The sequence below is a fragment of the Peromyscus eremicus genome, chromosome 4, assembly GCF_949786415.1.
Source record: "Peromyscus eremicus chromosome 4, PerEre_H2_v1, whole genome shotgun sequence".
NCBI lineage: Eukaryota > Metazoa > Chordata > Mammalia > Rodentia > Cricetidae > Peromyscus > Peromyscus eremicus.
The window spans coordinates 5932292-6002480 of record NC_081419.1 but is presented as its reverse complement, the minus strand read 5'-3'; the positions used below and the strand labels follow the sequence as shown (position 1 = coordinate 6002480).

The 70189-nt window shown below is 53.6% G+C and overlaps 2 protein-coding genes across 2 annotated transcripts in view; both read right to left on the bottom strand.

Annotated features, from left to right (window-relative positions):
• Positions 1–6587, bottom strand: part of Aif1l (allograft inflammatory factor 1 like) — a 23679-nt gene extending 17092 nt beyond the window's left edge. Inside the window, exons 1-2 of the mRNA XM_059259029.1 lie at positions 6480–6587; positions 6271–6332 (exon numbers count right to left, since the gene is read on the bottom strand). Of these exons, the coding sequence (XP_059115012.1) occupies positions 6271–6332; positions 6480–6510 (93 nt within the window). The 5' untranslated portion in view covers positions 6511–6587. The remainder of the gene's footprint in view (positions 1–6270; positions 6333–6479) is intronic.
• A 4869-nt stretch (positions 6588–11456) lies between these two features.
• Positions 11457–69505, bottom strand: Lamc3 (laminin subunit gamma 3). Its single transcript, XM_059260038.1, has 28 exons — positions 69055–69505; positions 58236–58540; positions 56243–56373; positions 53341–53507; positions 51231–51419; positions 51031–51148; positions 48642–48740; positions 46048–46184; positions 44931–45041; positions 43510–43702; positions 43236–43354; positions 41819–42043; positions 39526–39714; positions 36879–37124; positions 35862–36015; positions 35182–35324; positions 34527–34705; positions 32567–32708; positions 31517–31722; positions 31041–31117; positions 27933–28067; positions 25639–25786; positions 24331–24480; positions 21459–21561; positions 19199–19398; positions 17466–17612; positions 16859–16958; positions 11457–12300 (listed from the first exon to the last, which is right to left on the bottom strand). Exons 1-28 carry the CDS (start codon positions 69488–69490, stop codon positions 12056–12058), a joined length of 4794 nt encoding a protein of 1597 aa, XP_059116021.1. The 5' UTR covers positions 69491–69505; the 3' UTR covers positions 11457–12055.
• Positions 69506–70189: the final 684 nt, after the last annotated feature.

The window sequence follows — 70189 nt, the reverse complement described above, 5'->3', positions numbered from 1 at the left end:
CACAAGAAGCTGAAACACTAGAGTGGCTTATAAGCCTCCAGGGGAGGCTTGGGAAGACGGCAGATTGAAGCATCTACCTAGCCTCAGAATCCAGACCCTTCTGGATCTCAGAGCACCTGGACTGTGCTCCTTGGTCAATAACTGGGGAAACTGAGGCCCCCTGGGATCAATACCCCTAAAGTCATAATGGATGGACTCCAGGTGCAGGGCAAGAGCTAAGAAGGGGTGGGGTGAGTCAAGTTGACTGGGTGCTACCCCAAGTCCCCCATCTAGTAGTGCTCTGTGGCCCTGGATGACTTACTTTCCCACACTGGGCCTCAGTTACCTCCTTCATAAAATGAGGTCACAGTGAAAGACCCTTCACAAGTCTGCTGTAAGGACTCAAGGAACTCCATTTGGCTGAAGATGACATATATAAAGCTGGCCTAACTACCATGTGTCAGTCACCACTACCTACCCCCCCAGCCACACCCAGAAAGCAGAGAAAGCAAGAGAGGGCCCATCCGTGAGGACCTCCACAGGAGGCTGGACCCTCTGGTTACCGCTCCTTAATGGCAAGCTTCTCTTAGTCCTCAAACTCCTGGCTTCCCCAATGGAGACAGCTGTCCACCTGGAACAGAGCTCTGCTCGCCGCAGCCCCAGGGAACTATGCTGGCAGCCACCCTGGCTCCCGGCTGTCTTGGTCAACAACCTGAGATAAACAAAGTCTCTCCCTCCACCCCAGCCCCATCCCAAAGGCTCAGAGACTGGAGGGGTTAGTTCCGTGAGGAAGAATTTACCACCAGCTAGGTGTGGTGGAGTGAGATGGGAGGATCAGAAGCTCACATCTATCCTCAGCTACAAAGTGAGTCTGAGGCTATCCTAGGTAACATGAGACCTTGTCTCACAAAAAAAAAAAAAAAAAAAAAAAAACCCAGAAACAAAACAACAAAAAACTCAAAAGCACCAAAGACTGGCAAGTCCATGCTGTGTCAGACCTCTGGAGTTGCCTGTCATAGCTGATTCAACTCCTTTCCCGAACAAGTAGCGTGTTCAAGGCCCCTTGTTTCTGTCCCTCTCGACACATCAGCTACATGAGGGCTGAGGACATAGGTATTGTCTAGAATGCATGAGGCTCTGGGTTCGATTCCCAGCACCACTATAAAAAGAAAAGGTGAGTGGATATCACCATCCTAGAAGCCAGCCAACAGACTAGTGGCTGATGCCCTGTGAGTGCCAAGGACAGGCAGCACCATGCTAGGATCCTGCGGCCTCTGACACAGCCCACAGGCTCTCAAAGGACCAGGGCCAGGCCGCAAATGCCCAGCCTGGCACCTGGCGGGCAGCAGGAACCTGTAACAAGCACCCACAAAGACAGCAGACTTACATTCCCCAGGGCCCTTCTGGGGACTTATCCGGACACAGTGTCCTCGCCAATAGTTGGGCAGCTAAAGAAAAACACCCCAGTGACCACACACATAAAGCAGACCTCACAGAAATTCCATCTCCAGCTGCCTGTGACATGGCCACAGCAAGGTCACAACTGACCAGACCTGCAAGGGACACTGAATCCCCAGAGGCCCACGTGACCTCTTATCACCATCTCCTTTATAATATATTAAGAGAAGAGCAAGAGAGCCGGGTGCCCTGGATGCCAACGGGCAAGGACAGAGCGGTACTGCCAGGGACACTGGAAAGACACACCTGCCTAGTCTCCTGGGTCATGTCTCAGTGGCCCCACGTGGCTGGGAGAGTGGGCAGGAGACACAGTCACTCTGGACAGAGATCTCCCTGCACCCCATCCTGCACCCTCCCAGATTCCTTCCCAGGTGGCAAGTGAGCACAGAGGTAACTAGTAGGCACCTAAACAGGACAGGGAATGCAGATTGTCCTTCATTTGACCCGAGGGCTGAGACATGGGGACAGTAGCCAGAGATCCTTATCCTACATCAGCAAGGGAGGCCTGGGCCACCACAAAGCTGCAGCCACTTGGTGGACTGGGGCCAGGGCAGGCCATGGATGATGTCTGGAGTCAGACAGACTTCATCTGAGCCCCTTCCTTGGCTGAGTGACTGGGGCAGGTGAGTTCACCAGGCTGGGCCCTGCATTCCCTCATCTCTAAGATGGGTATCATCCCTGCCCCAGAGGAATGTTCAGAGTTCTCTCTTCACACCCGACACACGTGTGACAGAGCACCCCACTGAGGCAGATCTGAGCTGACGCATGGTGAACACCAGGCATGGAACATTACCACACTCACATCCTCATGTGTGTTCAAAGATCCTGGCCAATCACAGGCTCAGCTGTAGCCTCTCCACCAACAGTTCCTCCAGATCATCCCCAGTGCACAGGCACTCCAAGGGGTAGCCAGCCCAGCCCCACGGCTTCTCTAGGTTCCTTTGGGAAGACAGGGGAAATTTCTCCCATTGCCATATAAGGCTGGGCCTGGCTGGCCTGGGGTCACCTACCATGCCATCAGGGCGTGGGGAATGCCAGCTATGTGGAGGGAGTAGGAGGCACTTGCCTGGTCCAGCTTGATCCAGTAGTGCTGACATGTACACACACAGTGTGGAAGGGGGCTGGGTATCCACAAAAGGGGTCGGTGAGGCAGCGCTGAAGCAAATAGATCTATAGAGTCTGAGCGCCATTGTGGCTGTTTCTGTTTTGTCTGAGACAGGGTCTCCCTCTGTAACCCAGGCTGGCCTGCGACTCAACCCTCCTGCTCGCGCCTCCCAGCTGTTTTGATGACAGGCAAATACCACCACCTCTGGCTAAACTGTGGCTGTTTAATCTCAGGCAATTAAGTCAACTTCTCTGAGCCCGGCAGTCATAAAATGGGAATGATAGTGACCACACCACACAGTGTTAAGAGTAGTCAACATGCCTGGTGTACGGCAGCACACTCCAAGGAACCCGAAAAGGGACAGTAGAAACCAAAATGGGGATCTCGAGATGGCCCAGTGGGTAAAAGTGCTTGCTACTAAGCCTGACGACCCGAGCTCAATCCCTGGGACCCACATAGAAGGAGAGAACTGACTCCTCCAAGTTGTCCTTCAGACACAGACTGTGGTATGTATGCTGCACACACTTACATATACACTAATAAGTTAATGAAAATTTAAAAATACTTTTTGTTATTGTTTTTATTCAAGGTTTCTCTGTGTAGCTGTGGCTGTCCTGGAACTTGTTCTGTAGACCAGGCTGGCCTCAAACTCAGAGATCCGCCTACCTCTGCCTCCCAAGTGCCAGGATTAAAGGTGTGTGCCATCACCACCCAGCAAAAATAATTTTTAAAGAAGAAACTAAAGTGAACCCCTAAAAAGCTGTATTATGTATCGCTCCATGCCCCCTCAGTGTCCCCTAGTCCCACCAGACTGCTAGACTTCGACTCTCAACTCCCTGTGATAACAATTGCTAAGACTGAGCGACCTTGCTGCACACAAACAACCACCCAGGGATGGGAAAAGGCCCTGTGGGAAACTGGAGGATTGGTCCAGAAAGTCTCCTTAGAGCTGGGCTCTGCCCAGACAGCAGCTGGTGGTGCCCATGCTCATGGGCAACAACAGCTGGTCACACAACCCCCGTGTCGTGAGTCACCAAGTCATGCTGTATGGTTTCCTGCTTACATGGGGCCAAGAGGCACCGCTCAGCGCAGCCCAGCTCAGCGCAGCCCAGCTCAGTGCCCCCAGTCCTCACTCCAGTAGGGCAGAGAAGGTGTTCTCTAGTGGAAGATAATCTGGCTGTCAACACAGCTCTCTAGAATATTGTATTCTGAGGTCACTTCAGTGAAGCCATGGCCATGGGTCAACCAGACTGGGACCCTCAAGCAGAGCCACCCAAAACTCGAGTCTACCCTTCTCCACTGACTGTTGCAGGGGTTCAAAAGGAGTGGGCCCACTGTTCCCAGTGCAGGGAAGAGGGAGCAGCTGGTATGCTCCTGGCATACCTCCATGCCCACTCCCTATACCCGAAGACTTCACACAAGTGATGATGCTCACAACAGCAAACTCTGTGCATTTCACAGACGTCATCTGGCTGGGGAAAACAAATCACTACTACTATCTCTGCTGGCAAAGGAGGCTCAGAGAGGTGAAGCAGCTTGCTGAAAGCCACAGAGCCAGTGCTTGGCAGCCTGCCTCCTGGCTCTGACTATAGCGCAGTCAGTCACCTTGGCCTGCTGTAATGCGGGAGTAGCTCAGCCACCTAGCATGATCCTCTAGGGACCCACACTCTGGATTACACTACAGCCCCATAGCGCCCAAGCTCACGTGGAAGATCTGAAAACGGCATCCTGCAGCAAGGACACCAGGTTGCCAGCTGTGACAGTGGCTCCCGTGTGGACCGGCTCAGGTGCTTGCCCTCTCCAGGCGTCTGAAGTCCTGACGCGATCAGATCACAGCTCCCACTAGCCCACTTTCTGCAGTGCCAGTACAGTCAAAAAAACCGCCCCTGACAGCCACAGGCCCGCCCCTTTTCAAGCCTCCCGTCCCATCCTACCCCATGCCAAGCCTTCATCTGTAACTCCAAGGGTGGGGTCAGCACAGAAAGTCCCAAGGTCTCAGCTCTTTAGACGCCTCTAAGGTCACCTGATGCCCATCTCCAGCTGTCTCTGGCTTAGGGTCCTGTTGGCTATGGGTGGAGTCAACCAGCTCAGAACCTGCCTAACTAAGTGGCCCAGGGGGCTGTATGAGGTCATGGTCCCAGGTTTCTGTCCAGAAGGCAAACGCAGCTAAGGCTGGGGTGGTGCTGAGGGACCTTCCAGAAGCCCAGCAGGCCCGACCCAGCCCGGCCAGATGGACATGGTCCCCGAAGCCATGCTTTAAGACAATCATCAAGGGGCAAAGGAGGAGGGATGTAAGAGGAATATAAGTCCCCCAGAGCCTTCCAGGGGACTCCTGGAGCCGGTGGGGGGCGGGAAGAGACGCCTGTCTCTGTCTAGGTAGTAAGGAAATAAAGGAATAGGAAGGAAACACTGCCACGAGATCACAGCCCCCACATCTCCAATGACCTCCAGGGTGCTGACCCAGCTCCCCACCAGGGACCCGGAGCTTGTCCCTCTGAGTATCCAGAGACCAAAGGGGCAAAAAGGGGAAATGTCTAACCTTACGTCAGTGGACTACTTCTGCCTCCTATGTATTAATAACTCAATGACGCCGGGCGGTGGTGGCGCACGCCTTTAATCCCAGCACTCGGGAGGCAGAGCCAGGCGGATCTCTGTGAGTTCGAGGCCAGCCTGGTCTACAAAGTGAGTTCCAGGAAAGGCGCAAAGCTACACAGAGAAACCCTGTCTCAAAAAACCAAAAAAAAAAAAAAAAAACTCAATGACAGAGTGCTGGCCTAGCATGGAGAAGGTCCTGAGTTCAGGCTCCAGTACAGGAGAGAGAGAGAGAGAGAGAGAGAGAGAGAGAGAGAGAGAGAGAGAGAGAGAGAGAGAGACAGGGAGACAGAGAGAGACAGAGACAGAGACACAGAGAGAGACAGACAGACAGACAGACAGACAGAGACAGAGAGATCTAATACCCTCATGGGATGTCTCCCTAGAGTTAGACCCCAGACCATGCTGGCTCCTTGCCTTACTGAGCCCACAAAGGGACCCTGCGGGAGGTGAGACGCCCTTACTGAAGACCCTACTCATTTCTGAACCCGGATCCTGGGAACCGTAAAGCCACAGGCTGTGCCACCTCCGTGCTTTGCCAATCCAGGAGGCCCTGACACCTTTCTTTATCTCCTGGGATCTACACGCTCAGTAGCAAACGTACGGAGCTGCTATTGTGAGTCCGGCAGCAGCGGAAGGATTTCTTTCTAGAACTTCCCCGGTCGGTTCAAAAAAAAAAAAGCAGTCCCTCGGGCAACTTTTCCAAAAGCTGGTGAAAAGCTGTGTGTTGGAGTTGGAGGTGGGAGGCGACAGGGAAATGCCAGCATCTGCCAGCCAACCCCTACTGTTAAGTTCTGTGGTCCATGGAGACAGCACTGGCCCAGGGGTCCCTTCTGGCGCCAAAACCCTTAGGTGGTCCCCAGCGGGCTCCCGGGAAGCCCCTGCCCGCCGGCACCGGGCTCCTTCACCAGCCCCACCTCCCTGGTCAGAGAGTTACAACTTGCAACCGGAGACGGCCAGGCATCGAGCTAAGGGGTGGAGTGGACTTACCTGGAGTCGGAGGCCACACGGCAGGGGCCCGAGATGCAACTGGGGGAGGCCAGGGGGAGGGAGGGGCTGATTTTTGTCTGGGGGATGGGGTGGCACAGTGGGGCACAAGGAACCCGCACGCTGTCCCCCGCGGTGGCACGGCTTACCCGGTTGATCTCCGCCAGCCTCCTCTCCTGCCGAGCTTTGAGCAAGCCGAACGCCTTCCCTCCTGCGGGAGACAAAGAGGCGGCGGGGAAGCGGGGCGACCTCCCGGGCCACGCGCCCCCTCCGAGTTCCCGCGCGTGCCGCGCCGCGCGCACAGGTGACAACCCGGGGACGCCGGGCGCGGGACAGCGCGTGGAGAGCAGGCGCCTACCTTGGAACCTGTTGCTGACCGCGACCGACATGGTGTGCGCCTGACTCCGGCCAAGGAGATGGACGACGGGGAGGAAAGCGCGCCTGGTCCAGAGTTTCGGCGGCGTGTGGCGACGGGACCCAGGGGCGGAGGGACCGCGCGGCCGGACACACCCCGCCCCGCCGGCGGCCCGCCTCCCGCGCCCCTCCCCGCGGCCGCCCGCGCGCGCCCAGGGCATCAAAGCGGCTGTTTTGCTGGACGCCTAGCCCGCCGCCGCCCCTCTGCTGGAGGACGCGGAAAATGCACAGCAGCCATCTCTCCCCGTCCACCAGAAGAGACAATGTCACAACGCAGAAGTTCGCAGAGCTGGTTGAGTGCCAACAGAGGTTGTCACCTTACTGTCGCCTTTGCCCGGTTGTGCCACTATGACACCAATTAAATCAATTAGATAAATATGTGTTGTTAATAAAGACTTTGTTGGGTGCTCACAGTTACCTGACACTCGCCTCTGTGTGTGTCATTTCATCCCCCAACCTATGAAACAGGATGGGTATGCCTATTTGAAAGAAAAATCTGGAAGCTGAAGCCTGGGACACAAGTCCTCTAAGGTGAGAAAGAAAGCAGCCAGGGATCAGTAGCAAACTTCTGCCCTCCGGGGTTCTCCCATTGTGCTGTAAGCCTGTATTTAAGACCTCCTCCCTCCTTCAATAAATGGCATTCGGCATTTAAAAATAAATAAATAAATAAAAATTAAAAAAAAAAAAAGAAAGAAAGCAGCCAGTGATTCCAGATGAAGCCAGGCTGTGGATGCAAGAACTGGAGACTTGTAAAGAAAGAGGTCATGAATTCTAGTGTCCAATCGATCTTCTAGAGAAAGGGTCTCCGTCAAATTGTTAAATTGTGGACACAGGCACAGATCGATTGTCTTGGCCAGGGGAAAGAGACATTGCCACCTCTGGTATGTCTCTAGGAATTGGATCCAGGAATTCCTCTTCCCTGGATTTGTCTCAGGTTTAGACTCCTTAGAATGGGGTCCTGGAACCAGATGATTTTCCTTTTTCAGGGGAGAAGAATAGTCAGGCTCACACAGGGAGGGGCCAGACAGAATGAGATGGGGCTAAGGTGAGCAAAGATGTCAGGAGGACATGGACCCTTGCTCCTAGGCTACCTCCCTCTGCCCATACATTCATCCCAAGCTCCCTACTGAGCAGAAGAAACAGGAGCAGGGACTGCAGTGTAGATGTAAGGCTGTCAGGGGCTTGGGGATTCAAAGCCTACATGGTAGTGTTCCCTCTTAAAGCTCAGGCAGGGCTGGGCAGCGGTGGCGCACACCTTTAATCCCAGCACTCGGGAGGCAGAGGCAGGCGGATCTCTGTGAGTTCAAGGCCAGCCTGGTCTACAGAGTGAGTTCCAGGACAGGCTCCAAAGCTACAGAGGAAAAAAAAAAAAAAAAAGCCCGGGCAGGAGCTGGACTTAGCATAGGGCACTCATTGGTCCAGTCCCGTGTTGTCTATGGCCCCAGGTAATTGGGTTGGCTGTTGTTGTGTGCCAAAACTTTTCCTGGGGAGATGCAACACATGTGCCTACCGAACCTACTCACCACAGTTAGGGAACCTAGGACAGAGCGAAGGAGGGATACACCAAAGTCCAGCTTGGTGAACCGAGGAGTTTTATTGGGGTCACCTACAGGAGAAGAAATGACTCACAGACGCTGCACCATCAAAGCCCACTGGAGCATGGATGACAGCTCCCAAAGCTGGGAAGCGGGAAAACATGGCGCACACTGCAGACAGCTCAATAAGGTTGCATGGACAGTGTCCTTCCCGGGCACCTCAGTCGGTCTAACCTCTTCCCGGGAACCGCAGTCCTTCTAACCTCTTCCCGGGCACCTCAGTCGGTCTAACCTCTTCCCGGGAACCGCAGTCGGTCTAACCTCTTCCCGGGCACCTCAGTCGGTCTAACCTCTTCCCGGGAACCGCAGTCGGTCTAACCTCTTCCCGGGCACCTCAGTCGGTCTAACCTCTTCCCGGGGCACCTGAGTCGGTCTAACCTCTTCCCGGGCACCTCAGTCGGTCTAACCTCTTCCCGGGGCACCTCAGTCGGTCTAACCTCTTCCCGGGGCACCTCAGTCGGTCTAACCTCTTCCCGGGCACCTCAGTCGGTCTAACCTCTTCCCGGGCACCTCAGTCGGTCTAACCTCTTCCCGGGGCACCTCAGTCGGTCTAACCTCTTCCCGGGGCACCTCAGTCGGTCTAACCTCTTCCCGGGCACCTCAGTCGGTCTAACCTCTTCCTGGGGCACCTCAGTCGGTCTAACCTCTTCAGGCAGCTCTTCTTGTTTGAGAGTCTTCTTTGCAGCCCTGCTCTGCTTACTCTGGCAGGGAGGGGCCTAGAGAGTCTGGTCAGTTTCGGGGAGTTCTTGAAGCTTTTGGTTTTGGTTGTTTATTTACCTCCTTGCTTTAGGGGCTCCCCTGCAGGATGGAACATTTTAACCTCAGAGGAGACTCGTTACACAACAGATGTTCCTGGTTGTTGCATGGGATAGGGCAGGGGCCACCCCGAGTTCTCCTTCTCGGCTGACTGCCTTGTTAGCCAGATGTTCAGCGGCTGCTGCATTCCACTCAGTCATAAGCAGCCCCACCTCTGAGCCTTCCCGTGGTTCTGCATACACCAGGCGTGACCATACTGCATGAGTCACATGTCAGGCCTGACACTTGTCACCCAGGAATGGAGAGGAAGTCTGGTCTCCGCCCACTGGGGATGTTGGGACTGAGTTTTGCTGAGCATCATGGCTCAAACGGGTAGGGGTTGAATGTTTATCAGTGGATAAACTGGGTTAAGGCCAGAGGAATGTCAGATCCTGTCCCAAAGTTCGTTTTAGAACCCCATTTCCTTGGCATCACATACACCAGAGCCTATTCACCCAATTGCCTATCTTCAGCCTTTCTACCCCAACCCTGGCAACTCACCAACTCAGTCTTACCCAGTTTTAAAGACCCACCACATCAACCTTACCGTCACCCTGACGTTAAGGTTCTCTCTGGAGGAATGCGCCTCTCCTCTGAACACTGGCCTCACCGCACCCCCCATCACTCCAGGAGGGAGGTGTAGGGCATGTCTCATCACAAAGCCTTGGACCAGGAGTCCCTGTTATTTTGACCATGCTGGGGACCTGACCACTCAAACATTTGACCTGGGTCTGGAGTGATGGCTCAGCAGTTAAAAGAACTGTCTATTTGTCCACTTGGGTTTGGTTTCCAGCAACCATAACTGTCAATAACTTCAAGTCCAGAGGATCTGAAGCATGCATATGGTTCCCAGACATGCACGCAAGCAAAACACACATACATATAAAATAAAAATGAATAAATTATCAAAATCAAAATCAAGATCTGATGATATGCAAGTCCAGGGCTTTGGGGAGGGGGAAGCTGTACAGTATCACCATCCACCAGGTTCAAGAAGGACAGTGATGCTCACCATGCAGTAGTGGTGACCACCTTTAATCCCAGCACTCGGGAGGCAGAAGCAGGCGGATCCCTGAGTTTGAGGCCAGAGTGGTCTACAGAGAGAGTTCCAGGACAGCCAGGACTACACAGAGAAACTTCGTCTCAAAAAACAAAAGAAAAAGAAAAAAAAAAAAAAGAAAGGCAGACAAGAAAAGCTAATTTGCAGAGGCAAGACCTAAGCAAACAGAGGAAACAGAGGCAGGACCAAAGAAGGAGGCAGAGGAAAGAAGCTGGCCACCACAGCAGCCCCAGGTCCAGTCTCCAGACGTACCTGTACCCTGGCAGCCTTTCCTAGCCCTCGATTCCAAATCACCCTTCCGATGACCTCTGCTTTTTGTTGAAGCTAATCTGGGAATCGTTTTGGCTTTGTGGTCAAAAGCCTTGGTAGACTAGAGTGTGCTTTACAACCTGCCCTAACCTAGGTTTGCAATGACCTATTCTGGCCAGGTCCCTACCCTGTAACCCTGGCTGCTACCCACCCTCTTATCTGGAACATTCTCTCCTCAGTCTCTCCACCCTTCTAGGCCCAGACCCAAGCCCTCCACCCGCTTAATGATGTCCTTTCTTGCTCCTTGCAGTGCTACTGGACGGTTTTAAGTTCAGTTTCCTGCCTCAGTGTCTCCTTCCAGCCTGAAGCAGGAATCTGTTGAAGATCTCTTTGCAAGCCACCTCTCCCCTGGCCCCGAGCCTTTGTCTGAAAGCCCCCTGCATCCGAGAAGAAGGGAGATGGTCACACGGCCCTGCAAAGCCTGCCATGACAGAGCCTGGCATGGCATGAGCCCAGTTCTGCCAACTTCCTTCCCACATGTTGGGATCACAAACGTAGGCTCTACCTACGTGCGGGCCAGCCACAAGAGGTGCTCTGTTCATACCCACAGCAGGCCCTGGCTGCCCACCAGCACTGGCAGATCAAAGACACAACACCCGGCTCAGAAAACGGCCCTTTATTTCTTCATAATCAGAATCAGTTCACATCACCATCAGCTCCTCTGGGACCTGGGGAAGGGACAGAGCTTGCAAAGGTGGCTGTTATCCTAGTGCCCAGACCCTGCTGTGCACTAAAAGAGGGCCCAGAAAAAGAGGGGAACAGCAGGAAGAAATGCCAGGGATTCCTGGGCAGAGGCAGCCATGGGCAGCAGACCTTGAACGACAGCCAGGCTTCCACACCCCTGTGGCATCCTTCGTGACAGGTGGGGCCACGGCACAGGTTTAAGATGTGTCAACCAAAGGCTAACCAGGTCAGCAGGGCACAAAGGGCCGTTCCCAGTGCCTGCTTGAGGCCTCATGCCCCAGACCCTGGTTCTTCAGGTAGATCAGGGGACTGACGGAGGAGGGGTCCAGGTAGGCACTTCCCTCAATGAGTCTGCTGCAGACCCAGATCCCAGGAGGGAAGAGTCCACAAAAGACAATGACATCTGTGCCTTGCCCTGTGGGCCTCCCAAGCCACACCATGGCCTTGGATGCCACTTCTGAGAATCCTGTTAGAATCGTGGCATTTCTTGATCTGCCTGGCACCTCAGTTCTTAGAGCTGCTGGGTGACCAGTGGGCAACGTGGGGGCATAGTAGGCCCAGGGCCAGTTCTGTAACCATGAGTGTGGGACTTGCCTTCTCAAGATCTCTCAGCCTTGGAGGAGCCACCCCTGTTTAAGCTCTGCTCTCTGGAGGGAGGGTTGTAGATATGTCAGGGAATTTCTCATAACAGGACTCACCCAGGATGCAAAGTGTGTCCAAGCTCATGACTACCTCTTGACAGCTCTGGACTGTCATGTGTGGGCATGCATAGTTGGTCCTGAATACACAAGTGCAACACACACACACACACACACACACACACACACACACACACACACATATGTCCATACATGAACGAATGCAGATACGCCTCTTACTGATGCTGGGGTGCCGGGTGCTGATGTGTGTGCAGGGGACACACACTGAGGGCTGCACACAGCGCTACCTGTGGAGTTGTGAACATGTACTCACACCAGCAAGTGAGTGTGGTCATTCACATGAGCACACAGCAGGGAGACCTGGGACATCTATGGGGCGTGGGCAGGAAACAGTAAGGTGAGGAGGGTGTGCCAGGGTCTAGCTGGCACAATGCTCTGGTAGGCTGCTCAGAATGGTCTCCAAGTTGTGCTTGTCAGCGCGGATCTCCGCAAGGTCGCTCTCAAAGCTCTGGATCTGTAGCTCCTGCCTGGCAGACTCTTGCTCCAACCTCCTCAGCTTGCGATGCAGGGCTCCACGTGAACCCAGTTGCAACCTCAAGTCTTCTAGGGCCCTCTGGGTCTCATTCAGGGTCTGAGCAGGAGCTTGGTGGGTATCCAACGACCCTGGAGAGGAGCACAGGCAGGTTTCAGCAGAGGCTAGCTGCCTGCCGGCCTTGGGAACCAGAGACCCAGGTCAGACACCCAGAACCTGGTCTGTCCACTACCTACTGGAAAAAAATGGACCGAGAGGGAATATAGGAGGAGGTAAAGGCCTGGGTGTCCATCCCATGGAGCTCACATGCAGAGTTAATATCTGGGGCTGGAGAGGGGGCTCATCAGTTAAGAGCAGGTGTTTCTCTTACAGAGGACCCAGGTTCAGTTCCCAGCACCCATGTGGTAGCTGACAACCATCTGTAATTCCAGTTCCAGGGGGTCTCACACCCTCTTGAGCCTCTGTGGGCACTGCATGTACATGGTGCACTCACATGCAGGCAAAACACTCGTAAAATAAAAATAAAAATCTTTAAACAAGGTCTCAAGGATTTATTTTTTATTCTTTTGTGATCACGACTGTCCTGGAACTTGCTATGTAGACCAGGCTGACTTTGACCTCATAGAGGCCTTCCTGCCTCTACCTCCTGAGTGCTGGGTTTAAAGGTGTTCACCACCACACCTGGTTGGGTATTTATTTATTTATTTATTTATTTATTTATTTATTTATTTATTTTTGGTTTTTCGAGACAGGGTTTCTCTGTGTAGTCTTGGCTGTCCTGGAATTCACTCTGTAGACCAGGATAGCCTCCAACTCATAGAGATTCACCTGTCTCTGCCTCCGAGTGCTGGGATTAAAGCCATGCACCACCACAGCTGTTGGGGTTTTTATTCTTTTTTGTTTGTTTGTTTGTTTTTTTGAGTCAGGGTTTCTCTGTGTAGTTTTGGTGCCTGTCCTGGAACTCGCTCTGTAGACCAGGCTGGCCTCGAACTCACAGAGATCCGCCTGCCTCTGCCTCCCGAGTGCTGGGATTAAAGGCGTGTGCCACCACCGCCCAGCTTGGGACTTTTATTCTTAATAACTTATTTATATTTACTTATTTGTTGTTGAGGGCATGACTAGAAGTCCATTCTCTCCATCTATAATGGGACCAGGGCTGGTCATCAGCTAGGCAGCAGGTGTCTTCACCCACTTCACCACTGAGCCATTTCCTGGCCCAGTAAAAAAAATTTTCAAAGCCTCAGTGACTCCCCTCCAAAACCAGTTTCCTCATTTACAAAACTGTGGGAGAGGTCCCAGGATCTGTGCTGGCTCAAACGTCAGCACACATTTGCAGATACCACCGTGAGCTGGTCAAGTGGGCTCACGGAGGAGACCACCGGTGTCCAGATTTAGACAGGCCCAGGGTGGCATGGGGTGGGAAGGGCTGCGGGCCTGGGGGGCAGGCAATGGGGTTCTCGCACTGGCCCCTCGTGAATTCCTCCCACTTAGCAGGAATGAGCCTCTCCAAGAGACAAAGAGTGGGGCCCCATGCTCACACAGGAATGCAGGGTGGAGTCCAAGGTGCTCCTGTCACTTTGTCATGAAGTGTGGTGACATTCAACAAAAAAACGGAGCTCAACTGGGTGGGAGGTGACCGGGTAAAGTCAGCCCGAAGTGGTTTCTTTTTGTTGTTGTTGTTGTCTTTGGTGGGTTGGTTTTTTGAGACAGGGTTTCTCTGTGTAGCCCTGGCTGTTCTGGAACTTACTCTGTAGACCAGGCTGGCCTTGAACTTATAGAGATCCACCTGAAGGCATGCACCACCAACACCCAGCCTCAAGTAGTTTCTAATGCTTCCAGGTCCCTCTGAACTTCCCAAGCAAAGAAAGCTGGGTCTGAGGGCAAGAAGGGGCAGAGGAGGGCTGTTGTACAGATACAAAGCGCCTCCTAAAATGCTCATGGGTTGAAAGCTTGCTCCCCAGCTGATGGATCCCACCATCAAGAGGAGATTGGATCATGGACCCCAGATGTCATCAATGGGTTTTTCACTGATGGAACCCTAACTTCCTGGGGTGTCATCCCTTAGGGACTGCATGCTTTAAATTTTTATTATGTTTCTTCCTTTAGTGTGTAGACACCATGGTGCTTGCATACGGGAGAGACGAGAGAGCTCTGGAACTTCAGGCCAGCCTTGCCAAATCAATGAGCTCCAGGCTCAGACCCTGTTTCAAAATATGAGGTAGAGGGTCACTGAGAGAGAAAGGGTACTTGCTGCCAAGACTGATGACCTGGGTTCCCACCTGGTGGAAGGGAGGGACTGACTTACAAACCATCCCCTAACCTCCATCTGCCTGCCATGGCAAGCACACATACAAACACACTAAATAAATGAGTAAAGTAAAATAAATATAAGCTAGGCACAGTGGAACATGCTTTTAATCCAGTCCCTGAGAATCAGAGACAGGCTGATCTCTGTGAGCTGGAGGCCAGCCTGACCCACATAGTGAGTTTGGTTGAGACTTTGTCTCAAAATAAAATAAAAACTTTAAAAATAAATAAATAGCCTAACACAGTGACATACGCCTTTAATGCCAGCACTGGGGAGCAGAGGCAGGTGGATCTCTGTGGATTCCAGGACAGCCTGGTCTACATAATGAGTTCCAGAACAGCCAGAGGTACATAACAAAACCCTGTCTCAAAAAATAAAAATACTCCCGCTGCCTGCTGATCTGGATATAGAAAAAAAATAAAAATAAATAAAAATACATAATGTGGAGAGTGATAGAGAGGATACCCAAAGTCAACCTCTGGCCTCCACACTCAAGCCCACTGCCCCCCTCAAGCCCCACACACAAACAAAGAAATAATTCCTAAAACTTCTAAAGGGAAAGCACCGTGTGAGTCCACTAAGGTGAGCTCCCTAGAGAAGTGAGCTCCCATAGAGGGGAGGCAGGTACAGGGAAGGGTGACGGGAGCCTGTGTTCAATGGGCCATTTCTCTTTGGACAGTCAAGAAAGTTCTGGAGATAGATGGTGGCGATGGGACACAACAATGTTCAATGGTGGAGCCCCAGGCACTGGGGGCTGGGTCTCCAGCCTGTGGCACGAGGAGGAGGTGGCTGCCCCCTTCTCAGGTGGGGCCTGGTCAACAGGAATGTGCCCTGATGGGGATATTAACACTGCTCTGTCCTGACTGCCGTCACGTGACCAGGTCTCCTCCACTGTGTGCTACTGCCAGGAAGCACTGAGCTGCCAAAGTCTCAAAGCAAGAGGGTCAGTGGACTCACACCAAGAGCTAAAGTCAACGTTTAACTCCTCCTCTGCCTGTACCCTCTCTCTTGCAGTGCCAAGGATGGACTTGGTGCCTGAGAGACGGAGGCTCTGCCGCTGAGCCGTATTCCTAACCCAAATTCTTCCTCCTCTGAAGCCGATTGCCTGGGAGGTTTGTCGTAACAACAGAAAGATGGCTAACACAGTCATCAAAACGTGTACTTAGCCGGGCGGTGGTGGCACACGCCTTTAATCCCAGCACTCGGGAGGCAGAGCCAGGCGGATCTCTGTGAGTTCGAGGCCAGCCTGGACTACAGAGCGAGATCCAGGACAGGCTCCAAAACTACACAGAGAAACCCTGTCTCAGAAAAAAAAAAAAAAAAAAAAAGAAAGAAAGAAAGGAAGGAAGGAAGGAAGAGAATACTTAAACATGTTCACAAAGTACATTTTATGTTATGTATATCTTAGCACGGTTTTTAAAAATATATGCTGTTCACCCCAGACCAACCTCTCTGACCATTGTCCCGGACATCCAAGCCAGTGGCTACCAGCTCTTCGTCCACAGGGCCCTAGCCATTCATCTTTCAGTCCTCTTTGCTAAAGCCTGTCCAGAGTTTTCCTTTCCTTTCCTTCTTTCTTTTTCTAAGATTTATTTTATTTTTATGTATGTGTATATGTCTATGTGAACGTGTGAGGGTACCCCCAGAGGCCAGACGAGGGTAGTGGATGCCCTGGAGCTGGAGATAGACTCTTGTGAACGCTGACATGGAGCGGCCACTGAACTTGGCTCCTCTGGAAGAGCAGGAAGCAGACGGTTTAACAGCTGAGCCATCTCTTCTCCCCACATTCTTTCTTTTTTGAGGCGTGGTCTCACTATGTCCCCAAGGCTGGCCTAGAACTTGGATCTATCCTTCTGCCTCAGCCTCCCATGGGCTAGGTTTACGACCATGCGCACCCACTCCCCCAGCTTCATGTGGAATTTTCCTTCCTTCCTGTGAACCAGTGTCTGCTGATTCTCCCTAGTCACGCACTTCCTGAGTCCCCACTTGCACTTTTGTTTCGTAGGTGGGCAAGCCGGCTCACAGGTCAAGTGGCATGCCCAAGTCCCGCCACCCAGGAAGGGGCAGAGTCGGAATCAAGTCCTATTCACCAATGTGCCCTTGCTTTTCTGTCTCATTGGGAACCCAAGGGTGTCCTTGAACATAGTGAGTTTTCTGTTTTCCCAACCCACACCATACTTACCAGAGGACTAGAGGAAGTGGACGTTGCTCCTCGTGCCCCTGCAGACACAGCGAATTCAATTCCAGACTCCCACCCTTCCCTACACAGGCTACAAAGCCTGTGACAGGTGACAGGGCAGAAGTGGAAGCCATGGATTTTAGGACGAGGAGAAACATATCCTACAACTGACCCCCAGGGACTCGCCTTGGGGTCTCCTTACCAAGCTTGGCAAGCAGCTCTGACAGGACCTTGATGTCCTTCACCAAAGACCCTCGAGATTCTTGGATCTGGTGCTCCACGGTGCTCAGCCCAGAGGCCACCTGGGCCAGAAAGAACATCTTAGTGGCTCCCTAGGGTGACAGGGAGTGCTGGCTGGTTTTATGTCAACTTGAAACAAGCTAAAGTCATCTGAGAAGAGGGGACCTTAACTGAGAAGATGCCTCCCATAAGACTGGGCTATAGGCAAGACTGTAGGGCATTTTCTTAATTAGTGATTGATGCAGGAGGGCCCAGGCATGGTGGGTGGTGACACACCTGGCCTGGTGGTCCTGGTTGCTATAAGAAAGCAGGCTGAGGAAACCATGAGGAGCAGGCCAGCAAGTAGCACCCCTCCATGGCCTCTGCATCGGCTCCTACTGCCAGGTTCCTGCCCTGTTTGAGTTCCTACCCTGACTTCTGTCAGTGATGGACTGTTATCTGGAAATATAAGCGGAATAAATCCTTTCCTTCCCAGGATGCTTTTGGTCATGATATTTCGTCACAGCAACGGTAACCCCTAACTAGGACACTGGACATCGGTGGATGGTGTGAGGGCTGGGCACACCCACCTGCTTAGCCTCCTCCAGCTCCTGTTTGCGCGCTTCTGAGGTGAGTACTAGCCGAGAGGCCTGGCGGAGTGTGGCCTGGGTCTGGCCGGCGAGTCGGCTGGCATGGCGGTGGCTCTGTCTCCCCTCCCTCAGCAAAGCTCTGGTGAGCTGCGGGGCAGCAGCAGGAAGGGGAGAGTAAGTCTCTTGGGAAAGAGGAGCTTCGTTCTTGGGTTTTCTTTCTCAGGACAGAAGTTGGAACCCAGAGTCTCACACATGTTAGGTAAGTACTCTACAACTGAACCACGTGCCATGACCAGTTCTTATATTTTGAAATAGGGGTTTACTAAGTTACTCACGATAGCCTTGGCTTTGTGATCCTCCTGCCTCAGCCTTCAAAGTAGCTGGGATATAGATTTGTACCACCAGGTCTGGCTTGGACAAGAGTTCTTATGACATGATGCCAAGCAGTCTACATCATAACCTAGAACATTCACTTACTCATTCCCACAATCAATAGGCATGTGCTGGGGGCAGGATATGTCTTCAGTACAAACTCCTCACTCCTCCTTAGTGGAGAAATTCCACCTGTTTTTTGTTTTGTTTTGTTTTTTAATTTTTTTAAAAATATATACAGCATATATGCCTGCAGGCCAGAAGAGGGCACCAGATCTCATTACAGGTGGTTGTGAGCCACCATGTGGTTGCTGGGAATTGAACTCAGGACCTCTGGGAGAATAGTCAGTGCTCTTAACCTCTGAGCCACTTCTCCAGCCCCCACCTGTTTTTATATGGGGAAACAGAGGTCAGGGGAGGGGGAGGAGGAACCGCCCAAAGTCTGAGCAAGGAGACAAGAAACTGTACCTGGGACCCCTAGTTTCAGACCAGTCCTTCAGTAATGTAGGCACTCATGAAGAGAGTTCACTTGTGTGTGAGCTCTGGATCTGAGGAACACACACGCGTGCGCACACACACACACACACACACACACACACTCGCATGCATGAGAGAGAGAGAGAGAGAGAGAGAGAGAGAGAGAGAGAGAGAGAGAGAGAGAGAGAAAGCGCAGTTAGAATTTGGCCCCAGATAAAGAAAGCCTAGGGGACAGGGAAGGTGGCTAGTTAGATGCATGAGGCCCCGAGTTCAGTCTTTAGTACTGGATAAATTGGGAGATGGCAGAGGTGGAGGCAGGAGAATCAGAAGTTCAAGGTTATCCTCAGCTAGACAGTGATTTCAAGGCCAGCCTAGGATTAAAAACATGAGACTGTCAGAAAATTAAAAAGTGGGTGTTGGAGAGATGGCTCAGCAGTTAAGAGCAGTTGTTGCCCTTACAGTGGACCTGGGCTCAGTTCCCAGCACCTACATAGTGGCTCACAGGCAGGGGATCCTTCTGACTTCTGCCCACTCCAGGCATGTACGTAGTACACATCCATATATGCAGGCAAAACGTTGTACACATAAAATAAAACATCTTAAAATTATATGAAAAGGTAAATAAGAAGAAATAAAAAACAAACAAAGAAAAACCTAGAAGTTTAGACAACATCCCAATGGGCCTAGGTGTGAGTCCTGGTCATATGACTTAAGCCTTGAACTCGGCTCAGCCTAGAGTCTTCACAGGCCCCCAGTGACTCCTTTTCCTTGAGGAATCAGTGAGGCCACCCACACGTGCTTCTGAGCTGAGAGCCAGGACCCACAGCAGTCAGCACTGAGGGCAAGACAGCTGCTGTCAATGAGACTGTTGTCCTGAACCTGACCTTGGCGTTGTCCTTGGACAGCAGTTCTGCTTCTTTGCTTTTCTTCTTGGCGCTGGAGGAGAGAGATGCAGCGTTTCCCAGCATCCTCTCTGCCTGCCTGGTCTTCCTCTTGGTGTCCTCCAGGAGCCTGGCCCGGATGCTACCTGCTCTCCTCTTCAGCGCTCCCTGCTCCTTGGGCAGAGGAAACCTCAGCTTCATTCCTGCAAAATTGACCAAGTCTGAGGCAGGAGAAACAGTCTCATGCCGGAGAGCCTGCCAGGTGGCGACTGGTGGTACTTGACCAGCCTCAGGACTTTGGACAATGGGAGCAGAGGTTGGAGACACAGGAGATCTGTGTGTCCCCTTCTCAAGGTGACCCCGGAGAATAGCAAAAGGAGTGAGGCATTGCCCTCAGCAAATGCAAAGACTCATAGGCTATTACGGTGTCTGTATTGTGGTCTCTATTACAGTCATATCACAGGTGGTCACTGGACTGTGCTCCGAGAGGGCTGGAAGAGCCTGGGATTGAGATTTGAAGTTAATCTTTTGGGTTATGGAGCAAAGTCAGAGGGACAAATTTCCACCCAGCACATGCAAAGTCTTCCTCTCAACAAGGAGAAGGTGATACCTGGGAGGTCATGTGCATCTCAATGTAGGGAGAAGGAAATTGAGGCCAGAGAGCCATGAGATTATACAATGGGAGGCTTACAACCCTCCACGGTTCTGATGCCCCCTAAAATAACATAAGACACTCCATAGTACAGATTTACATTTTCCTAAATGTGACTCCTGTTACAAGGGCGTGCACACAGCCATGTCTTTTTCACAGGAGGCCCCAGTGAATGACCAGGACTCCAGGCCCCAAGGAAACCAGAAAACATGCCCATTCCCACACCACTGGGCTAAGCTATCTCCAGCCTGAAGCAGGCAGGGCTGGAGGGACAAAGAGCCACCAAGGCTTCTCTCTGGCTTGAAGACGGTATTGAGAATCATTCACACAGTGGACCTTGAGGTAGAGAGACAGAGTGCTCAGCTCTGACTCAAGGACGGACGAACGACTGATTTTCTCAGTCTACCCACCTGTGAAACAAGCCACGTGGATTCTTTCTCTCTTTGTCCTTTCTCTCACCCGTGCCACACCCCCCCCTTTCATGACAGGGTTTCTCTGTGTAGCCCTGGCTGTCCTGGAACTCGCTCTGTAGACCAGGCTGGCCTGGGACTCAGAGATCCGCCTGTCTCTGCCTCCGAAGCGCTGGGATCAAAGGCCTGTGCCGTCACGCCCAGCATAACTTCATTTTTTTAAAGCTTCAGAGGTTTGGGCAGTCAGTGAAGCCTAGCCCGCTCTAAACAGAAACTCTGTAACACATAGTTTTGAGTTTTGTTTTGTTTGGGGCATTTTGATACAGGCTTTCATTCAATAGCCCAAGCTGCCTCAGAACTTACTATGGTAGCCCAGGCTGCCTCATACTTGAGGCTCTCTTCTCACCTCAGCTTACCTAGTGCTAGGAGCACAGGTGTGATCTTGTGATCAACCATCCAGCAATTTGGGGTTTTTCTGTTGGATTTTTTTTTTTTGGGGGGGGCAGGGTCTCATGTATCTCAGAGTAGTCTCAAACTCACTATGTAGCCAAGAATGAATTTGAACTTCGGATCCTCTTGAGTGTACACTGCCACGCCTGGTTTATTTCGGGGGCTGGGGGGTGTCTAACACAGGGCCTTATGCATGTTCAGCAAGCACTCGACCAACTGAGTCACACCCTCAGCCCCTGGTTTAGCTTTTTTTTGTTTGCTTGTTTTGTTTGTTTGTTTTTGTTTTTCAAGACAGGGTCTCTCTGTAACAGCTTTGGCTGTCCTGGAACTCACTCTGTAGACCAGGCTGGTCTCAGACTCACAGAGATCCACCTGCCTCTGCCTCCCGAGTGCTGGGATTAAAGGCATGCACCACCACCGCCCGGCGTAGTTTTGCTTTTTACCTGTGCTGAAGATGGGACTTGGAACCTTGCATACTTTAGACAGCTCGCTCCCCCTGAGCCACACCCCTGCCAGTGAGAACAGGTTCTCTTCCCACATGTCCTGAGGAACTCTGTGCTTGGTCTGATAATGCTGGGAGCTAGTTGGCGTGGCCACAGGGGCCAGTACCCAGTGACTGGCATGTGAGACAGGAAGAGACAAACAGCATGGAAGTCCTGAGAGGCAGAAGGACTGGTCTACCTGGCTTACATCCACATAACTGGATGTCAGGGCCTCGTGCAGAGCCCAGGGCTCAGCAGGACACACGTACCCTCGAGGTCAGCTAGCAGCGTCTTGGCTCCTGTGACGGTCATCATGGCAGCCTGGACAGCTGAGGAAGCCCGTGTCAGGGCAGCTGTGGTCTCGTAGTGTAGCTGCAAGGAGGAGAAGAGAGGCAGGCCTTCCTGGAGACCGGCCCAGGGGCCCCAGACGGGCAGGCTAGGCTCCAAACCTCAGAATTACTCTGACTGGAGATCATCCTGATCTGATTATATGATGCCAAGCCCCAAATCAATCCCAAGAAGACCCCATCTTCAGAAGCCTGGAGGATGACCAGAAAACTAGTGCCAAAGATAAGCACACACGTCCCTAAGGCGACGTCAGCCCGTAGCTATTAAATGGCTTCTCCTCAGAGTAGTCATCACTTCCCCCACGGCCACCAGATGTGACTACACAGTAAAGAACTCAGGTTTGATTGTTCAAGAGAAGACACAAAGAATGTAAGAGTCACAGGAAGCTGACTTCAGGGCATGGCATGAACTTTGAATTCTTGGGCTTATGGCAGCTATGACTACCTGTACAAAATCTACATACAATTAGGGGCCTCAACACCAGCATTCTGTTATGGGGGTGGTGTCACAAGGTCCAGCTCCTCCCTGTGAATTTATACTTAGCTAATGATTAATGGAGGAAGGAGACATTTTCTTCAGTAGCATAGACACTGCTATGGTACCCACATGTGTGGTCGTTTGAATGAGAATGGCCCCCATAGGCTCCTATATTTGAATGCCTGGTCCCCAGTTGGTGGAACTGTTTTGGAAGAATTAAGAGGTGTGGCCTTATGGGAGGGGGAGTGTCACTGGGGGTGGGCTTTGAGGTTTCCTTCCTCCATGCCCTGAAGGACTCCCATGGTAGAAGGAGAGAACAGACTTCCACAGTTGTCCTCTGACCCCCACACTGACGCTGTAGCAAATGTGTGCCCATAGCCATTCACAGACGCAAAAATTAAATAAGTGTAGAATAAAAAATAAAAGGGAACTTGGTTACTATGAGTGTCTGGGTTAAAGAGCACATGACCTGGGCCTGCAAGATGGCTCAGTGGGTAAAGGTGATTGCTGCCAAGGCTGACAAATCAGAGTTTGATCCTCAGGACCCACACGTCAGAAAAAGAGAAAAGCTCTGAAAGTTGTCCTCTGACCGCCACAAGCACGCCATGGCACAGGTGCTCACACGAAGTTAGACAGAGTGGAGGGGTGCGCAGGGCCTCAGAAGTGGAGGCGCTGCCTCAAGGTGAGTTCCTGGGGTTACTTCAGGAGGAATGAGGCGTTCCAGATCTGGAGAGGAGGGGTCACACTGCACGGTGAATGTGCTACATGCCACTGAAACCCCGTCAGTTGCCCCTTGAGGTGGGAGCATTTTTTTATTGCCAGACTCTAAAGTGTGTTTGTGCAGCTCAAATATAAAGCTGTATCAAGGGGAGGGGACATCAGCCTAGGTGGCGGGACACTGAAAGCAAACTTTATGTCCCATCGTGTCTTCCCATCTAAATATTTATTTAACTTGCTGCCGTGGGAAGTTCCAAAGTGGATACCCAGCAGTAATCAATAAAATGTTTGGGGGCTGGAGAGATGGCTCGGAGGATAAGAGCACTGACTGCTCTCCCAGAGGTCCTGAGTTCAATTCCCAGCAACCACATGGTGGCTCACAACCATCTGTAATGAGATCTGGCGCCCTCTTCTGGCCTGCAGTCATACATGCTGTATACATAATAAATAAATAAATCTTTAAAATAAAATAGTAAAATAAAATAAAATGTTTGAGGCTGGAAAAAAAAAGGTTTCTTGTGTGATTTGCTACAAATAAACAACATGGGTTTGAAAGAGCCAGGGAAGCCTCAGTTTGCTCCTGAGGCTGGGGTGTGGGAGGGGGTGTGACGGAAGGGTGTGGGGTGCTGTGAGGGTTATGGGGAGTGGAGCATCTACATTTGCGGGTGAGGGGAGTCTGTCCCTCACAGGACTCAGCTCCCAAAGGGGCTGCGGAGGCTGCCTCCCTTCCTGGCTTCCTCACCCTAGATGGGAGTGCGGATCAGGGTCAGAGGACACTATGTTGGGTCCTCAATGCAGCAGGGCTCGCTTGGGTACCTGCCAGGCCCTGGGTCCAATCCTCGGCTACTTCTTTTCTCCTGAAAGATATTTCTCTGTCTCCTGGGTTTGTAGGAAAGTTGAGGTGCCTTGGGGGGAGGGAGCCCTGACCACCATTGTGGGGTTCTGAGTCAGGTCAGCAGGCTGGGATCTTGGGTGGTATCATGTTGCCCTCCTGAGTCTGACACTAGCCCTGTATCTGGTTAAAACACCAACCTCAAATGGCCCTGTGGGAAGGGGATGAGAGCTTTGGGTGCTGTGCATAGACCATTTCCATGAGTCTGAAATTATCCCCCAAGAAAAATGCTCCAGCACAACTGTTTTTAAATGAGTCTTCTATATGTTAGCGGCTGGTCCAAGTTAAACTGCCATTCTAGAATCCCGATCTAGTGCCATCTCTCTGGGCTGAACACGAGGCTACGTGACCTAACACCGAGTCCCATGGACTGCTCAGAATGGGTGCCTCTGGACATGGGGTATCTAAGGGCAGAAGGGAGAAAGAGACACAAGAGCCATCCAGTGTGACTAACCCTGAGAGAGGGTACATGGATATGGCTTCTGTCATCCACCTGCCTGCCTGTCTGTCTGTCCATCCTGTCTCCCTCCACCCCTTTACTGTCTTCTCAGCAAGCAGGCTTCCCTCCCTTTGGCTTGGCCGCCTTTAAAACTCTCAGGCATTTTGAGGGAGGCACCAGAGACTTGGGGGTGCTATTTTCCATCTTTGCACCTCACCCTACCCCAGGGCAGTCCTTCCCTCTTCCAGGACCCAGACTCAAAGTTGACCTGCATGAAGGGCTCCATCTTCTTCAGGGCTGCCCCAGCCTCCGCCTGCAGGGCTCCTACAGCCTGGACTGCCTGGCGCTCCCTCTGAGCCAGCTCCTGCTCCAGGGCCTTCGCTTTCCAGTCCAGATGCCTGGCTTGGGAGTTCTGAGGCTGCAGGGAGATCGTGGGTTCAGGAAGGGCTAAGGACTGGATCCTCTGTCCAGGGAAAAGTGCTCTGTTGTGCTGGGGGGCCAGCCTGTGCCCTGCTGTGCTGGGGGGCCAGCCTGTGCCCTGCTGTGCTGGGGGGGCAGCCTGTGCCCTTCTGTGCTGGGGGGGCCAGCCTGTGGCTACTAGCCCAGAACTGACATTCTAACCTTGGTCCCAGAGTGCTTCCTGCTGTCCCAGGCACCTCAGGTACCCCAGGGGCAGTGCAGAAGCAGAAGGAGGAGTTCAGAGAAGCTGGGCTCGGGGAACCTGTCCCTGGGGGCTTAGACCCCAGCCCCACCAATTTCCAGCTGTGCAGCTCCGGGCAATTCTAGCTAACTGTTAAGACCCACGAGTATGACTGCCTTTCTTCCTCACAAGGTGAGATTCCCTCCTCAGGCCCACAGTTCGTCCTCCACCTGAACCTTGACCAGTGTGCTTCAGAATGTAGTGTTCCAGATGTTAGAAAGGCAGAACTGTGTATGATCCCAAGCCCTCGGCGGTATCCATCTGGGTCATCCAGGTTGTTGCATGCAGGGGAAGCCATGAGGCAGGAGCCGCAGGCAGCCTGTGTCCCAAACGCATTTGGATGGCTTTCTGGTTTTAATTTCCTTGGTATTGGGTGTGGAACCCAGGACCTTGAGTATGCTGGGCACACACTCGCCCTGTGAGCTGCATGAAGAGCCAGCTTAGTGCTCTGTTAAAGCCAGGTTTCTGAGGCTGGAGATCTCAGGATTACCCACAGACAAGCTTGGCAGGATGTGGAGACGTGCTGAGTGTTGAATGAAGGACTCACTAGATCCCCTCCAGCTCCCACCTCTAAAATTAAATAGAGGAGGCTGAGTCCATGAGACAGAGGGTCACTGGTGGCTGAAACTCAAGGAGGGAAATCCTTGGCCAAGGTCACTGCTGGCGTGGGAACTGGGACATGTTTCATCCCCATCCCTCTGATGTCCTTGTTCGTGTCAGTTCCAGCCTTGGTATGGAAGATTGGCTGGGCCCTGCCTGTTTCAATAGGACACTTCCCAGTTAACAAGAAGCCCTGCCCACCTCTGCCTGGCCCTCTGGCTTCTCCATAATGTAGAGAAGCCATCCCACGAGGAGCTCCAGGGATGCTGAACTGACCGTTGTTCCAGGGGTGACCAGCGTGACCAGACGTGGGGCAGCATCACCAATGACTTGCTTCACAGTGGCCAGTGACCTCTCAGCTTTGGGCAGCACCTCTGCCACAGCTGTGCCCAGGGCATTCTGGGCTGCCTGAACCTCCTGGTACCTGGGAGGAAAGAGGTCAGGGTGAGCCACAGACCAGAGTGCAGGACACCCTTCTCCATCTCTATTAAAGCTGCTGGCTGGAGCTGTTAACCTGCAAAGCCTCTTCCACCTCCTGTGCAGGTCAGGACCTGGCCAGTGGCCTGGAAAAATGGCTCTGATCTGCAATTTTCAGGGTGTGTGTGTGCGTGCGTGCGTGCGTGCGTGCGTGTGCGTGTGCGTGTGCGTGTGCGTGTGTGTGTGTGTGTGTGTGTGTGTGTGTGTGTGTGTGTGTTTGCCTGCCTGTGGATGCAGACGTCCAAGGAGGCAAGGAGTATCAGATCCCCTGGAGCTGGAGTTGCAGGCAGTTGTAAGCCACCTGATGTGGGTGCTGGAACTGAACTTGGGCTTTCTGCAAGAGCAGTGAGTGCTCTTAACAGCTGAGCCATCTCTCCAATCTCTGAAGCTTTCAAACCAGCAGACTCATTACCCTCTTATCCAGTTTGGGCATGCCACTCTGTCCAGGCTCCGGGCTACTATGCACCCAAGAACCAACCAAGAATCCAAGGGTTCTGCAGACCCTTGGATCTTCTTGGAAAGCTGCAGAGGAAGCTACCTGGGATGGAAGGACAGCGGCCTAGGCTGTGATCTTGATTGACTATGCTCTTGCTGCTGCCCTTTGGCATCTGTTCCTGTTTGGATGCCAAAGGACCCCCATAAGCTCCTGTGTTTGAACACAGTCCCCAGTTAGTGGCATTGGGAAGTTTGAGGAACCTATAGTAGGTGGAACCTTGCTGGAGGAAGTAGGTCACTCCAGGGAGGGTCTTGGAAAGGTTCTATAGCCTGATCCATTTCCTGTTCACTCTCTGCTTCTTGACTGTAGATGCAACGTGACCAGCCCACTTCCTGTCCCTGCCCCCATGCCTTCCCTGCATGAAGCCAAGTTGTAACTGGTCCAACAGAGATGAAGATATTCTGAACCTCTCATGTCCCCCACTTTGTTATCAGATTACTGAAACTGTGCACCCCAGGAATAAGAATTCCCTCAGGAGTCCAGTGCTAGGAGAGGGGAAAGCCTACAGCCCGAACCAGCCAGAGGGGAAAGCGGACAGTCTGAACCATCCAGAGAGGAAAGCGGACAGTCTGAACCATCAAGAAGGAAAGCCTACAGCTTGAACCATCCAGAGAGGAAAGCGGACAGCCTGAACCATCCAGAGAGGAAAGCCTACAACCTGAACCAGCCAGAGGGTAAAGCCCACAGTCTGAACCATGTAGAGGGGAAAGTGGACAGCCTGAACCAGCTAGAGGGGGATCTTTTTCCCCAGAAGATGATAGGAAAAGGAGCTGGAACAATGGTGGGCCTCCAATGGACAGGACCACACCTTGACCAGGACTGCTTAAACATTGACCTCTCACCAGGACCAAAGATGACTGACAGAGCAGTGAGGAGTTCCCCTCTGGATGTCTTTGTTCCTCTTTCCAGTGTGGCCACATTGGTAAAGCTCTTCCTGCTTTTCACTATTAATGTGGCCTTTTAATTGGCTTATCAAGGATGGGTGGCTGAACCTGGCTTGTTGGGGCACAGGCTGTAACTCCAAGCCCAGTAGCAATGTCTCCCTCTCCACGGCAGAAGAACTCCCTCGGACTGTGAGCAGAATAACCCTGTCTTCCTTTAAATCGTATTGGGTATTTTGTCAGGGCAAGGAGAAGGATAATTAATACTGTGTGTTACTCTCCACTGACAAATGGAGACCTCTCGAGCTGAGTGACCGCTACATAGCAGTCAGCTCTTGGAGGGGGGCCATCTGACTTAACTCTGCCATGCTTTCTAGCTCAAGGCTGAGCAGAGATACCCAGATGCTTGGCCTCCAGAGGCCAGGAAGGAAGCTTCTGCCAGGTGTCAGTGACAAGAAAGCAAAGATGCCACCCTGCACCGATGACCTGATGGGATGCTCTCAGGGATTGTTGTGGGGGCAGAGATCAGCTACCCTGAGACTCAGTTTCTGTCCACCCCGCTGTCACAGCCTCACTCCTACAAGAGTGCAGCCCCAAGACACCCTGAAGGGCTTAAGCTCAGAAGAGCTGGTTCTGGGAGCAGTGGCCTCTGGCTGGTTCCTGTGGGCTCCTGGCAGCTGAGCCCAAGGTTTTCCACACACCTGTGGAGGCCTTACCTGTCCTCCAGTTCCCGCTGGGCTGCCAAGGCCTCCCGCCCTCTCAGCAGATCCCACAGGCGCTCGTGGCTGGTGGTGGAGACAAGCAGGGCCCTTCGTGCAGCAGCTTCGATCACGGTGGCTGTGTCCCTGTGGCTACATGAATTGGTGTGACAGTCACTAGGAGCACACACAGAGGTGGCGGTGCCCAGACTCCTGCTTCATGGGTCTCCTGCAGGACACTCCTTTCCACCCACCTGCCGCTGCAGCATTAGCAGGGACAGTCTCTGTTTCCGCTCCTGTCACACAGCAGTTACACCTGTGGTCCCGGCCAAGGCCTTTCACCACGTGGTCTCTCATAGGGACATCACAGCAGGGAGTGGACAAGCCAGCCTGGGCTTACCCTGGCTCTATTGCTTCCAAGCTGTGTGTCCATGAGTGAGTCAACTGATTCTCTGGACCTGTCTCCTCATCTCTAAAGTGAGTTTGGTCCCTTGAGCTGAAGAGGAGCACTGGGCTAGAGAGATGGCTCAGCAGCTAAGAGCACTCTCTGCTCTCACACAGCCCAGGTTCTCAGCAACCACATGGGTCAGCTCACATCTGCTGAGACTCCAGCTCCATGGGATCCTACACCTTCCAGCTCCCATGGGTAGATTTATTATTTATTTTTAATGTCTGTTATTTGTTCGTTTTTAAGTTATAAGCATGCGTGTGTGTCTGTGTGCATGTGAGTGCAGGAGCCCTCGGAGGTGGAGAAGAGGGAGTCAGATGCCCTAGAGCTGGAGTTACAGGAGGTTGTGAGCTATCCGGTGTGAACTCAGGTCCTGTGGAAGAGCAATACATGCTCTCAAGCACTGAGCCATCACTCCAGCCCCCAAATAAATCTTTTTTTTTTTTTAAAAAAAGGAGGAAAATGTGCTGGGCATGGTGGTGCATGACTTTAATCCCAGCACTCAGGAGGCAGAGGCAGGTGGATCTCTGAGTTTGAGGCCAGCCTGGTCTACAGAGTGAGTTCCAGGACAGCCAAGGCTACACAGAGAAACCCTGTCTCGGAAAAAAGAAAGAAAAAAAAAAAGAGGATAAGTATGTGGTACACATACATACCTGCAGGCAAAATATTCATACATGTAAAATAAATAAACCTAAAAATTTTAAAAAGATGAACATTGCTGTGGATTCTATGTGTTTAGGATCCTAAGTTGTTTTCTACAGGAAGCAGAAACAAACAACCTAAGTGCAAATGGGGAGACAGCTCAGTCAGCACAATGCTTGCCGTGCAGGCACAAGGACCCGGGTTCGATCCCCAGCACCCACATAAAACGCTGGGTACAGTGACATGGATCTCAGCTCAGGAAGGGAGAGAGTCGGAGCCCTGGGATCTGCTGGCATGGTTGGTGAAACTGCGAATGTCACTTAAGAAGTGACACCCTGGACATCTGTCATCTGGCCTCCGCGTGCACCTGCACACACACACAGACACATCACCACTGCCGCCCCCACGACCAGTGCTTGTTAGTGGATGACTGGGTAAGCAGAATGTGATATATCTGTACCCTAGACTGCTATACACCCATATGAAGGAATGGAGTACTGACCTACGCTATCCTGTGAATGAACCCTGAAAACTCGATGTTAAGTAAAAGGAGTCAATACAGTGGGCCCTGTGTTCTGTGATTCCACCTACGTGAAACGTCCTAACGACCAAATCTACAGAGACAGGAAGCAGATTATTTCTTGCCAGGATCGATTGGAGAGGCTGTAGAGAAGTGGGGGACAATGAAAACTGGATACAGGGTTGATTTGGGGAATGATAAAAATGTTCTAAGTTTACGTCTTATGGTCATGTGACTCTTAGAATACAATGAGATGCTGAACTACAAAGTATATGAATTATCTTCCCACCCCATGTGCATGCATATATGTGTAGGCCAGAGGTTAATCTCAGGTGTGGTTCCTCAGGATCTGTCCACCCTATTTTAAAATATTATTATTATTATTTTATGGCTGTCCTGGGACTTACTTTGTAGGTCAGACTGGTCTTGAACTCAGAAATTTGCCTGCCTCTGCCTCTCAAGTGCTGGGAGTAAAGGCATATTTCACCACACCTGGCAAGATTTTATTTATTTTTTATTTTATGTGTACGAGTGTTTAGCCTCCATGTACGTCTGTACACCATGTGCATGCAGTGCCCGTGGAGGCCAGAAGAGGGCGTCAGACCGCCCGTAACTGGAGTTACATGGTTGTGAGTCACCATGTGAGTGCGGAGAATGGATCCCAGGGTCCTCTGGAAGAGCAGCTGGTGCTCTTAAATGCTGAGCCATCTCCCCAGCCCCTCTACCTTACTCAGTTTTGTTATTGTTGTTGTTTTTCGAGACAGGCTTTCTCTGCATAGCCCTGGCTGTCCTGGAACTCGCTTTATAGACCAGGCTGGCCACCACCACTGGGCTTCACCTCGTTTCTTAAGACAGGGTCTCTGGGATAGTGGTGGTGCACACCTTTAATCCCAGGACTCCAGAGGCAGAGGCAGGCGGATCTCTGAGTTTGAGGCCAGCCTGGTCTACAGAGTGAGTTCCAGGACAGCCAGAGCTACACAGAGAAACCTTGTCTCTGGGTGTGGGGTGGGGGGAGACAAGGTCTCTCCCTGGGACCTAGGCAGGGCTGTCTGGCCAGGTGCTCCCAGAATTGTCCTGTCTCTGCATCCTTAGTGCTGAGATTACAAGCCAGTGACATGCCCACCCCCACCCAACCCCCTCTTTTCACACAGGTTCTGGGGATTGAACTCAGGTCCTCATGCCTCTGTCATAAGCATTTTACTGACTAAGCCATTTCCCCAGGCCCATGTGAATTACATCTTAATAAACTTGTGGGTTTTTTCTCTTTTTAAGCCACCAGATGTTGAGATGCATTCCACTGAGCAAGCTTTTTCCCAACATGCCCGCACCTCCATCCCCACTCCACCCCAACCCCTTCCCATGCTGGTAACATTTACTCCGCACTGAGCAGCTCTTGGGCTCATCTGGTCCTGTCTCCTAGAGGCTAACCCTGACTCTGGAACCTGCCCAAGAAGGCCTGGCCCCCATGCCAACAATGTGGGCACAGTCCCCCTCATCCTGGAGCCTCAGGGCTCACCTCCTGGCAAGGACGTGGGCCTCTGATGCCAGATGGCTCCAATTGGTAGGTGGGCTGGATACTTCCTGAAGACTCACCTTAAAGAACAGAGGAAGAAACTGAGGCTCATCCTGGAAGGTCAAGGGTTACAGCTGGCTAGCTGACTGGGTAGAATAGAGTGGTGTCAATAATTATATAAATACACAAAGCTAACCATGACACCAGCACTCGGTCACCGAGCAGCATTCCTGCACATGAAAACCCGGTGGCACTGGCTGCCATTACGCATTCACTGTCTACTCGAAATACATTTGCTTTTTGCAAATAATGCCTTTCTCTGTCAGTAGAAGAGACCCAGTGTGACCCAGCCTGCAGGTGACACCAAGCATCCTTTTAAAGCATACACCACACCATGGGCAATTGGTTAAGGACAGGACTGGAGCAAAGACTCCTACGCAGACTCCAGGGGAAGCAGGACTGGGGGGAGACCACGGTACCAGAAACGAAAGAGCCGAGGCTGCACGCAGGACCTCCTCCTCTGCGGACCGCAGTGCCTCCCCCAGCTCCGTCAGCTGGAGGCAGGTCTTCTGAGCTCCAGCCTGGGCACAGCGGGCACTCCCTCTCAGCACCTGAAACTGCTCCCACGTGGCCTTCATGGCACCTTGCAGGCCCACTATCTGCTCCAGGAAGGCTTCCCGGGCCTCTGTGGGAAACCAGTAAATCGGTGATCATCACTGATGGAGATTTCACACGAAAGTCCCCTCACCCAGGCCTCCACCTGAGACCTCCACCTGCCTGGGCACAGCTGGACCCCAGTGCCACTCTGCCCCCTGCCTCCAGCACACCGACGGAGAAACTTGCCCATCTGACAGCTGCAAAGGTTGAGGCCCAGAGGAGGCAAATCAGGACTTGCAACCAATCAGCCACGTACAGGGACTTGGAAGCAGGCCCTCTGGAACCACAGTGAGTAACTCCAGAGTCTGGGCTGGCAGTGGACCCCTAACTCAGTGCTGTGACTCTCACTGAGGCTCCCATGGGGCCACCTGACTGCTCTCATTTGATGGCTCACTTTTGGCCAGCTGCTGAAGCACAGCTGTACAAAGTGACCAACCCGGTCTCAACGTTCTGGAAGTTTCCTGCGTCCCAAGGCCACATTCCACCTGGCTTAATGACAGGTCTGCTTTTCTTAGTTACCTGTCATTTTTGCAATGTGTCAAACACTGGCTGGAGACATGGCAGCTAGTAAACTGGCCAAGAGCCAAAGCCCAGAGGACTCCACCGGTTCAGCACCTGGAACAGCGCCCCAGGCAGCACAGAGGGTGTGGTTGAATAAATGAAGGAATCCGGATGGGATGTGCCTTGAATTATTATAGTCAGTGCAGGGCAGGAGGCAGGGGACAGAGACCCATCTTAATATCATCACAGATGGGCTAGGGACATGGGAGGATAGGCCTGTGGGCATCACGACTATCCTGAGAGCTCCCAAAGCACCCAGCCAGCCCAGGCTCTGCCAGGCCCCTCACCTCCCACTCTGCCGTTCCCTGTACCTTGAAGTAGGTGATGACCTTGGTACACATCCCCCCGAGGGGCTTCTCCCTGCAGAATGTCCAGTGGTCCCCAGGGGCTGCCACAGTCGGACCCCTGCACCCACCCCTCCATCAGCATCAGCCTGGCCTTCAGCTTCGCTGCCTACGAACAGTTGGGAAGGAAATTGTATGAGGCTGGGATCTCTGGGTGCTGGGAACTGCCCTTGGCTTCTGCCTGGTCCACCCTTCCCACGGGTTCTCCCCTTCCAATCCTACATGTGCCTCCGTGCTAAGGGCTCGCCAACCCCGAGGACCTGTCTCACCTACTCTACTTCACCAACTTCTTCCCTTTTCACAGCCTTGCACCTGCTGACACCTCACCAGCCACACCCCTGCCCTACTGAGGAAGGGAGAGAGGGAGAGAAAAGGAGCCCCATGAAGACTGGTGTGTGTAAGTGTATGTGCATATATGTGCTTATGTATGTACATATGTGTACATGCTTATGTGGGGAGGTGCCTGTGTTGGAGATTAGAGGTCAACCTTACCAGCTGTTCCTGTTTAGATACTTTGTTATTTTTTGTTTGTTTGTTTTTCTGCATTTTGTTTGGTTTGGTTTTTCGAGACAGAGCTGCTCTGTATAACAGCTGTCCTGGAACTTGCTTTGTAGACCAGGCTGGCCTTGAACTCAGAGATCTGTCTGCCTCTGCCTCCTGAGTGCTGGGATTAAAGATGTGCTGTGCCCAGGTTTTTGTTTGTTTACTTTTTTGAGACAGGGTTTCTCTGTGTAACCTTGGCTGCTCTGGAACTTGCTCTGTAGACCAGGCTGGCCTCGAACTCACAGACGTAGTGGCATTAAAGGTGTGCGTACCACCACCTGGCATCTTTTTTAATAGAATCCTTCGCTGGCCTGGAGCTCATCAAGTAGGCTCATCTGGCTGGCCAGCAAGCCAAGGGGATCTGGTTGCCTTTGACTTCCTCCCACTTTTACATGGTTTCTGAGGATCAGACTCAGTCCTCATGCTTGTATGGCATGCATTTTCCCAGCCCCCAGGCACATTTCTGTCTATTCTGTTCACTGTGTTTCCAGGCCTTGACACGATGCAGGTGCTGTGGGCACCTGCTGCCAGCGCGTGCAGAAGCGTTGCTGGCATGCTTTTACCGACATGCACAGTGGCTGCATTTATGGTTGTGTGTATCAGGAGCCAGCCACGACTTGAGTACCTGCCATGACTCAGTTCACTTCCAACCACGCTAAGCAGAGGGCCACCTCCCTAGCTCCATCCTCAGATCCAAAGCCCCCAGTGCTCCGACAGACTCTAGACTTTCTGTGCCTTTCTCAATGACAAATGGACTGTGAACTCATCTCGAAGAAAAAACTGTTCCAGGCAGTGGGAGGCCATGTGGCAGCTTGATTTACCCAGTGGTACAAAATGCATGCTGTCCCGCAGAACTGGAAATGGCCTTGCTTATGGGCCTGGCCTGCTTACTCCATGAGCTTGTAGCCAGAGCTCAGGACATGCCACTTTCTCCTACAGTACCATATGTTCTCAGAGCCCCACTGGGCCCAGAGGCTGGAAGGTTGGAACTAGCTATTCTGGAGTAGGACATTGAAGCTTACGAGGATGCCCTCTGCCTGGGGTCTCTCAGCTCCGACTCCTGACCTCAGTGTCACCCACCTCCCTGTTTGAAATGCTGTCTGTGTTGCTCCAAGGGTGGCCCGTCAAGCTATACAAGTAGACTTTGGCCCTGGGAGGCTAGGAAGGGATGTGACGGCAGCCACCTCTGGCTCATCCAGGACGGGAGGATCAGGGAGATTGGAGTGAGGAGGCTGGGTGAACTCAGGAGAGGTGGCCAGTGGGAACATATAGTTCTGTGAGGTCTGTGAATGACCGTGCAGCTTCAGTCCACAGCGTGGAGCTGGTGTTCCCTGGAGGTGTGAGATGAACCTGAAGGTGGGGGAGTCTAAGCATAGCGACTTACCTCCTCCCTCACCAGGGCGTAGCAGGTGGGACACTCCTGGCATCCTGTGTCACCATCCCCGAGGAAGAAATTGTCCTGGCAGCGGTCACACTTGTAACCCACGAAGCCAGGCCTGCACACACACGTGCTGTTCTCGTGGCACTGAGGTGAGGCAGCACCCAGTGGAGAGCACCTGCAGTCTGAGGTTAGCAGCCAGCTCTGGGGACCCGATGATGATCTCAGACTCATCTCCTACCCCACCCCCGCATCTTCACACCCCACCTGGAAATCCCACAACCCCCGAGTGCCCTCCAATGTCCAGGGCTCCATGCTAGGGGCCGACGAGAAGGTTAGAGCTGGCAACCAAGCCTTGAGCCTGGCTTATTGCGATGTCCCCAGGGCCCCAGAACTGCCAGTACTAGCTGTACCGTGAGGACTGTGGCTCACATGTGACATGATGTCTGAAGACATGCAAAAGTTCAGTGGTCACATCAGAGGTGTCATTAGGACGCCGAGTTCTTCACACGCGTGCGCTCCACATTCTTAAGGCCAGGCTTAGGCAACCAGCCAGCATCTGCCTATCATCTCCCCCACCACACCTGCTTCTTGTGGGTTGTCTCCAGCAAGAGACCTCAGGCCCTCCCTCCCACAGCCCACCAGGGCCCAGCTTGCTCACCTCGGCAGCCCTTGATGGAGAAGCCAAAGAAACCCAGCTGGCATCTGTCACAGAACTGGCCTGTGACACCAGGTCGGCAGGGGCACTGCCCAGTCTTGGGGTGACACTTGTGTTCCAAGGAGCCAAGCGGGTGGCATTTGCAGCTGTAACAAGAAGTAAGCGTGGGGGTTGATGAGGCCACCCCTTAACCCAGCCTCTGATGCCTGTGAACCGGGGAGCACAAGCCACATAGGACATTGAAAAAAAAAAAAAAAGCCATTGGCACAGATCTGGTAAGTCACTGTGAAATCCACACTTATAAAGGCCCCGAGGAGCCACACAAGGAAGATCATTCACTTCCTTCAGCCTTTACCCAGAGTCTTCCTTTGAGGCCAAGACACTGTCTCAGGTGCTGCTGTGGTCAAAAAGTCACCAGCGATGGGTATCACTGAGATGGGAATCAGACCAAACCAGCCGCCTGCCCACCTGCCCAGCCCCTGGGCTGTTCTTGGCCTCCCTCCAGGGCTAGACGAACCAGGAATCTGATACCAAGAGGCCGAGATTTGTGACTTTGGTAGAGGGCACAGTGGACATGGAAATGGGCCTGGGATGACACATTTTAGACCAAGCCAGTCCCTGAGGCTCCATGGTCCCCTCCTTCCCCAGGCAAGACACCCAGGGCATTCACAGCCCACCCCTACCTCTGGCAGCCCCTCCCAGACTGGAGATCATAGAATCCAGGCCTGCAGTGGCTGCAGTCTCTTCCAGTGACGTGAGGTAGGCAGGCACACTGGCCGGTCACTGAGTTGCAGGGCATCTTCTCACTGACTGAGCCCCTCAGGTCACAGCTGCAAGCTGGGTTTCAGGAAAGGGTGTTGGAACCATTTGCTTAAACTTTAGGGGTACAGGCAGAAGCCGAGGAGCCAAGGGAGCCCCAGAGATGAGTGTCACACAGGCCAGGTTCCAGAGACCCTCCTGGAAAAGGCTTGAGGGACAAGCTCAGGTCTCAGCCCATTCGCTATGTCCTTGGGGAGCCAGCTCAGAAGAGTGGGGATGTAGCCCGCCTGTCCCCAAGTCTGCCTCAAGCCTGCAGGCTAGAGAGAGGGCCAGAGATGTGGTCGCTGACCACAGGCAGAGCCTGGCAGCTGCATCTGGAGCTCTCCCAGGAACCGTAGTATAGCATCCTTCCTGATGCCAGAGTGGGGTCTCCTGGAGGGGGCTGCACACAGGTGTGGATGGTACCACGTGAGAAAGGCTCTGAGGACCTTGCGTGGGGTGAAAGCTGCATTGCTCTGATGCAGGACTTCCGGGAGCCCAATTCAGGCAGATGCAGGCTGTGGCCCTCTGACATGCGTGAGGTGGAGTGCAACCCAGGCAGGCAGAGGGGGTCACATGAGGAAGAGTCATGGCTTCTCCATCCCTCTGTCAGCCTTATTTGCTAAGGGCCAATATGAGAAAGGTGCTGAGTTATCAACGCAGGGTGGAACTGTGGAATCGGAGCTCATGAGATGTCAGGACTGAAGGGGCCTCAGGGAAGAACACATCCTAATGCTTTTTAGAGAACAGAGAAGGCAAGAGACCTACCTAAGGCTGCCCAGCCTAACAGAGGGGCCAGCTGGTGTGGTAGCCCTCTCAGCCATCCTGTCTGGGTCCTGAACGAGGGCTGAGGACAGTGGCTCCCATGCCTTAGCCCACAGGTCTGGGAACTGGGTACTCACGAGCACACTTGTCCTCAGGCCTGGCGGCCGAGGCGCTCCCATAGAAGCCATCCTGACAGCGTTCGCAGTGGGTCCCTGTGGTATTGTACAGGCAGCGCAAGCAGTGGCCGGTCTGGGGGTCACAGTTGCCGACAGCATTGGGATCCACGTTCCCGCTGCACTGGCACCGGCGGCAGGGTTGGGGGGCTCCAGAGAGTCCTAGAGGATCCCCAAAAAAGCCGTCTTCACAGCTCTCACAGCGCCGTCCTGTGTGTGGAAGGGGCAGGGTCGGCGCTCTGGCTCACGAGGGCGTGGTAAAGCTTTCGTTCCTCTGGCTCCTGGGAAGCTGAGCAGGGTCTGTGGCTCAAGCTGGCCTGCAGCCAGGCCCTAGAGCATGGCCCCCTGGTAATGTGGCCCTGAGCAAGCTGCAGTGCCTCCCTGACTCAGCCCATGGTGCTCCTTGCCTCTGTAGTGAGGACGGCTCGGGGGATGCCCTAAAGCACTGGCCTCGACAGGGCTGTTTGTGAGAGCACTCAATGTTGAGTGCTCAGCAGTAGCAGGTGCCCACGTGTCCACCTTCATCCTTCCCACCTTCACCAGTGTCTTCCTCAGCATCACCAGGATTTTGGTCAGGCACAAGCCAGATGACCAGACAAGCTGCATGGAACTTTCTCCCAAGGCCCCGGGAGCTGATGTGGGTAAGGAGGCTGGCAGAAGTCCCTGATCTGTAAGCCACTCCGGACCCTCGCGAAGTGGTTCCCTCTGGCAGCAGCAACTGCCTCCCTGATGTCCTCCCTCAGGAATGTCCCACCCAGCGCCAAGCGTCTCTCACTGTTCGCCCTCGCTGGCAGTCTTTGCTCACATCTGAAGGCACAGGGAACCAAAGTGGGGCTCAGGAGATGGAAAGGTTAGAGATGGAGGGAAGTGTGACATCAGTGGGGTACAGAGTCCAACTGTGGGATGCCCCCACACATCAGGCCCTGTGTTCCCTGGTAGAGCCCATCCACCCAACCCCGGAGCTACCGGAGGACAAGAAAGTGCTTTCGGAAGGAGCCCCGGGGAGCAGGACACTCCACAAGACCGTTCGGTGCAGGCACTAATCCCACAGGAAGCCAGATGCTAAGTGGCACAGGACAGCACAGGCTTCCACTTAGACAAGACCCCAAAGAGTCAAATTCAGAGACACAGTCAAACCGTGGAGCGGGGGTGGGGGACAGAGGGCATTAAACAGCAGTTCAGTGGGCACGGCGCTCACCAGTGCACGGTGGCAAGGAACGGCCTACGATGCCAGGGCCCCTCAGGCCAATGAATCACATAACTTAAAACGATGGCCGAGGAGGACAGTTTTATGATGTAGGTTTTATTATGATAAAAAATTAATGATGTAATATACCAATAGCCATTTAATTGTCCACTTTAAGTGGGTGACTTTGTGGGGCATGCATGCAGACATCTCAAACGCTGTTAAATGCCCCTCTGAGGGTAGCAGGAGACCTGCCTCATGAGCAGGGGTAAAGAGCATGGAGCCTGGGGGTGGGAAGGTTCCGTGTCCCTTATGTTACCTCACAGACATTCCTAAAGACTGAAAGCTGAAAAGTCGTGTGTGAGTGTGTGTGTGTATGTGTGTGTGTGTGTGTGAACATGTGCCTGCGTGTATGTGTGTGTGTACACGTGTGCATGCATATGTGTGTATATGTACCCCTGTATGTGTATGTGTGTGTACATGCCTCTGTGTGTGTGTGTGTGTGTGTAATGTGCCTGCATGTATGTGTGTGTGAACATGTGCCTGTGTGTATGTGTGTGTGTACACGTGTGCATGCATATGTGTGTGTGTGCCTCTGTATGTGTATGTGTGTATACATGCCTGTGTGTGTGTATGTGTGTGTGTACATGTGCCTGCATGTATGTGTGTGTGAACATGTGCCTGTGTGTATGTGTATGTGCACACGTGTGCATGCATATGTGTGTATATGTGCCTCTGTATGTGTGTATACATGCCTGTGAGTGTGTGTGTGTGTGTGTGTGTGTGTGTGTGTGTGTGTGTACATGTACCTGCTTGTGTGTGTGTGAGGGGGTGGATACCTACATGTATGTGCATGAAGGCCAGAGGTCAATGTTGGGGGTTATCTCAATCAATTTCTACCTTATTTTTGGAGACAGGGTCTCTGACTTAACCCGCCCCCCACTGTTTCTGTTGGACTGTCTCTGCCTCCCCACTGCTGAGTGTAGACATGTGCTGCTACTGCGCTTTGCCTTCCTCTACGCGGGTTCTGAGTCTCAGTCTCGGCCATCCAGCTCATTCAGTAAGTGCTCTACAAACCGAGCCTTCCTCTGAGACATGACAAATTTGCCTCAAGGCTTTCCATCTTTGCAGTGAGGATCCTGGGTCCCCTGGCTTCATCCCAAGCCATGAGTTGAGTTCTAAGGGCCCATACATGGGCCTTTCAAGGTTCAGTTATATGTGACCAGGCCCAGGTAGGTCTGTAATAACTCTGAGCATACTGGGGCCTTGACAAGGAGACTCTGTCTCCAGAAGTCATACTTGCCACACCTAGGGCCCGGCTCTTTTCCACCCATCATCCCCAAACCCAGACTCCTCCTCTAGAGCCAGGGCAGGATCGGGGCATCAGGTTTGGTCTTTCTGTGGAATAGAGCAGAGGCCACTCACCTCTCTGACCAGGGGGACAGTGTGTGCACACCACCTCTCCACTCTCTGGGATGGTTGTGCAGGCTGACTGGCCAGGGCATGGACAGGGCTGGCAGTCACCAGCATGGCCTGAGAAGGCATTGCCGTAGAAACCTGGCATACAGCGCTCACAGGACGGCCCCTCGGTGTGGTGGCCACACAGGCAGATCCCTAAGGAGCAAGACACACACCTGTTCACCACCTCAGCCTAGAACTCCCTAGACCAGTGGCTCTCAACCTTCCTGACGCTGCAGCTCTTTAATACAGTTCCTCATGTTGGGGTGACCCCCAACCATAAGATTATTTTTGTTACTGCTTCATAACTGTAATTTTGCTATGATTATGAATCATAATGCAATTTTTTTTGAGATAGAGGTTTGCCATAGGGGTCGTGACCCACAGGTTGAGAATCACTACCTTAGACAGTGAGTATTTTGGTGGAGGAGCCCACAGGGCACATCCTGGTAGACCAGTGAGAACCTGAGGTGGAGGCAGCGGGGTCTGGGGATGACGTGCCCAGGTGAGACAGACTGCCTAGGTTCATGTCCACCACTGAAGGCCTGAGTGAGCTGGGAAAACCATCTAACCCGCTCCTTGGAGGGTAGGAGGTGCAGCTCTGCCACCTATTGGCCATGTGGCCACCCTGCTCCTCAACTCCCTATCTTAGAGGCTGGGAAGGCCACACCAACAGCAGGGATCTAGGATGGAGTGCCAGAGCCTGGGAGGAAGCTTGGGTACTGGTTCACTATTAGTATCTCAGACCGAGGGAAGGCACAGTAACTCTGGCCCCCTTCCCTGCTCCTGTGTCCTCTGCATCTTGAGGGACCCACCTAAAGGAGGCCCCGGCCCAGGCTTCCAGCATTTCGGGGGCTCACTCTGTGCAGGGACTCCAAGTACACACAGGCTATCAGTATGGCAACTCTGTTCTGCCTGCTGGTACCTGAAGACATCACAGACTCCCTTCTCCAGTCCAGCAGCCCTTGGTGTCTGCTCAGAGCCTGGGATACTTAGAGGGGACAGCTCACCACAGGGATAGAAAGAAAGTCAAGATCACCCTGTACAGGAGGCAATCAGCAGTGTCCAGCCAGGGTTGCAAGGAGAAAGGAAGGGAATTTCATTCCCTGAAAAAGTAGATGAGGGGAGGGCCCCTGCCTCAGTACCACACCCTCAGGCTTTCTTCTTCTGCCAGCTGCCCCATCCATTTACAAATGAAGCCTTGCTTATATAGAGTGGAAAGTTGTAGCAAAGTCCAGCTCCGTGGGAGTGAAAAATTAGTTCCATCTCATGAGAAGATTCTATTCCCTCAATAGGAGCTGCAGGGACAATTATGTGGGAAAGGATTGTGAGGCCTCATCTAGGCGCAATTGGTGATGTCTGAAGGGAGCATTATATGGGAAAGGATTATGAGGCCTTATCTAGGCTCAATTGGTGATGTCTGCAGGGAACATTATGTGGGAAAGGATTATGAGGCCTCATCTAGGCTCAACTGGTGATGTCTTCAGCCGCAGGTTGGGGAGATGATGCTCTGTGGATCAGGAGTGACAAAGACCCCATTTGTTCCATAGAGACAGCAAGGCGAAAGGCCTGTGGTACAGAGGTGGAGAAGCCTGTGTCTGTCCCCTAGCACCTCCTGGTAATGTGACCCTAGTGAGGTTTCTGCTCCTCTACAGGTGTGGGAAATAGCTCTACTGAATGACACCCCCACCCCAGACTGGTAAGAGGTATGGCTCTGCCATCTACTGGTCATGAGGTCCCTGCACCTCAGGTCCCTGTCTTGGAGAATGGGACAGTAATGGAGAACATACCACTCTGATGTCTGCAGGAGTCAAAGATGGAGGGCCATCACCAGGGAGGAAGGGGATGGCCCTAGTTTATTACATCCCGTATCTGCCTCTCCCAGGAAAAGACCCCCCAGCTCACCTGGTCAACTACCCCTGAGCTTTGGTGCAGAGAGGGCTGTTTTGTGAGAAGTCTGGACAATTCCCTGACCTTCATGTGGCCTTGTCTCCACGGCCTGGGCTGTGTGCACACTATCACCGTCCAGACTGTACAGATGGGGCGTTCAGGGAGTGACTTTCCCAAGGCCACCGCCATGAAGCAGTGAGGGTGTAGAACTGTGGCTCTGGGTTGACAACCATGGGCTGCTGTCACCGGCATGGCCCTCTGAATGTCTTCCTGCTGTCACCGTCTGTGGTCCCCAAGAGACACCTGTGAGGCCAGTCTCCCTGTGCCTGTATGGCTGAGGTAGCCTTGGGATGGGATTCTGGGAACTCACCTGTGTTGGGATCACAAGTGCCATGCTGGTTGCAGGTGCAGGGGATGCAGTTGGTGTAGGGACCCCCACGAGGTAGCTCTCTTTTGTATCCCTGAGCACAGAATTCACAGAACTGGCCTGCGTATCCCTGGGGACACAAGCAAGTCTCCACCCAAGAGGCTGGTGGGGCAAGCCCTGTCTGGGGCCGGGCCGACGTGAGCCGGACTTCACACAGGAACACTTGACCTGCAGAGGGAGGAGAGAAGGGGAGACCTACGTGCATGTCCACCTAACACTTCCTGAGCACCTGTGAGGTAGGTCCGGGCTTACAAAGGCAGCCTCAACTGTTATTTTTGTTTGTTTGTTTTTTGAGACCCAGCCTTGCTGTGCAGCCTGTGCAGTCTTCAGACTGCCATCCTCCTGCCTTATCCTCTTAACTGCTGGGATTACAAGCATGAGCTACTACACCAGCTTTTAAGTATCATTTTTTTTTAAAGATTTATTTATTACATATACAGCATATATGACTGAAGGCCAGAAGAGGGCACCAGATCTCATTACAGATGGTTGTGAGCCACCATGTGGTTGCTGGGAATTGAACTCAGGACCTCTCGAAGAGCAGTCAGTGCTCTTAACCTCTGAGCCATCTCTCCAGCCCTTAAGTATCATTTTAAAAACAACAGTCAAGAGCAAAGGAAACATGATTTTCAGACCAAGAGATAGATAAGGCCCGGTGGGGCAGCTCAGTGCTAGAATGTGCACTTAGCTTTGCAGGATCTTGATTTTAATCCTGGTGGATGGGGCACAAGTCAAATTCTCAGGATCCCACAAGTTGTCCTCCGACCTCCACACGTGTGGCACACACATGAGTGTGTGCCCATAAATATACATATATACAAGCAAATAAATATCATTGAGTTTTTAAAATTTGCTAGGCATGGTGGTACATGAGTTTAATCCTTTTTAAGTTTCAAAGCTAGCCTGATTTACATAGCAAGTTCCAGACCAGACAGGGCTACAGAGGGAGACACCTGCAATCCCAGCATTTGGGGGTCAGAGTTAGAAAGATCAAGAGTTCAAGACCAGTGAGACTCTGTCTTAAAAGCAGTTGGGTGAGCTTAGTATCCTTATCAGCCTATGGTGTGACTGAGATGCAATGCCATTCTTGCCCAGCAGGGGGGACAGTGACACAAAAAGACGCTCTGGAGGGATGGGGTGGTGCTGGATTCTGTCAAGGACCATATACCTGCTCCTAGAGTTGTCCTTCCCCAGGACTCCCTGTTCCCCACAGTCCAGCCCCTGCCTCTGTCCTCAGACACACTTCTGCTGCCTTGTGTAAGTGTCCTGATTTCTCAATCTCAGAGTCAGTGCCGTGAGAACTCCACAAGTAACGCAAGGCCAGGACCCGAGTTCATAAGGGTATTGTCATCATACTGACCAGAATGGCCCAGGCCTTGGCCCCTGGTCCAGATGCTCAGAGCAGTCAGATTGGCGAGCAGCCGCTGGAAGTGGAAGGCAGGCAGTGTGGACTCGGTCTCCTCAGAGGTCTCCTGCAGGCTGGAAGGGACAGGGAGTCAGTGGGACAGCCTGACGTAGGGACAGATGGAGCGGAGAACCTGGGGTCCTCAGGAGCCTCCCAGTGTGCCTCGGCCTCAGAGACCACCCTGCCTGCCCATCCCACTCCCATCTCTCAGGACACGGAGGCCACTTACAGGAACCAGAGCTGAACCTGTCCTGGCTGCCTGGTGTCCTGAGGACTGGGTGGACTGGAGGGCCTCAGAGCCAGAGCCAAGCCTGCCCCCTCCAGTCTCAGGTGCACAGCAGGTGGGGAGCCCCCGGGTGGAACTCGGAGGGTCAGTATGACCGGCTGTCCATAGCTGAGCCTCTGGTCTCCCAGGAACTTCTCTGAAGGTAAGAGGAAAGGCTTCGATAGAGCCACAGGCTTAGCTTGATCCTAGCATCTCTATCAACGGCAACAAGTAGCCATCCAAACAATGTGTGCCTGCGCAGGGTGGGTGGAAAATGCAAGGCCAGGGCTCCGGAGAGGGCTTGACACAAAAGTGAGAGGACCAGAGTGTGGATTCCCAGAACCACGTAAATGCCGCATGAGCATGGCGGCCCACTGTAATCCCAGCCTCAGAAAGTGTGATAGGAGATCTCTAGAGCAAAGCCGGCTGGCGTGAGGCTAGTCATATCAGCGAGCTCTGGGATTGATTGAGACACCCTGCCTCAAGGAACAAGGCAGAAGAGGGATCAGGATGATTCCTCACATCAACTTTTGGCCTTCACATGTGCTTGCACCCATACACACAGTTGTGTCCACTCACGTGCAGACATGCATCACACACACACACACACACACACACACACACACACACACGAAGTATTTTGGTGATTTCACATATGCTGTGGTTTGATTGAAGAATCAAACCCAAGGTGACCCCAACCCTAAACCCTGAGAGATGGGTCAGCACAGGGGGGATTTGGCCAGGCAAAAAGGATTAAGGCTGCAGATGGAGTTGGGGGTATTAGTGCACTGGCCGTGGGATAGGGGAGGGCTATTGGATTATCCAGCAAGGGCCAAGGGGATCTCCAGAGAGGGGAGGTCAGTTGTGAAAGACAGCGGCTCTGGGGGTGGGGAGGGGGTAAGTGCTGCAGGGGACACGAGGTCTCTGCTCTGGAGTGGCCTGAAGGAACGCAGCCCTGTGACACCCACTCCATGCTTCGGACTTCCAAAACACCGAGAGGATGCATGTGTGTGTTCTCAGCCACCGGATCTGTGGCCACTTGTCGGCACCTGTTGTGGCGGGTACCCCTAAACCTGTGCTCCAACTGAATCCCTCTCATTTAGAAGTGGAAGTTTAGTCAGACTGCAGAGTCAGGAAGGGGTCTCTGGGAGGCGACTAGGATGAGGTGGAATGGCCCCCGTGGTTGAATCTGAGTGGGGACTTCACAGGAATGGGAATGAGATGCCTTGTGCTACCTCAGGACTCTGTCGACAGGAAGGCTACCGCAGGATGTGCAGGAACTGAGCTGAATTAACCTGTCTTTTAGCACTCATTCCCTCTGTGGTACTGTCTGATTAGCAGCTGGCAGGGACCTGGGTGCTGTGATCTGTAGGGCTGTCACCTACCTGGTGCTGAGAGTCCCTCCCCTCCGTGCAGGCCCAGGAGGATCCCACTCTGATTCTGCTGCAGAGGACGCTCTGATGCGCCCATGCTTCTGGCCTGCCAGCCACCAGCTCCTACACATCAAAGACAGACTGTTCACCCCAACTGTGAGAGCCTGAAGGCTGGCCTCCAGGGACAAGTCCAGAGGGCTCTGAAGTGGGAGGGAGTTTGAGGCCAGGCTGGGTTACATGACCCTGTCTCAGAGAGGAACGGCGGGGGAAAATCACTCTCTGAAGACTAGGCCTGGCCCGAGGTAAGGACAATGATTCCACATCCTGGCAGAGCTTTGTGCATGCTCGGCAAGAACTCTGCCAACCGAGCAACTTCACTAGCCCTCTCCATGTTATCTTAGGACTCAGAAGACAAGCCCTGGCCAGAGCCTGTTCTGACCAGCCGCTGTCACGTGCTGTCCTGCTTTCTGTGTGGTGTCCAGCAGAGGGCGTACTGCCACTGTGTCTGGATGCCGAAGGACCAGAGGCCAGATATAGACTCTCAGGTGTGGGGGAGTGTTCCAAGGAGTATGTATGTATGGTTGCGCACACCACACCGGCTCTGATGGATTGCAGAGCTTGGAGTTCCACCCCTCTTGGTCCAAAGACACAGTCATGGCTGCCAGAATCAATTTCAGACAGGCCCGGCTCTAGTCTGTAAAGTGGGAATGAGAATATCTGTCTACAGATGCTGAGATTCCCTGGAATGCAGAGCTCAGCCATGCCTGGCATACAGCAGGTGCTTAATGTGTGGAGGCCCAGACTCCAAGCTGGCACTCAGATATGCTAAGAGAGACTAACTTTCCTGGGGGTGGATGGAGGCTGTCCACAGGACTCAGGGTGCCTGCGGACATACCCAGCACCCTGAGGATTAAGTGCTGGAGGCAGGAAGAGTGGAGGCTGGGGAAGGAGCCCAGGGGTAGCAGGCAGGTGTTGTCTCTTCCACACTCTGCCCACCAGGCTGTGTGGCCTAGGGCATCTCTCCAAAGGGACCTTGGTGGACGAGCTGTCCCCATCCTAGCTTCTAAAATGAGATCCCCAGCCAGGGCAAGGAACCACGCCCTAGAAGCAGCTTCTGTGCACTGCTCACCATGGCGGAAGTCTGAGAGGATGTGGTGTGCCTGGAATCCGGCAGCGGGGGCACACACCTTGGAGTGGCCGTAACAGAAGCAGCTGCTGCAGCCTGCGGGGTTGTGGGGCTGCAGGTTAAATGTCCCGGGGCGGCATCTGCAAGAGAGTCAGGCAGGGTCACATGTCTGAGCCAGGACGGGACAGGACTGGGGTCCACCCGGCTAGACCGTTCAGAATCCTGGGGAAGTTTAAGAAAACATTTTAATTTGTATTATTATTATTATTATTATTATTATTATTATTATTATTTTAGAATCACAGGAATTAGAAAGGCAGGACAGACGGTCCTGTGCCTGCTGGTTCAGTCTCTGCTGCTGATATACAGCCTCGGGAAAAAAGATCAGCCTCGCCTGACATTAACACACTCCAGGCTGCAGTAGGGTTTCTCCTCTCCTGGCTAACATGTCCCCTGCTCCAGGATCTGACACTGCATTTAACCTTGGTGCCTCTGGCTGTAAACATGTCCTCCTCTCCAGTGACACTTTGGTTTCCGTGGGGTGTTTGCCTGCATGTGTGTTTGTCTGAGACAGGGTCTCACTGTGTAGTCCTGCTTGGCCTGAAAGCCGCTATGTGGACTAGACTGGCCTTGAACTCACAGAGATCTTCCTGCCTCTGCCTCCCGAGTGCTGGGATTAAAGGTGTGCGCCACCACTGCCCGGCAGTTTGTTTGTTCTTAAAGGAAATTTTAATTTAAAAATGTTTCATATGTATGAATGTTTTGCTTGCATGTATATCTGGGTACTATGTGCATGTCCAGAAGAAGGTGTTAAATCCTCTGGCAGTGGAGTTTCAGATGGTTGTGAGCCACCATGTGGGTCCTCTGGAAAAGAAGCAAGTGCTCGAAACTGCTGAGCCATCCTTCCAGCCCCTCGTTTTTTGAAATAGGGTCTTTTTAAAAAAAAAAAAAAAAAAAGATTTATTTACTTATTATGTATACAGCATGTATGACTGCAGGCCAGAAGAGGGCACCAGATCTCATTACAGGTGGTTGTGAGCCACCATGTGGTTGCTGGGAGTTGAACTCAGGACCTCTGGAAGAGCAGCCAGTGCTCTTAACCTCTAAGCCATCTCTCCAGCCTTGAGATAGGGTCTTATACCCTGGCCTGGCCTTGTCCTCTTCACAATCCTCCTGTCTCAGCCTCCTAAGTAACATCATCTCCTGGCTACTGTGCCGCCCACAAGATTTGTCTAAACAGTTACTGCAATTTACTCGTTAGAAGTGGGGCACTGGCCCCGCGTGGTGGTGGATACCAGTAACCCCAGCACTCAGGAGGTGAGGGCGGGGAGGACCAGGGTCCTCCTGGTCATTTTCAGCTACATAGCAAGTTCAAGGTTAGCCTGGCCTCCTGACACACAGTCTCAAAAAAAAAAAAAGAGGACCAAGAGTAGCACAGAGTGAACCCCAGCACTCAGGAGGCAGAGGCAGGCAGATCTCAATAGTGTGGGGCCAGCCTGGGCTGCACAGTGGGAACCTGCCTCAAAAACAAAACACAAAACAACTAACAACCTCCCAGGGGGAAAAGTATCGAAGAACTTGCTTGAAGGCCGCCATTGTTATTAGTAACTATTTCCAGAGCCGTTGTTATTAGTAACTATTTCCAGAGCCATTGTTATTAGTAACTATTTCCAGAGCCGTTGTTATTAGTTACTATTTCCAGAGCAGTTGTTATTAGTAACTATTTCTAGAGCCGTTGTTATTAGTAACTATTTCCAGAGCCGACTCTTAAGACTGTCTATGCCTTCAGTTCACCGCTGCTGTCTGCAGTGGCTGCTGCCGGCCGCTTCTAGCCTGGTTCCCACCCCACCCTCCTCCAGCATTTGGAATTCTGAAAGAAGATTTGCTCCACTGTCATCTGTTCATTTATCCAATCATGTACTGGCTTTACAGATCTCTGCCCCACTCTTAGGGTTATAATGTAATCATGTCTTCATGAATTTTGTTATTCAAATAGTTCCAGCTTTGAGATTTCCTGTGGACTGGCTCCTGTATCCCTTTCACATGGGACAGGGATGATTCTTGTCTTAGATCAGTTGGTAGAGCTCCTTGGAGCAAGGCATTGAGAAGGATCTGAGGTTAAGATTGTTGTGTTCCATTAATAATGTCTGCCACTGGTATGAGATAGGAGGGCTGTGACAGCTTTCCATTAGTGATGTCTGCCACTGCTGTGAGATGGGAGGGCTGGGACAGCTCTCCACCAGTGACATCTACCATGGGTGTGAGGCAGAAGAGCTGAAATGTGATAACCAGGTATTTGCTGCCTGGATTAGGCATGCTCTTCCTATCTGTTCAGTTTTCTTTCCAGGATTCTGATCTTGAAGCAATAATACATTTCCTCAGCTAACAAACCCTCAGTGTTCTTGGATCAGAATATAAGCAGTGCCCATGGGGCCTTGGCTATCTTCCTGGTAGCAGGTCCCTGGGGTTTCAGAAAGAACATAGGGTGACAGGCTTGCCCAGGTCTCCGAGGACCCTGCCCTGCCGTTCCCCTTACTACACAGCGTGGGTGCCTCACCAGAGACCCCCAAGGCCACTTTGTAGATGAGCACACCCACCTGTCACATAGGCTGCCTTCAACATTCTTTTTGCAGGGACAGTTCCCACTGTGGGGGTCACAGGTGCCCAAGCTGCCAGCATCATTGCAGGCACAGGGTCTGCCGAAGAAACAGAGAAAACGTCCATTGAGCAACTCCATAGTGGACTGTCCCATCCTCAGAACTCTTCATGCCCTTCCCTGCTCTAGAGAAGTCAGGGATAGGACTACCCAAGAGACTGGGCTTGGTGGCACTGTTCCCACTTTACCAGGAAGTACCTCACCTACCCATGCATTGATGCCCCTGCCCATTACCCACCCCACACTGGTGCATCCATCCGTCTGTCCATCCATCCATCCATCCATCCACCCACCCACCCATCCATCACCCATGCTCTTGAATAGCATCCCCCTGCTTGCCCCTCCATTAGTGCATCTGTCCATCCATCCATCCATCCATCCATCCGTCCATCCATCTGCCGGTCTGTTTATTCATCCTTCTATCCCTTAGCTTCCCACCCACCCATTCTCTCATGCATCTATCCACCCACCTTCATCCATCCAACCCTCCTTCTGTCCACCGTCTACTTACCTCCATTCATCCACCCAACTTATCTTTCCACGCACCCATCCACTTACTCACTCATCCATCCACCCACACATCATCTGGTAAGACGGGATCCCAGGATCGTGAAGGATATGGACAGTGGTGAGGCAGCCCCAGGGAGGTGGCTCTGGCCCAGCCTTGGAGAATGGGAGGGAGTGGGGGGGGCAGGGGGCTTCTCGAGGGGGCAATGCCCCAGCTGGGGATCAAAGCATGGGTAGTAGTGTGTGACACAGGCTGAGGAGGCAGTGCTGGGAAAAGGAACATGTTCCGGGGGAGGGGAACAGCATGTGCAAAGGTCCCAAGCCCAAGACCTGGGAGGCAGCCAGGGTCAGGTCCAGCATTTTTTGTGTGTCTTTGTTGTGCTGGGGATAGAATCCAGAGCCCTCCACATACTTGGCAGGCACTTACTCCACCACTGAGTCCCGGCCCTGACTTTAGTGGGCATTTCTGCACCACCATGTCACCCAACAAGCTTCTCTGCCTTTCAAATGCATGGGGACACTGTTATTATTCACTAGAACTAAGTTCATTCATTTTATTTTTCTTTCCTGTGTGTGTACATGTGTGCACCGGAGTGTGTGCATGTACGTAGGGAGGTCATAGGTTGAAATTAGGTTTCTTGCATTCCACCTTATTTTTTGAGACAGGGTCTCTCACTGAACCTGGAGCTCACCAATTTGGCAAGACTGGTTGGCCAGCAACCTCCTGCGACCCACTTGTCCTTGCCTGCCCCCCAGCCTCCAGCACTGGCTTACAGATGGTGCACCCAGCTTTTGTGGGTTTCACATGGGGGCAGGGGATCTGAACTCACATCCTCACGTTTGCGCCCAGTGAGTACTTTACCAGCTAAGCCTTGACAAGTCTACTTAAAAGTGCTGCTTGGGGACAGCAGAGTACTTGTCTATCATGCATGAAGCCCTGAGTTCACACCCCAGCACCACACAGAACTAACTCTGGCAGGAGGTCATTCCTGGCTGTAGCGATTTTGAGGCCAGTCTACGATCTGTAAGACCACACTCCCAAAGTGATTATGAATTTGCAGTATTGGCCACTGTGAATTCCGCCGTGAACTATCAGTATTAAATGTGTCTGGCCCCTCTTCTAAGATCCAGCGTGTGGCAGATTGCTGGGCCCGAACTAATCTCTCTCCTAATGGCTAGGTACCACGCACTCCAAACATGTATATAATACCCGGCTCCCTGCCCAGTCTCCACCTGGCCCTCTGCCACGAGGACCAACCTCCATCCCTTCCTCCTCCTCAGTCTCTGTCACCACAGACTTGGGGTCCGGAATCAGCTGTCCCTTCCTCCCTCTCCAGGGCCAACCCTGCTCCTGCCGAAGCCTCCAGCGGCCTCCGACGCAGCACCTGCCCTGGCCTCCCTGCTCACAGCAGCCCTCAGCTCCCCGAGGCCCCCTCTGCACCAGGTCCTCTTCTTCCAGACCTGAGCCTCACCTGACCCTTGCCTCGGCTTTGGCTGTACTTCCTACCTGGAGTGTCTCTGTGTCCCTCACTCATCAGGCTCAGGTTCAACCTGGGACTCTGTCCCCCTCACAGCAAGTGAACCTCCCAGGTCTCCCCCACTCCACCCCACCCCCACCCCAATCCCACCCCCACCAGGCGGGTTCCTTCTTCCCATGGCCCCAGCTCTATGTCTCATAAGGCTGGGGTCCGGTGGTTACAGATTGAGAAAATGTAAGGCGAGGACATAGAGGTGAGGACAGCCAGGGCTCTGTACCTCCCACGTCTCATTTAGCACAAACACACAGTATAGTCAACACAGACCACTTGTCCCCACATCCTCACCTGCAGCCGCCCTCGCTGAGGGAGTGGAACCCAGGCCGACAACGGTCACACTTCCAACCTGTCACCGTGGGCTTGCAGGTGCAGGTGCCTGAGTCGTCACACTGGAGACTCAGGGAGCCTGGGGAGGAGGGACATAGGGCAGTGGAGGCAGAAGGAGCTGAGGACAGAAGCTGGGGAAGGGTGAAGTTGGGGCCACTCACCTGCTGGATGGCAGTCACAGGGTTGGCATGGTGTCCTCGGGGCCCATCTGTAATAGTTCCTCTCACAGTGCTCACAGTGTGGCCCGGCTGTGTGGTCACGGCAGTGACGACAGTGCCCACCGTGACCCGTGCTCCGGAAAAGCTCCCTGTCAAACGTACACTCCTCAGAGTGCCCACTACAGTTGCAGGCTGTGAGGGATGGAGGGTTGTAAGTGTGAGTGACCGGCTCTGCTCGGGGAGGGGGCTCTGTCCTCTGGAGCAGGCTTCTCACAGATGAGTGTACTTGGTTAATCTTGTCAACCTCACAGGATCAAGACCCACCAAGGACACAAACCTCTCAGTGGTTTCTACATTAGGCTGAGGTGGCAAGACCCACCTCAAATATGGACGGCACTATCCTCTGGGCTGGGGACCTGGACTGAAGAAGGAGCTTGGAAGCAAGCTGATCACCAACATTAACCACCCTCTGCTTCCTGGCTGCAGATGCCGTGGGACCAGCTGCTCACACTCTCTCCACCATGAGTTCCCCGTCATAAGGTGACTGTACCTTCAGGCTGTGAGCCACACAAACCTTCCCTTCCTTATACTATTTTGTTGGGCATTTTATCATAGCAACAGGAAGAGTGACTGACACAAAGCGCCAGAGTCCAGGATGGTTTTCAGGCTTAGTGTGACCAAGTACACAGAACCCAGTTATCGAATGTCCCCAAACAGAATGCTCTGTAAGAACTAGGTGGGCTCCATAATACTCCAAAACGATGTTTTCCTGGAGGGAGTCGGAAAGGCGTTGGGATGGCGCAGGAAGTACATCCCATCCAGGAGCAGAACATCTGGACCAGAGGAGCAGTGTCTTCTTGGTGTGTGTGTGCTGAGAGGCTGGCTTCGGGCAACACGCCGTGCGACGGGCAGGGGATGGTGGGTACCGCAAGGTGAGTGGTGCGTGGTGCCAAGGTGGCTGGGAAACAGAGGTGCCAGGAGTCTGGGAGCCCAGAGCTCCAGGGAGGGGGCAGGGGTGTGACTAGGTGAGGGGCATAAATGTATTTGCACTCTTTGAAGAGCCTTCACTGCAGGTGGAGGAGGTTGGCGGCTAGAGCCAGAGGAAGGGCAGGGCTCACAGAGACAAGAGGGTTAGAGACATGTGAAAGGCAAAGATTTTGAGACTCAGAGGTTGCCTGGGCTAGGAGTCGGAGGTGAAGGGTCAGGCGTGAAACATCTTTCAGGCTGGTGACCGAGGACAGAAATTTGACCATGGCAGGCGGGCGGGTGGGCAGTATGGTCTTCGGCACCCCCACTATGTAGAGACAGGCTCAGACTTGGCCCAAGCCCGGAGCAGCACAGCTTCCCTGGGGGAGGCAGGCCAGCAAGCCAAGAGGAACTTATTAGGACTGCGTCCCCCCTGGGGCAGCTTTTGCAGACAGGAAAAAGCTGTCTGACCCAAGAAACAATCTGACTCCTCCCCATGGTCCCCTGGCAGACCATGGCCCAGGCCCAGGAGGCCAGCTAGGAGGCTGTGTGTGGACTTCTGCCTCGGCTGGAAGCACTGCACACGTGACATGAAGCGGACTGGAGGATTGTGAAGGGAGACAGGGAAAGTGGGATGCTGGGGTGGCTGGTACACCGCTGGGAAGGCTCCTCTCTCCCCACTGGCCCTGTAGCCTTCCAGGGCCCTTCCTCCCTTCACCAGCGCCTCTTTGAGGTTAGGCAGGCAGAGCCACACCACACACACAGCTGGAACATCAAAGGCCTTCTGGGGACTGTGGGGGACTGTGGGAAAGGCTGGGGTGGGCGGGTCAGAGCCCTGTGGGTGGGGGTAGGGGGACTGGATCTCATTAGCTGCCAAGGTTGGAACAGTTAGAACGAAGGGTTAAGTCTAGTTTGGGGACCTTCCTACCCTCCTACCACAGGCGCCTCTCTGGGTGGACTTGTCCTGGAGGAACGACTTGTGAGGGAGGATTGATGGCCGAGAGCTCCCCTCAGCATCCCTCGTCTCTCCTTCCTAGCTGCGGACTCCACCCTGCACGCCAGGCCCACCCAGGAGCAGCCGCACTGTGAGGTTTGGGGGATTGTCTCCTAGCCAGCCTCACTAGCCTGCTGCCCGAGGGACACTCACGTAGACACTCGTTGGCGTCTTCTGCGGTGCCACGGGCCCACGGACGATCCTGGAAGAAGGGTAGACAACGCTCGCAGTCCACACCCGTGGTGTTGTGCTGGCAGCGGCAAACCAGCTGGCCGGCCTCATCGGGGCCGCACTCACTGGCGTGACCATGGCATTTGCACCTGAGGGAGGCACGGGGAGGAGGGCTGGAGATGGTTGCCACCGACATTGGGAGAAGGGAGGGGTTCGCTGTGAGGCACCCCTTGATTGCAGCACAAGTGTGGGCATCCCTGAGTCCTGGCTACCTACCCGGGTTTGTGATAAAGAGAGCACTGGGTTCCCAAATGCTCGACGGAGCGAACCCTGCTATCCCAGTTAGCTTCCTACTGTGTGATAAACCCCACGACCCAAAGCAACCTGGGGAGAAGATGGTTTATTTCATCTTACACACTCCCGTTACAGTCTATTATGAAGGGAAGTCAGCGCAGGAACCTAGAGGTAGGAACTGAAGCAGAAGCCTTGAAGGGTGCTGCTAACAGACTTGCTCCCCATGGCTTGCTCAGCCTGCCTTCTTATACAACCCAGGACCACCTGCCCAGAGGTGGCACCACCCACAGTGAGCTGGATCCTCCCACATCAATCGTTAATCAAGAAAATGTCTCAGAGACTTGCCTACAGAACAGTCTGATAGAGAGACTTTCTCAGTTGAGGTTTCCTCTTCCCAAATGACTCTAGCCTGTGTTGTGTTGACAATATACCAACTAATAAGCACACTTGTCTACACCAGCCTCCTGCTATCCCCTTTGAGCAGACTGAGAAACTGAGGCCTGGAATGCCATCCATCCGTGGCTTCCAGATAGTAAGTGGCTGCCACAGAAGTCTCTCTCTGGGCGGAGTCCCAACTCAGGGGTCTTGGGACCCAGGGAGAAGCCAATTCGGTTTCCTGGTGGGGGTGAACAACAGGTCACAGGGTCAGTTCTAAGCGGACTAAGGTTATTCTCAGGTAATTTCTAAAAGGGAAAGAAAGAAGCATCCTGTGCAGGAGTCAGCTCTCAAGAAGTCCCCAGAGTATGAGCCTTGGTAGGCAGCCTTGGGCCTATGATCCCATGACACCCACAAGGTCAAGAGGTGGGTGAACTCCGTAAGAACCAAGAAGTGCTTTGCAGGGTGGGCAATGTGGAGTGCTGAGTGGAGGCTGACCTTGTGTGGCTCAGAGCCCACCCTGGCCTCCTGCTCCTGCCTTGCTTTGAGATGGTCCCAGACAAAGCAAATAGCTCCAGACTTTGCTCGCGTCTTTGGAGGTGGGAAGGACTCCACCTCAGCTCCACAGATGACAGAGCAGGCTCAGGACACATCGGTGGCAGACACGAAGGGCAGAGCTACCATCCTGGCTCCCCAAAGTCAAGTCCCACTCCCCCTCTGTCCTCAGAGGGCAGTGATGGATGACTGGCCACTTCCAGGGTCCCCGGCGCCATCTCTGATTTGGGGACACAGGGGTATGGTACTGTTTGCTCACGGGCAGCAACACCCCACTGCTTCTGGGAGGGTTGAGTCCAGCACCTGTCAGTCTCAGAAGGTGGAGGTCGTGGGAACTTAGAAGTGACTTCTCCATCCCTGAGAGGGTGCTGCAAGCTCCCCACTCCCCCATGAGTCCCTCTGACCCAAGGGAAGGTGCTGTTCCTTCCTGAAGTCAGCCTTCACAGCCAGCTGTAGAGGCCAGAGTGGTCTGGGTCCCACAGCTGGGACCCAGATGTGCTCTGGCCTGCAGCCCCTGGCAACAGGCACAGCAGATGGCGGCCATGACCATCTTTGGAGTCCTGCTGAGAGGTTTGACCCGACTTGCAAGTCAGGGGGTCATCTGGAGTCCCTCGCCAGTGTCTTCTCAGGTCCCTTCACACCTAGTCTTCCATGGGGCAGACATCTCAAAGTGCCAGCTATTGGGCCTGGCCTCTTCCCTGCCTTCCCCAGCTTCAACATTGCCCTGAGTCGTGGGAGCCCAGCGTCTGGGGCAGTCCTCACCGTTGTCCACATCCACAGCCTACACTCACATCATCTTAGTTAACTGTCAGCCCAGGCTCACATTCGCCCGGCATGCCCGCATGGTCCCAGCTCCGTGCCTCCTTCAGGGCCCGCCTCCTTCCTCTCCACACCCTTTCCCACACTGCTATACCAAGGTGTGGCGGCTCGTACTGTCAACTTGACAGGACCTAGAATCACCTTCCGGACGGGCCCCGGGGGAGTTTCTAGATGAGGGTTAACTGATCCGGCCTGCATGTGGGCAGCACCATTCCTGGGCTGGGGTCCAGAGTGGATAAAAGGAGGGCACCAGCTGAGGCAGCCTTCATCTCGCTCCGCTTCACTTCCTGCTGTCACGCCGTCCCATCACGGCGGACTGGACTCCCGAACTGCCCTTTGGTGGGCCCAAATAAATCCTCCCTTCCTGGAGTTGCCTCGGCGGGTGTGCTGTCGCAGAGGTGGGGAAATCAGCTGATAACTGGGTTGGAGTGTTGCGCAGTCCGAGGCCTTCGAGGGCTCCCCAGAGACAGCGGGGTGGGAATTATCTCTGCCCACGGGCCTGCCCTCACTCCAGCCTCCTCTCTCAAGCTCAGCCTTCCCAGTCATGGAGGCTTCTGCCTGGACTGCCCTGCAGAGCAGACTCTGAGGCCAGCCCGGGCTTTTATTCTGGGGTACACTCATGTGTTTATTGAGAGCTACTGAATTCATGTCCACTACACCACAGGCCTGGGGTAGGAACTTCTTGTCTGTCCTCATTTCCTGGTGATGGGTCCTGTTCACTCCTTCTCATCTGGATTGCCCCAGGTGCCTCACCGGCTCTGTGGCTCTGTGGCTCTGGACCTGAGGTATGGGGCCTGCTCCCTCGGCCTCCCCCTGGTTCTGGGCCCTGCTTGCAGCCTACCTGCCGCCCACAGAGAAGTCAGACACAGCGTAGTAGTAAGACTGGAGCACCCTGGGGTCCTTGAAGATGTCATCCCCAAATGTGTTAAGCCGATCCAGAGAGATCAGGAGCTCGGTGCTGGTGACCCACTCCTGGAGAAGGGGACAGGGACAGTATCAGCAAGTGTTCCTGGCCAGCTCCACTAGGAAATCCTGCCCCCCAGTCCCCAGAAAGTGGAGGTGGTCCTGGGGCACAGGGACAGGCGGAGACAAATCTCAAGGAGAGGCCAGGAATCAGGAGGCCTGGGTCAATCTTGGGGCTGGGTCACTTGCTGACTGTGCAACTCTGTGATAAGCCCCAATGCCTTGGTACCTCTTTTTCCCCATCTGTAAAATGCAGCCAGATTAGTGGCTCCCTGAGGGTACGAGGAGGAGGGTGGCAGTGTCAACTACTGTGTGTGGGGCCGGGCATCTGCACAGAAGTGGTGTGTGTGTGTGTGTGTGTGTGCGTGTGTGTGTGTGCGCGCACGCGCGCAGCAGCTGAAGCAGCCCGTCCGAGACCCTGGTGTGCAGGTCGCCTGCCTTCTCCCCTCCCTGCTTTCTCCCCGTAGCTCCTTACATGCAGAAGACTGACACCCTAGAACATGAGCCCCACAAGCCAGAGCCCCTGGGCTCTGCCTGGCACATAGCAGACACTTGATAAATACTTGCTGATCACGGGCTGGATGAGCAGCTTCCCCGTGGAAGCGCGTGGTGAGGAAGTGGGGGATGCACGTGGAGAGTGACATTTCCATCCGCCTGCTGTTATAATCAGAGGCGGCTCCGGCTGAATATTAATCAACATTTTAATTCAGCCCAGGAGCCCCTGGCTTAGCAATCAGGCCGTCAGGATGGAAAATGAGCTCCTGGTACAGTTGCTCCTCACCCCAGCAGGACTCAGTCCTCAGAACTCTGTACAGCATTGAGGCTGCGGGTCCCTGTCACTCTCTGAGTCACCTGGGGCTGGGATTTGCAAAGGTCACAGCTTTCAGGGGTCTGTGGAAGGCAGGTCTGACTGTGAGGTCGGGGTGAGGCTGCAGTCCACCTTTTCCTCCCCTCCCTCCCTTCTCCCTCCTCCCCCCTTTTATTCTTCTTCTGATGTGATTGCATTCATCCCAGACCGGCCTCACATGTAGCCCAAGATGGCCAGAACTCCACTTCCCAAGCGCTGGGATTACACAGGTGTGCACCACCACACCCAGATTATATGGTGCTGGGGACGGAACCCAGGGCTTCCTTTGTGCTAGGAAAACGCTCTCTCCACTGAGCTATGCAGATTGGGAACCCTGCATTTCTTCTTGTTTGTGGTGCTGGGGTCAAATTTAGGGCCCTGTGCATGCTGGGCAAGCATGGCATCTCCAAGCCACACTACAGCCTGGTGCTGTGTTCTCAGAAAGGCCCCTGGGAGATGCTGAGGCCTCTGAGGACCAGGGAGCCAAAGTCTGGGTGGGGACACAAAACGATTCACCAGTGGAAGTCTAGGCTCCTAAGTAGAACTTGTTATCCCTTATGCAGCCTCGCACAGCTGAGAGAAACAGGTGGGATGCAGGTGGGCCTGCGACTCCTGATCTTCCCGCTTCAGCCTATTAGGTGCTGAGATCCCAAGCCGGGCAGTGGAGACACACACCTTTAATCCCAGCACTCAGGAGGCAGAGACAGGCAGAGCTCTGAGTTCTAGGCCATCCTGGTCTACAGAGTGAGTTCAAAGCCAGTCTGGTCTACAGAGTGAGTTCCAGGACAGCCAGGACTACACAGAGAAACCCTGTCTTGAAAATCAAAACAAAACAGAAATAAAATAAAATAAAAAAGTAAAACTGAAAACCAGGTACCCACAAAAAGATTCTAGGGTTTAAGGTATGACAGCCAGGAGGTCCCAAGGGCGTCTCAGGTCCTAGCTCTTCTGGCTTGCCTGCTGTTCCCCAACCCAGGCTTGCCCCATCCCCCCATGACCCCCCCAGGCCCTGTTGTCCACTGACCTGCAGCACAGGGCTCTCCTCAAAGTTGTAGGCACTGGGACGGCCCTCCAGGGTGGAGAAGGCGACGTTGCCCCCGTTCAAGGGGGAGATGTCGCTGAACTCGGAGGTGCAGAAGGCCACCCTCTCATTCTCACCCGGCCACAGGTAGTGGCCCTCAGGACGGCCGTAGGTTTTCTGGCAGGAGGCACTGTAGTACTGGTAGGGCTCCCAGGGTCCACCGGGATGCGTGCGCTTGTAGATGGCAAAGCTCTCGGGGCGACTGGTGTGAAACTTCAGCCTCACGTAGGTGATCTCATAGGCCTTCCCTGCAGCAGGCAGACGCAGACCATCTTACAGAAGGGAACAGGGACACAGCCCCGGATGGGGGAATCAGGAGAGCTGCCTGGCAGAAACTCCCTGGAGCTGTGGGCTGGAGTACCACCATCAGTTGCTGATGCTTGTCGGGAACATGGGGAGGGCAGCACCAGCCGGCTTCCCAGCTACTTGCCCATCTTTTTCTGGGTGTGTTGGGGGTTGAGACAGGGGTTCTCTGTGTAGCTTTGGTGCCTTTCCTAGAACTTGCTCTGTAGACCAGGCTGGCCTCAAACTCACAGAGATCCGCCTGCTTCTGCCTCCCGAGTGGTGGGATTAAAGGCGTGCGCCACCACCACCCAGATACTTGCCCATATTTTATCTAGTTCAACCCACCCCTTTGTATGGGGATCTGAACCATTATACCCTGACTGGCAGTGTCTCTTTTTGTTCCATAAACAAACAAACAAATAATTAAATCATTAAAATAAAGACTAACACTATGTACCCTGTAGGACGTGTGGTAAGTGAAGCCCCAACTGTGAGTAAGAGTGGAAATGGCGCTTTGGGAAGTGAGCTGGTGTCACGTCAGCATGCCGAACGGGGTTGGTGTACAACCCAAGAGTTCCAGTCACAGGTAGATGGCCAAGAACAACACAAAACACGTGACCCACGAAGAGTCAGATGCGCATGTCCACAGCAGCACTAAGAACATTCCAAATGTCTACCCACTGGTGTGCTCTACTGCTAGGCAACAAGGAGTGAAGTCTGGATATGCCATGCAGCCATGCCCCGTGAGAGGTGATGCTGAAGCCGCTAAAACAGAGGCCCTGCTAGCTGACCTCACTTATGCCGAGTGCCTGGAAACAGCCCAGCCACAGGAAGGAGGTTAGCGGTATTTGGACATCAGGGTGAGACTTTGGGATAAGCAGAATGACTACTAACGGGCACAGGATTGTCAGGGGCTGATGACAGCATCCTACAGTTGACTCCATGGTTATTTTCAAGTGATGAGAGGCAGAGCCAGTGCTTCACGTCAGCTAAGCAAGCATTGTACTACTGAGCTGAGCCCTTCACACACACACACACACACACACACACACACACACCAGACAATAGCAAGTGTTGGTGACAACATAGAGGCCACTCTGCACTGATGATGGTAAGTTTTTAAAAACGCCACCATTGCGGATAACAGGAGCAGGTCATTGGAAAAGTGAGAGCCAGCTTCATCCTACAACCTGGCATGCCCAGTGTGGAATATCCTTAAAAAACCGAAGGCGGGCATCAAGGAAGACACATATGCATCTGCGTTCACAGTTCAGGACAACCGAGAGGAAGAAACTGCCCAGCACATGTCAGACAGATGGCCCAGCCATGCAAAAGACTGCTGTCCAGCTTGGAAAGTGGGACAACCCGACCCTTGGCCTAAACTACAGGCGAGCCCTGAGGGTGTGGTGATAGATGGAAGAAGTGTGTCAGAGACACATCAACACTGCAGACACGCCTTGCATCTCACACACGGAGACAGAGTGCCGGGAGGGGCTGGAGGACGGGCAGTAGATAGCAGCACCTGCTTGGCAAGCTCGAAGGCCTGAGTTCAAATCTCAGCACCCATGTAAAGTCAAGCACAGCTGCACGTGTGACCCCAGATGGAGTGGGTGGGAGTGGGGGAGGGCAAAGACAGGCAGATCCCAAGTATTAGTGGCCAGTGTCCAGTTCAGTGAGAGACCCAGCCAAAAGGCAACAAGGCGGAAAATGATAGACACTTGACCTGCTCTGGCTTCCACATGCACACGTGCTTGCACATACACACACACACCACACCACACACACACACACCACGCATACACATCACACACACACATCACACATACACACACCACACATCACACACACACACACACCACACCACACACACACACACACACACACACACACACACCACATACACACCACACATCACACACCACACACACACACACCACACATACCACACCACACACATACACACATGCACCACACATACCACACCACACACATGCACACCACACACACCCCACATACCACACACACCCCACACATACCACACAAAACCACACACACATATGTACGCATCATACACACACCATACACAAACCACACATACACCACACACACATATATACACATAACACACACACACCACACATACTACACACACAGCACACACCACATACACATATGTACACACTACACACATACACCTACACACACACCACACTTCCACACACACACCCCCCCCCACACACACACCTGTAGTACCTGGTGAGATGACTCAATGTCTAAGATCATATTTGACTCTTACTGAGTACTAGAGTTCCCGGCACTGGGCGGCTCACATCTACCGTAACTCTAGCTCCAAGGGACCTGACGCCCTCTCTGGCCTCCTCGGCACCTCCTTGCCTGTGAACACACCCACACATAGACACACACAGCGTATACATAATTAAACAGTAAAATAAATGTTTTTAAAAGATTATACACTTTATAATGGGGCTGCAGGGTCTTGGGGGGCAGCCCATTCTATTTCTTAAGTTGAAAGCCCTCGGTACAGCTTCAGAACGGGGGAATGTGTTTGTGACCCCAAATTGCGCACACTTGAAAGGAGATCCAATCATAAGCTATGCGTATTGCACCACAACAAAAGAAAAATTTAGGGTAAATACATTGTCCCTGTGGGAAAGCAGTTTGCTGACAGAGACGAGGAGCCTCAGGACTATTCCCAGTAACTGACAAAAGAAGCTTCGTGGGCGGGGGTCACGGCCTGAAAGCACAGACCAACCATCAAGGCATTTTATAGACTTGGGAAGACTGGGGATCTGAAGAAACAACTGCGGGGGGGGGGGGGGGGCGGCGACAGGACAGCCGTTCCCACAGTGACCAAAGCCCTTGACGAAAGCCGGAGTCAGGATGGTAAAGGGAAAAAGAAACAAGGTACTGTGCAGGATTGTGAGGGCCTGGGGAGGCGGCTCACCGGTAAAGTGTGCGCCCCACAAGCATGAGGACCTGAGTTCGAACTCTTAGCCTAAAGGACTGGGTGTCGGGATGCGTGCCTGTAACCAGATGTGGGGGTAGGCACAGGATAATCCTGGGGCTCACTGGCCAGCCAGCCTACCTGAATCCACGAGCTCCAAGGCCTGTGAGAGACCCTGTCTCGAGAAACAAAGTGGATAGCAGCTGAGGAACAGAGCCCTGAGGTGACCTCGTGTGCACATACACAGAAAACACACAGAAATAATAATAATAAAAAAAAAAGAGTTAAAAGACTAGGTCCCAGTCAGGTGTGGTGGTACATGCCTGTCATCTCAGCACTCGGGAGGTGGAGGCAGGAGAATCAGGAGTTCAAAGCCGTCCTTGGCTATACAGTGAGTTCAAGGCCTGCCGCGATGCCTGGGACTGTCTCAGAAAATCCAAACAAAGGCATGGGCCCCAAAGACAGCCGTCTAATTGGCGAGCATGTTTGTCCTCGGAACTCAGCACAACTGTTCCTCCTTCAGCTTCCCTGTTTTTCCCAATTTTCTTTCCTGAAGCTTGTTCTAATTTAAAATTGGAGGAAACCCAGCTTTACGAAACTTTTTAAAAAGCAGCCGCCTTGCCAGGTTCCGCTTTAAGATGTTTTCTAGAGTTCTGTGGCAGCACAGTTGGCACGGAGCTTCTGAGCCCTTCACAAGAGGGAGTTCAGGGGCCTAGGCGGGGTCAGGCGGTGCCAGGCCGGCTCCCTGGTAGGAGCGCCAGGCCCAGATGTGCCCAGATGTGCAGGCACTGGGGGGCACACAGGTGCTGCCGGCCTGGTACACAGGGAGCAGACACTTCCCAGGAAGGAGCTGGGACACTTCAAAGGTGGCTGGCGGGGAGGCTGCCCTGGAAAAAGAGGGTCACGATCGCATGCATGCTCGCATGCATGCGTGCAAGCGGGGCTTCTGCTCTGGGGAACTTCACAGCTCCTTCCTTGCCGAGCCAGGAGAGCGGCTGAGGCAACATCACGGGGGCTCAGAGGGATGGTTTGTTGGAGAGTTAATTAGATGACAACTCCAACCTGCTCTGTGAGGAAGGCAGCCTGAAAGGCAGGGAAAGGAAATGGACCCGATATACAGTGACAGGCATTACACCCACAGCCACCCAGGCTCTTACTGTAGGCTCTGGGAATCAGAGAGGTTCCAGGGTGATGGTTTTGCTCCTTAGCTCTAGGCCGTCCAGTACATTGTTCCCTCTACCTTGAATACTGTTTTCCCCAACTCCCTGAATTACCTCTCATGCATCTCGGCCCAGCCTACCGCATTGAGCACCTACTATGTGCCTGCTGAGCACATTTGCACACTGTCTGAGACCCCCCCCCCCAGTCCCATTGTGGTGTGCACTCCACTAACGAGAAGCCCACAGCTCAGAGAGACGGGGTCCCAACTGGACACAGGAAACAGTAGAATCTCTCAGTCCTCAGGCCCTCAAAAAAGCTATGCAGAGCCAGCTACCCTTCCAAGGGGGCTCTCTGGATGCCCAGGGAGACAGGGCTTCTAGGAAAGGAGTATAGATGCTCACGGAGATGCAGAGAATTGCCACCAGGCTTTGGTGGCTGTCATGGCAAGGGCCACCTGAGCCAAGCACCAGGTGCTAGGGCACATCTACCCCACTAGCTGGGACATAAAGCCCGTCGAGACACCGGACTGCCGTAAATGAAGTTGGTCTGCATCCGGTGCTGACCTGGTGGGTAGGCCAGGCTTATTTTGGGAATATGGAAACAAAACAAACTTTAATTACAGCCATCTGGGGATCAGCGAGGGGTGGGGCGGGGGTGGCGCCAGAGGGGGCAGCAAGATTTGAGCTGGAACACATGGGCAGGCCAGACTGATACCCGCTGCTGGGAGCTACTTCTCATATGAGAGCCACCCCAGGCCTGAGCCCCAGGCCCTGACATCCACTGTCAAGTCCTGGATTTCCCAAGCTAGCTTTTGGCAGCCCTGGGCATCTAGAATCCCTGTGAAGAACTGGGGTCCCTCTGAGATCCCAATCCACAGGCACAGGAAGCAGACTGAACCAGGCCTGGCTCCATACCAGCCCTCCCACCTAATGCATGTCAAGGTTGTCGAGTCTTGTTGTCTAGCTTGGGAGAGGAAACAGGTTTTCTCTGATCGGTGATTGCACAAGGCTTTGTGTCAAGAACCATTCCGAGGTCCAGTCCCAGCTGTGGTCACTGGAGTCGACAGAATACAAGTTTGCAGAGAAGGGGGATGGACATTCCAAACCACAGCCGGACATAAATAAACATAGGCGATAAACAGAGGAAGGGCAGAGGGACAGTGGAGAGAAGGGCTAATGGGGACTCTGGAGAGTGACTGGACACTTTGGCAAACAGTGAGTCTTAGGGCTGAAGAGGGTGTTGACTTGAGAAATACTTGCCTAAGTGTATGGGGAGTCAGCGAGGGGGCACTTTTCTTTAAGAAGAGTACATAAATTAAAAGCATCCTCTCTCAGCCATTTCTGAGTGTGCGGTCCATGGTATCGGGCACCTTCGTGCTGTGATGCCGTCACCAACACTGTCCACTTAAACACTTACTTTCCTCTCCCAGTCCCCTCCCCAGTCCCTCGTGGCCCCTTCTACTTTCTGCCTCTATGAATTTGACGGTTCCAGGAACTTTCTAGAAGTAGAATCAGGAAGCACTTGTCCCCTTGTGACTAGCACCCATCACTTTGCTTCATTTCTGGGCTGGGTGACAACTATGCTGTGCAGATGGTCCCCACGCAGCCGCGCTAGCTACGCCTGACTGCTGGAGTGCTCTCGGGAGCACTGCAGGGGCCTTTCTTTCTGGGCCCTTGCTTGAGCTCCAAGGACCACATGGTGTTTGGAAGCTGCTAAAATGGTCCAGCCTAGGGCTCGGGTGGGAAGCTGGGCGGAGACAAGTGATGCCTTTGGGAAGGGGTAGGTCATCTCAGAGGTGGATCCCGATTCCAGCAGGTGAAGTCAGGCCATGAGATGGGGTAGGGGTTGGCTGGCCTCAGAAGGGCCAGGCAGGGAGGAAGCCATGTTTTGGAACACTTCAGCAATGCCTCTAGAGGGGCCAACCTTCACTCAACATTTCTCCACTCGCTCCCTCCCTTGCTCCTGCAGAGGACACTGGGCGCTGGAGATTCACTGGTCAGATGCCTGACTTCTCTCTTGATAACTGGGTAGGTCAGTGCTGTGCCTCAGTTTCCCTGTCTGCAAAATGAGCGTGATAATTAGAGGGCAAAGTGATCAGACGTCTGCAGGGCTCACAAGTGAACTTCAGCCACTGTTCAGTCATTCTGGTATTCTGACTGACATGGACCAAAGGCCTGAGCCAGGGGGCCTGGGGCTGGGTGTGAGGGGAAGCCTGAAAACAAGGGCCCTGCTCCACTCACAGCTGGGGATGATGGTGGTACTCAGGGCCAGGGCAGGAAGGCAGGCGAGTGCAGGCCTGGCCGGAAGCTCCTGAAGGAGGGCACCCTAAGCTGAGTAGATAGGGCAGGTTCTCTGCCACAACCCCAGGGCTTGGGATCTGGCACCCAGTGGGTGCCCACTGGTTATGAGCTAGTCTGGGTTCCCGGAAGTTGAGAAGAGAAAGTGAGCCGGTAGAAGTCGGGGTGTTCACAGCAAGGCCCCACGGGAAGGGAAGAAGAGCCACATTTTGCTGTCTGGAGGGAGGCACGGCTTCTTTCAGAACAGGTTAGGTGGAAAGGGATTATGGGAGGCTGGTAAGCCATTCATCCTCCCCACCACTGCAGGACCCTCCACCTTTGCAGCTCCTTAGATCCCTGTGGGAGGCCCTGGGGAGTGGGGGCGGGGCCAGCTGGCCCAGGGCCACTTCTGTGGGTGGAGGGAGGCTGTCCAAGACCACTGCCTTGACTCTTGACCTGCCTGGGGTCTAGCATTCCAGCCAAATCCCCTGAGGAGGTGGACTGAGGACTCTGTCCCTGGGCTCTGGCCCTAGCCAAGGCAAACATACCACCCACTCCAGAGGGGTCACAACAGAGCCGAAGCTCAGGAGACTCAGGAGCCTTGGGGCCTCTGGGGTCCTGCAGGGTCCCTGGTCCCTTTCCTAGCCAAGCCGAGCCCTCCACCGTGGCTGCTTAACCTCTACGGTCTTCTTTCCTCCCCGGGGCCATCTAGGCTTGGAGGGTTCCAGATCCATGGAGCTGCCTGTCTGTTCCCTTGGGCCTGGAGTGCTCTGGCTTCTCTCAGCTCTTAGTACCTGCAGGCCCTGAAAGGCCAGGCTGACCCCCCACCCCCCGCCCCCACTGAGGCTTCTGTGCCCCACCCTGTGTTCTCAGAGCTCTGATTCTCCCCACAGTGTCTCATGGCTGGCCTGCAGTCATGGGCATAGCTGTATTCTTATGGCTAAGAGCCAAGGTCATAGGCTCCCTGAATACCGGGCAGGTGGATGTCAGTGGCCTATCCAGCTACTTCCCCCTCCACTTGGGGGCTTGGGACCCAGCTGCATTTTTCTATGGTCCTGGGAGAGTCCTGACAACCCAAGACAAGAGGACAGACACCAAGAGCCACCACACCGGTTTCTTCTGGGATGGAGGGCAGAAAGCTCAGGGCCAGGCTGCCCCTTCCACTCTGTCCTAAGGGCAGACAGCGGAGCTCTGGAGTTGAGCCATTCTTTACCCTGTATGACCCTGAACAACTGACCTTATCCTCAGAGCCTCAGTTTCCCCATATGTGAAGAATAAATTCCTCCCTGCTGAAACGCTGGCCAGAGTGTCTTTGGTTCAGTCTGTCACTCCATGGCCCTCTCCATCCTCCTCCCACCCACCCCTCACCCCAGCCCTGCTGTCTTCTCCAGGCCTCAGTGAAGCCCTGAGAGCAGCCGGCCCCACCATCCCCACTGTGGCCTTTCATTACGGGCAGGAAGACCTGGCTCAGCAGCAACTGCAGGATAGGATCTGGACCAGATGTCAGGAGCTGCGGGGAGCTGGGAACGCTGTGACCTCCATCCTTAGCCGACCTCCGCCTCCTCTTCTCCCGCTCCTCACCCCACCCCCTCCAGGGGACCCTGGCCAGAGCTGCTTCCGACTTGCCCCTCCCACCCAGCACACAGGGGCAGCAGAGGACTGCTGGGGTGTGACCAGCCCACCTCAGCTAATGGCCAAGGAACTCTTGATCCCTGGATATCATGACCCATGAGTTAGTTGCAGCAAAATTAAGGCAGCTAGCTCCCAAATGGGCCGTCACAACCCGGCCCCGGTTCCGGATGCCTTGGAACAGGGTGAGCCCTTATTCCCTGATACAGAGCCCATCCACAGGGCTCAGACCCTACCCAGGGCTTCCTGCTCATCCATGAGGGCCATGGTGGCCCCTGAGCACTGTCACTGCATTACTGTCCTCAGAGGCAGCAACTTCTTATTTTTATTTTTTTTGAGAGAGGACAAGGCTAGCCTGCTCTTAATTCTCCTGCCTCTACCTCCCGGGTTCCATCAGCAGTATTTAGTGCTGGGATTGAACCCAGGGCCTGTGCGTGCTAGGAAAACACCCCATCAACAGAGCCACTTCCCCAGCCCTGCTCTTGTTCCCACAGTACAGGCAGGGAAACTGAGGTGCAACACGGAGTCCCAACTTCTCTGTAGTGGCTACGCTATGCCTGAGTCCAAAGTCCCACTGCATGATTATACCCCATATATATCCCAGCTTTTGGAACCAGCAAGAGAACACTGAACTGGCCCAGTGTCCAGGATGCAGTGTGACACTGTCATTCATTCATTCACTTACTCAGACAGTCATTCATTCATGGTACAAACTCTTCTGGCCTCCCACCTATGAGCTTGGTACTGCTGTCCAATAGGATGGAAAGACCCACCACAGATGTATGTGCCTTGTATGTGTGTGAGCATGTGGAGTCTTTGCTCACACTCACATTCACATCGGAGGATCCGTGATGCCCGGAGACTGCTCGTTGAAGTATCTAAAGGTCGCAGACGCATTTGTCAGGCATGGTCCAAGCATTGCTATGAACACAGCTGCCCCCTACAGCAACCACGGACTTCCCACTCTGCCTCCCCCTCCCCCAGTGCCTGAGGCCTGAGCCCTCCTTGGCATCTAGATTTCATGGGCACATGTGACAGTCTTTGTTAGGAACACTGTGTCTCCCTCACAGTCCCTCACCCTGCCCCAAATTCCTCCCATGGCCTTGGGGTCTTGCCAGTCCCGTCAGCCAACTCCTCTAGCTTCCTGCTTCCTGTCTGGGCAGACCCCACCTCACCCAAGTTCCACCTCCTGCTCTGGACAGTCAGACCACGTCCTCACCCCTGGGAAGTGGGTTTGGGATGCAAGAGGAATGTGCCTGCCTGTGTTGCCGAAGGGGTTAAATATCTTTCCCACCTCTCTTTTCCAAGGACAAGGCCATTTCCTAGTCTTGCCAGGGCTTTGCCACCCATGGGGAAGAACCAGCTTAGTCATGAGAGGTGTAGCACATGCCAAGTTCATGTTCTGATCTCCATTGCACAGGAATGTCTGTGTCCTGACTGTTGTTCAGCAGCTGTGTGTCTGTGCACAAAGCGCTCACCCTCTCTGAGCTTCCAGTTTTTCATGGGGACAGTTCATCATCTGTTATCCAAACTGCTGGCTCCGGGGTGTTTTGGAATTCAGAACTTCTCAGGGGTATTATTGTGAGGATGTATGGAGCTAAGGGATGGAGTGCTTACCTAACGGCCTTCATTCTGGGCTTGGAGGCTGTACACAAATGAGATTTCAGTAGCAAAACGTATGAATATTGGCTCGTACTGAGATACACAAAGCCTATAAAGAGCCTCAGGTCAGGTTTAGTGCCAAAATGAATTATGAAAATACCAAATCCAAGTTATCAAAGCTTTGGAAGATTCACACAGTGTCCAGGACATGGCAAGGAAGACAATGGGCTCATCTGAACTTGGAGTGGGCAGAGAAGAGTCCAGCTTCAGGGTGGAAGTGAGGCCCTGGGTTCCTGTCCCCAGGGGCCCAATGCTCCTGCACCTTGGCTCAGGCTGGGTGGAGCAAATCATCGACAATGTGCCAGGTGGCTATCCAGTGGCAGGAGGAAACCGTTGTCCTGTCCAGGGTGCTTCAGCTTCACCTACCTCCCATTCCCAGACTGCTCACAACCTTGGAGGTCCACTGGGCCTTTGAAGTGGACCAGATTAGGAGTCTCTGCCTGGACCAGGTCATCACGGAGGTCTCTCTCTCTCTCTCTCTCTCTCTCTCTCTCTCTCTCTCTCTCTCACACACACACACACACACACACACACACACACACACTAACAATTCTTCCTGGGAATTGTTGCTTCACCCAGTTTCACAGCTCTGCAAAAACTGAAGGAGGCCTTCTGCCCCCGGAAACCCTTAGGGGCGCCCCTTGGGCTGGTCTTCGGCAGCTCAGAGGCCGCGGGTCCTGACTTCTTACATCTGGGTCCTGCAGCCTGCCCCAGGTGCACAGCCCTCCTCCTCTGCCAGGGCCTCCATGGGATGGAGACAAGGTGACGGGGGACACACGCTTACCTAGGCGCAGGGTAAGGTTAACCGAGGTGGGGTACTGCACCCCGAAAGCCATGGATGGGCTCTGCCACCAGGTGCTGTCATCGGGGCTGTGGAAGTCTGTGAGGTAGGAGGCGTCGTGGCGGAGCCGGGGATCCGCATCGTCGCAGCGCTGGCACTGTGGCCCTGCGCCTGGAGCCCCCACGTGCGGGCAGAAGTCCTCGGGAGGGCGTCCGCACGTGTGCGAGGCCTCGGCGCGACGGCCGAACGCCGCGTTCTCGAACTCAGGCAGACAGCGCTGTGCGCGCCCCGCGCCGTCGTAGCAAGAGCCCATGCCCGCGCCCTCCGCGCAGCGCGCCTCTAGCATCAGCAGAGCCATCAGGGACACCAGCGCCACCGACGCCACCGTTGCCAGGCGGGACAGGACCCCGGACACAGCCATTTTCGTGCCCCGATCCATGCTGCGCCCCGATCCACTCTGCGCCGCGTTCGGCGCTCGACCCCTCTGCGCTCCACTGGCCCCGCAGCCCTCCCCTGCAGGCGGGACCCGACGGCATCTGAGGGCGGGACCCACGCAGGCGACACCCCACCGTCCGAACTCAGTCCCTTCGTGCTCACCCCCACCTGCTGGACGTGCCCGGGAGTGCCTGTTTGTTCTGGCTAGGCTGCGACCCGGGACTGTGAGCCAGCCTGGCCCGCGGTCTGAGAAATGGGCTTGGTAGAGACACCATTAGTGGGACATGTCTATGGAAGCCGTGCGCTGGTGAACCCTCCAGAGCGGAAAGGCTAGGCAAGTGCAGGCCCTTCTTCACCTGGCGGAATGACCTCTGGGAGTTTCCTTCCATACCTGTCCGCGTTTCTCCTTCAAAAGTGCTGCGGCTCTTGGCTTCTCTCCTCCCAAAGCTGATATTTTTCACCTGTGATTTACCAAGGGGCTTCCTCTCCTCAACAGAGGCCTCCCCTTCTCTCCACCAAGCTAATATCCTTCCCAAGGCAGCTGCCCACCTTGTAGATAGTGGAACAGAATGACCCCATGGCAGGGACACCTCCCTGAGCAGGACACTGTCAGACCCACAAGACCTATGGTGGAAAGAACCAGTAGGGGTCCAGCCCTGCATGGGAGTTAGGGTCAGGTTTAGGGAAGTGGTTCTCTTGGGGT

Coding starts and splice junctions, on each gene's coding strand:
- Lamc3 (XM_059260038.1), bottom strand. CDS start 69,490: ATGGATCGGGGCACGAAAATGGCTGTGTCCGGGGTCCTGTCCCGCCTG. Junction 36,016..36,878: donor GCCTGAGGACAAGTGTGCTC/GTGAGTACCCAG, acceptor CCTGAAACCCAG/CTTGCAGCTGTGACCTGAGG. Junction 19,399..21,458: donor GCTGCTAGCTGACCTCGAGG/GTACGTGTGTCC, acceptor TCAATTTTGCAG/GAATGAAGCTGAGGTTTCCT.